General features: G+C 47.1%; 1 protein-coding gene across 1 annotated transcript; it reads left to right on the top strand.

Moving 5' to 3' along the window:
* The first annotated feature begins 20,744 nt into the window (after positions 1–20,744).
* Positions 20,745–48,822, top strand: LOC136621467 (protein SSUH2 homolog). The gene is made up of 11 exons (XM_066596972.1): positions 20,745–20,923; positions 22,172–22,235; positions 22,363–22,495; positions 23,348–23,408; positions 23,856–23,980; positions 28,012–28,074; positions 28,147–28,229; positions 29,965–30,057; positions 42,046–42,160; positions 43,520–43,612; positions 45,821–48,822. Exons 1-11 carry the CDS (start codon positions 20,914–20,916, stop codon positions 45,965–45,967), a joined length of 987 nt encoding a protein of 328 aa, XP_066453069.1. The 5' UTR covers positions 20,745–20,913; the 3' UTR covers positions 45,968–48,822.
* The last annotated feature ends 6,111 nt before the right edge of the window (positions 48,823–54,933 follow it).

Raw genomic sequence — 54,933 nt, 5'->3', positions numbered from 1 at the left:
AGCACAGCGGTGGGCAAGCGTCAGCAGGCCGTGCTGAAACTACTCAGCTTAGGAGATAAGAGGCCCACGAACTGCTGCAGGGTCTGACAGAGCAGACCGACCGCTGGCTTGCGCCGCTGAGCCTCCAACCGGGCATGGTCGTGTGTGACAACGGCCGTAACCTGGTGGCGGCTCTGCGGCTCGGCAGCCTCACGCACGTGCCATGCCTGGCCCACGTCTTTAATTTGGTGGTTCAGCGCTTTCTGAAAAGCTACCCACGCTTGTCAGACCTGCTCGTAAAGGTGCGCCGGCTCTGCGCACATTTCCGCAAGTCCCACACGGACGCTGCCACCCTGCGGACACTGCAACATCGGTTTAATCTGCCAGTGCACCGACTGCTGTGCGTCGTGCCCACACGGTGGAACTCTACGCTCCACATGTTGGCCAGGCTCTATGAGCAGCGTAGAGCTATAGTGGAATACCAACTCCAACATGGGCGGCGCAGTGGGAGTCAGCCTCCTCAATTATTTTCAGAAGAGTGGGCCTGGTTGGCAGACATCTGCCAGGTCCTTCGAAACTTTGAGCAGTCTACCCAGGTGGTGAGCGGCGATGCTGCAATCATTAGCGTCACCATTCCTCTGCTATGCATCTTGAGAAGTTCCCTGCAAACCATAAAGGCAGCCGCTTTGCGCTCGGAAACAGAGCCGGGGGAAAACAGTATGTCGCTGGATAGTCAGAGCACCCTCTTGTCTATATCTCAGCGCGTTCAGGAGGAGAAGGAGGAGGATGAGGAGGAGGGGGAAGAGACAGCTTGGCCCACTGCTGACGGTACCCATGCTGCTTGCCTGTCATCATTTCAGTGTGTATGGCCTGAGGAGGAGGAGGAGGAGGAGGAGGAGGAGGAGGATCCTGAAAGTGATCTTCCTAGTGCGGACAGCCATGTGTTGCGTACAGGTACCCTGGCACACATGGCTGACTTCATGTTAGGATGCCTTTCTCGTGACCCTCGCGTTACACGCATTCTGGCCACTACGGATTACTGGGTGTACACACTGCTCGACCCACGCTATAAGGAGAACCTTCCCACTCTCATTCCCGAAGAGGAAAGGGGTTCGAGAGTGTTGCTATACCACAGGACCCTGGCGGACAAGCTGATGGTAAAATTCCCATCCGACAGCGCTAGTGGCAGAAGGCGCAGTTCCGAGGGCCAGGTAGCAGGGGAGGTGCGGAGATCGAGCAGCATGTACAGCCCAGGCAGTGCAACAGTCTTTAAGGGCCTGGACAGCTTTATGGCTCCCCAGCAAGACTGTGTCACCGCTCCCCAGTCAAGGCTGAGTCGGCGGGAGCACTGTAAAAGGATGGTGAGGGAGTACGTAGCCGATCGCAACTACGAACCTACAACTACTGGGTGTCGAAGCTGGACACGTGGCCTGAACTAGCGCTGTATGCCCTGGAGGTGCTTGCTTGTCCTGCGGCTAGCGTCTTGTCGGAGAGGGTGTTTAGTGCGGCTGGGGGAATCATCACAGATAAGCGTACCCGCCTGTCAACCGACAGTGCCGACAGGCTAACACTCATCAAGATGAACAAAGGCTGGATTTCGCCAGACTTCTCTTCTCCACCAGCGGACAGCAGCGATACGTAAGCAATACGTAGGCTGCACCCGCGGATGGAAGCTACGTTCTCTCTCACCATCCAAAACGGGGACATTTCTGCTTCATCAATCTGTGTATAATATTCCTCCTCCTCCTCCTGCTCCTCCTCCTGAAACCTCACGTAATCATGCTGAACGGGCAATTTTTCTTAGGGCCACAAGGCTCACTCATATAATTTTTCTAAAAATTTTTTATACGTTTCAATGCTCTTAAAAGCGTTGGAACTTTAACTTGAACCAATTTTTCGTTAAACTGGGCTGCCTCCAGGCCTAGTTACCACTTAAGCCACATTAACCAAAGCGATTAATGGGTTTCACCTGCCATCTTGGTTGGGCATGGCCAATTTTTACTGAGGTACATTAGTACTGTTGGTACACCAATTTTTTTGGGCCCTCACCTACGGTGTAATCATAGCAATTTCTATGTTCTTCGCCTGCACTCATGGTACAGAAAGGTGTGTGGGGTTGGCCTACACTTTAGCTACATAAATGTAACTTGGGCCTTGGCTATACTGCAGCTACTGAAATGGAACTAAGACTGCGCTCCCACTATACTGCTGCTTCGGAATTGTTCCTGGGGCCTGTGTAGGCTGCTACTATTACTTAAATGGAACTTAGACTATGCTCCTCCTATACTGCTGCTTCGGAATTGTTACTGGGGCCTGTCTTGAGTGCTACTATTACTGAAATGGAACGAAGACTGCACTCCCACTATACGGCTGCTTCGGAATTGTTACTGGTGCCTGTCTTGAGTGCTACTATTACTGAAATGGAACGAAGACTGCGCTCCCACTATACTGCTGCTTCGGAATTGTTACTGGGGCCTGTCTTGAGTGCTACTATTACTGAAATGGAACTAATACTGTGCTCCCCCTATAATGCTGCTAGTGATATGTTAGTGGGGCCTGTCCTAATGCTACGGCTGAAATGTTACGAATTATGGGCTCTGCCTATACCGCTGCTAATGGTATGTCTCTGGGGTGTGGAAACAGAGGCTTCCCAAAGACATGATGGCGGCGAGGCCATTTCCCACCAACGCGGTTACTGTTAAGGTGCATATAACCACGGACACGTGGAGAGGACACGTAGTGCCTCAAAAACATCCCCCTCCTCCTCCAACAATGAAAACATTCTTGGCAAATGCCTTTGCATTGGTTCGTCTGGTGGCAGTCCAAGAATTTCACCTTTACCGACACAACAAGAGAGCCCCCCCCACCATCCCCCCGCCACGGCCCACTTAATCCTGGCCACATTCCGAAAACCAACAAAATAAAACCGCGCTACTAGGTCCGCAGTCACCACCACATTACCACCAACGCGGTTACTGTTAAGGTACATATTACCAGTCTGACTGGGGCATGCAGACACCTTGACAGAATGAATAGTGTGTGGCACATAGGTTCCCCATTGCTATGCCCACGTGTGCAGCTCCTGATGGCGGTGGCACAGGATTATATTTCTCATTGCTTCTGTACAGCATTGTGGGCTATCGCCCCACCACTTTTAAAGAGGGTCGCTGCCTAGCCGTGCCAACCCTCTGCAGTGTGTGCCTGCAGTTCCTCCTCATGGCAGACGCACTTATAAATAGACATGAGGGTGGTGTGGCATGAGGGCAGCTGAAGGCTGCACAGGGACAGTTTGGTGTGCGCTGTGGACACTGCGTCGTGCAGGGGGGAGGGGGGTTGGGCAGCATGTAACCCAGGAGAAGTGGCAGCAGAGTGTCATGCAGGCAGTGATTGTGCTTTGTTGTAGGTAGTGTGGTGCTTAGCTAAGGTATGCCATGCTAATGAGGGCTTTTCAGAAGTAAAAGTTGTTGGGAGGGGGGGGGGCCCACTCTTGCCGGTATTGTGGCTTAATAGTGGGACCTGTGAACTTGAGATGCAGCCCAACATGTAGCCCTTCGCCTTCCCTATCCGTTTCTGTGTCGTTCCCATCACTTTCTTGAATTGCCCAGATTTTCACACATGGAAACCTTAGCGAGCATCGGCGAAATACAAAAATGCTCGGGTCGCCCATTGACTTCAATGGGGTTCGTTACTCGAAACGAACCCTCGAGCATTGCGAAAATTTCGTCCCGAGTAACGAGCACCCGAGCATTTTGGTGCTCGCTCATCTCTAGTGATGATGGTTAATCTCTACAGATCACTTGCAAAGCCGATCCCTGTCACCTCGTCTTGATGGGACAGTTCGTCCGCATTGCCATGTTCACTGTCCTTCTGGTGCTGAATTGTTAAGTTGTAGGACTGCAGAGCCAGACTCCAGCGTAGGAGCTTGCCATTTTCTCCAGCCACATGGTTCAACGAGCTGAGCAGATTGTGAGCTGTGACAACCATGAAGTTACGTCTGTATAAATACAGCTGTAACTTCTGTAGGGTCGAGACTATGGCAGTGGGGTCCCAGGGCTCTGTGCACTCTGGCTGCTGGTAACAGCAAATATGCCAGCCAGGCCTGGGGTGGGGGGGGGGGAAGTCACAACACCTGCCCTTCCTGACTGGCACACCTCTATACTCAAATGGATCTCAGTCCTGCAACTACCCGTCACACCACACTTGGAGGTGGGGCATACAGGCCTTGCAGGAATGGAACACACATTGACACCACATGCCTCCCTAATGTTGGCACACACTGTTACAGATATCGGCGGATTCTCAGTGTCACCGCTCATGGGTGTGACATCACTGAGCCCTGCCGTATTACAGGTGTATGGGTGTACATCATTATTGCATTGTAATACCCCAGTAAGCTCAAGAGGGGTGCGTACTGTGTCGGAAATGATGTTGCTACACCCATCTGGCACATCACTGATCTCTACTGCAACATTGCACGGGGGGGGGGGGGGGGGAGGGGGGGGGGTCTTGTGGCAAGTACTGAACCGTTACCTCCGCTTTATGACCATGATTACTGAGGGTGTGAGCCGAGGCTGAGGTCCTTGGCACGGTGAAACTGCCTTGTTTGAGCGCTCTGATTTCTTTATGTGTAATACAGTCTTTGAGTTTCATGGGCTCTCCTATGCTATGGGTGCACAAAGACTTCCCATTGCGTTGTTTTACCTGTCTGGCAGAAATACACTGACTGACTTGGCTAGGGTGCAGATGGCTTTTCCATTGCGATGTTTTACCTATCTGGCACAAATACACTGAATGACTAGTGCAGAAGTGTGGGCCGAGGTCCTGGGCGGGGTGAAACTCCATGTTTGGGCCCTTTCTTTTCTTCATGCTTAATACTGTCTTTGAGTTTCATGGGCTCGCCTATGCTGTGGGTGCACAAAGGCTTTCCCATTGCATTGTTCAGCTATCTGACACATACAAAGAATGAATTGGGCAGAAATGTGGGCTGAGGCAGAGGTCCTTGGCAGAGTGAAACTCTGCCATGTTTGAGCACTCTGATTTCCTCATGTGTAATACTATCTTTCAGTTCCTTGGGCTCGCCTATGCTGTGGGTGCACAAAGACTTCCCATCGCGGTGTTTTACCTGCCTGGCACAAATACACTGACTGACTTGGGCAGAAACGTGGGCTGAGGTTGAGGCCCTTGGCAGGGTGAAACTTTGCCATGTTTGGGCACTCTGATTTCTTCCTGTGTAATACCATCTTTGTGCACCCACAGCATAGGCGAGCCCAAGCAACTAAAAGACTTCCCATTGCAGTGTTGAGTTATCTAACACCTACACAGAATGAATTGTGTGGGGACACATGGATTTCCCATTGCTATGTAACTCACGGCACCTTGGGTCACACAAGGTGGAGGCTGGGACCGAGCCTGACTCTGGGCCCGCTCACGTGCTTTACACACAGAGTATTGCTGCATTGTGGAGATGTGTAGAAGTGTTGGCACCTGAGTCCCCTTTATGCCCACGCTTGCGGCTCCTTGCAATTTTGTGATGGAGGTGGCATGGGATTGGAACGATGATCATACATCAATTTATCATCAATTCTCAACAGCATTGTGGGCTATCGCCCACACTTTCAAAGAGGGTCACTGCCTAGCCCTGCCAACCCTCTGCAGTGTGTGCCTCCGGTTCCTCCTCCTCCTCCTCATCCAGTACGCACTTATAAATAGACATGAGGGTGGTGTGGCATGAGGCCAGCTGAACGCTGCGCAGGGAAACGTTTGGACAGCAATGGCAGCATGTAACCCAGGAAAAGAGGCAGCGGTGTCACCCACGGGCAGTGATTGTCCTTAGTTGCAGGTAGTGTGGTGCTTAGTAGAGATGAGAGAGCATACTCGCTAAGGCAATCTACTTGAGCGAGTAGTGCCTTATGCGAGTACCTGCCCGCTTGTCTCAAAAGATTCGGGTGACGGCAGGGGAGAGCGGGGAGGAACGGGGGGGGAGATCTCTCTCTCACTCCCCCCCCCCCCCCGCTCCCCCCTGCTCACTCCCGCAACTCACCGCTCTCCCCCGCCTGCACCAGAATCTTTTGAGACGAGCAGGCAGGTACTCACATAAGGCAATACTCGCTCGAGTAGTTTGCCTGAGTGAGTACGCTCGCTCATCTCTTGTGCTTAGCTAAGATGTGCCAGCGCGTGTGCCTTGCTAATGAGGGTTTGTCCCAAGTAAATTGTTAGGGGGGTGACTGCCAGGCTCTTGCCCCCATTTTGGCTTAATAGTGGGACCTGGGAGCCTCAGATGCAGCCCTGCATGCTGCCCCTGCCCTTCCCTATCTGTTTCTGTGGTGTTTCCATGACTTTCTGATGTTTTCTGGTGTTTCACAAGTCAGCACCTATGCGGAGCATCGGTCCCATACAAAAATGCTCGAGTCGCAAATTGACTTGAGTACCAAGCACCCTTGCTTGGTGCTCGCTCATCTCTAGTCGTTAGCGCTCGTGCAGTGCTTTCACGCCGATAGTTTCACTTTCACACATAACGATTATCGCTCACTTCGGAGTTTTGAGCGATAATTGTTGCATGTAAAAGTGCCTTAGCGCTCAGGTTCATTTAATTCATTCAATTGCTTTCTGCAACAGGTGCAGTCCATTCACCTTGCTATTGTTGCAGCAGTGCTGGGATCGCTGCGGGTTGACGGAGTCTGGTGCAGGTTTTAGACATGGTACTGCACTTTTAGCTTAGAAGGTGTGACGCAATGTGCTCACATCTGTGGATGATTAGCTGGATATTTAGCTGGGATGGATAGGAAGCTAAGGTGCTATAACTTGTCATTTTTGATCACTGTCTGAGCTGGCAGTTAGTGGCTCCTGTGGACAGCGTGGTGTCCACTTTTCCTTACTTCGAACAGCTCTGTGTGCTGTGATTTATTCTACTATTGCTAAGTGCTGTGTTTTATTTTGTTTTGTCCTTTATCAATTTGGCCAAGTGGGGTTACTTAGGTCCCAGGAACGAGGGCAGGCCTGCATCTATCGAGGAGATCAGTCTGCAGTGTCAGGCAGGGCCCTCTCCCTCATTCGTTACGTATTTAGGGAAAGACTTCCCATTTATTATTTGTTAATTTGTTTTGGTCACCGCACTATGAGCAATTATTGTGGACGTCTGCAGGTGCCTGTTCAGCATGTCCTTTGCAGACGTAACAGGTCTTTTGTGGTAGCCTGAAGATCATGCACATGACCAGGGTATGACCGACTCACCCAATATTAACTAAATCCATACCTTTTCTTGTTAATAACTCTCCGAACAACTTCTTAATTGGAATATTTTGGCCACAGCAGCCTTTATTAAACATAAACAAAATTAACACCGTATCCATTAAACTGTACGGGGAAGGAGGCCCTTGGAGTCCCATCCAATATAATAATAATAATAAGAATAAGGGTCTGGCGTATAATAATCCATGAAACCAAACTGTACCTGGCCTCCAACCGTCACCCGGCTCGGATGCCCAAAAACCCCCTCTGGGAGGCAATCAACATATAAAATTGTAGGCCACCCGGGACCCCTTCCCTGGCCTGCCACCACCGCGCCAGATCCAACCAAAACCATTAGGGTGATAATCACTCCAGGTGAGGCCGTCCCCACCGTAACTCCTTCCACCCAATATAAACTGCCTCCAAGGACCCCCCCCCCCCACCTGCCACAGCCAGCTGCCATGACGTGGTAAATACCTATACATTTATAATAAACAGCTCTACTCATATCTTTTCGTAAATATACTACCCGCCTAAACCAGTTAATATATTCAATTATGCAAAGGAAAAATTTTTTTTTTTTTTCATATATATATCTATATCAACCTATCCCACCAAAATCGGGAGGGTGGGTGGGCTCTGAAATTTCCAAAAAGATGGCGCTCCCGCCCAAATACCTCTTTTTATAACTAACCCCCCCCCCCCCCCTGCAACACCCCCCCCCCCTTTACTCACTACCCAATCCCTTTAAACTACTTCCTACCAGTCACTCCCCTCACCTTTACAATTAACCCTATCCTACCTTTCTTGTTCCCGGCCAACCCTGTCATGCAGGGCCTACACGTATATGCCCCTCGCGGCACGTTCCGGCCCTTTTCTTGACCAGGGTATGACCGACTCACCCAATATTAACTAAATCCATACCTTTTCTTGTTAATAACTCTCCGAACAACTTCTTAATTGGAATATTTTGGCCACAGCAGCCTTTATTAAACATAAACAAAATTAACACCGTATCCATTAAACTGTACGGGGAAGGAGGCCCTTGGAGTCCCATCCAATATAATAATAATAATAATAAGAATAAGGGTCTGGCGTATAATAATCCATGAAACCAAACTGTACCTGGCCTCCAACCGTCACCCGGCTCGGATGCCCAAAAACCCCCTCTGGGAGGCAATCAACATATAAAATTGTAGGCCACCCGGGACCCCTTCCCTGGCCTGCCACCACCGCGCCAGACCCAACCAAAACCATTAGGGTGATAATCACTCCAGGTGAGGCCGTCCCCACCGTAACTCCTTCCACCCAATATAAACTGCCTCCAAGGACCCCCCCCCCACCTGCCACAGCCAGCACGACTTACCCCCTAAGTCTGCGCCGCCCTCCATACCATCAACGCCCGCTCTATCCCTTCTTGTATACGCAATGACCACATATCCAAGCCGACGTCATTTAAATGTACGCCGTCATCTAACCAATACCCCCCTACCCCACCTTCCAAAATCTCATGTCTAACTTTTACCCCTCCATTTCTAACGACAAAAGCTGAAATGTGTCTATTTATTTTTATTCTTGCTTTATTAATTTTCAGAACTGATCTGGCCATCCTCCATGACTTTCTGGGCAAAATTTCGGACCACACAATTACCATGGCTGGAAATGCCCTACGGAGCCGGAGAAAGTCATGTTGGATGTCCCGCCTAACCTCTCTGGCTGGACGCCCCCCAAGATCATTACCCCCTGCGTGTATTACCAGAACGTCTGGAGCCCTATCAAGCTCTGCATAGGACGTGATTTCTGGTATGACCCTTCCCCACATCATACCCCGAGTACCCATCCAGCGAATTATGGCTTCCCTTCTGGAAAATCCCAGCTGTCTTCCTTCTGGTCTAACCTGAGCCCGCTCGGCTGCCCAAAACACAAAAGAATGCCCTAATATCCACACGAGCGCCGGGCTTCCATCTGTCAAGAAAACAACGACAAGAAACAAAAAGGAGGGAAAAACAAAATGGGGAAGGTAAGCAGAATAACTCTTCGTATTATCATCATAATGCAAATCATAAGATATGATTTTTTTTTTTTTTTTATTATAATATCTATATATATACGTATTATACATTTCCAAACCATCCTTCCGGTCTGACGTACAGCCGGTATCTATTGGATCTCCATCTACCAATTTTTTGTAACACTCCCGGGCTCAGGCCTCGCTCGTATGCCTCAGTAGCTGCACCTATTCGAAACGAATGCGCAGAAAATCCCATCCGCTCCATGCCCAATTCTTGCAACGCTTTCCCCAGCATTGCGCCAAATTGAAACTTTGATACAAAAGACCCGTCCCTATGCTGGAATAAAGGACCCTGGTCACCCGGCACTTTTTCCATCAGCCTAGTAAAACACGTTACAGGGCACATCAGAGCGCCCGACACTCTACCCAATACAATCTTCTTCCCTTTCCGCATCTGATCTGTTTTTGAGTGTGTCAGCCATATAACAACATTTTCTTCACTCAAACTGACGTCTGTCCTTTGTAAACCGCCAGCTGTCGTTTTGCTAGGTGACACCAGCTCGCTGATGCGAAACGCCCCAAAAAATGCAAACGAAAAAACCGCTTGAAATAACGCAACTTCCGAATCATCCAAACAAACGACTTCCAATATCCTACCAATCCTTTCTAACATATAAAAGGAAATTGGTCTCCTCTTATCCTTCACCCTCCTTCCTTTTTTGAAACCCTTTAACGTCTGGGATATGATAAAACGCTTTGTAATATCCTCCGCACCCCTAAGTTTGAAGCCAAAAGCTAAACCCGCCATTAATCTCTCGATCTTGGCTACCGACCAATTAGCTCCATGCGCCTCACTTATCAATAACAACAAAGCCCCTACCTGATCCTCCTCAGAATGTACATCCCCTATATTCTCAATCCACTGCATCCAATCTCCCCAAGCTGCCTCATAACCTTTCAATGTGCCGGCCGCCAGCGACCCCCGAATCAGGTGCTCCGCCGCACGTCGACCAATCGCCAAAGTTCTGGAGGGCACAGTCGTCCTTCCGTATCCGCCTCTGGCACCAGGGTCCGAAAGCGCTCCCACTGAAAGCGAGAGAGTGAGTCAGCTATGCAGTTTTTTACCCCGGGAACGTGTTCAGCCACAAACCAAGCGTTCAATGTTAACCCTGACAGAACTAATTGTCGCAACAAATCAATAACCGGCGCCGAAGACGCCGATCCCTTATTAATGGCCTGCACTACTCCCAGATTATCGCAACCAAAAATCACTTTTTTGTTTCTGAAGGATTCACCCCAAATAACTACCGCAACCACAATCGGAAACAATTCAAGCAACGTTAGGTTTTTAGTTAACCCCGCTGTCACCCACTCCTCTGGCCAAGCTCCCGCACACCACTGACCCCCGAAAAATGCGCCAAAACCCGCGCTTCCCGCTGCATCAGTGAACAATTCACATACTGCACTATCGACCACTTCCTCGATCACCATAGTCCTCCCGTTGTACTTCTCCAGAAAAGACAACCAAACCTCCAAATCAGCCTTCAAACTCTTTGACACCCTTATAAAATGGTGAGGCTTTTTAACTCCTGCGGTCGCTCGTGCCATTCTCCTACAAAATATTCTTCCCATGGGCATAATCCTCCCAGCAAAATTTAACTTTCCTAACAATGACTGCAACCGCTGCAATGTAATCTTTTCCCCCGCCTTTGCCTTCTGCAATTCTTCCCTTAAGACCTCTAACTTTTCCGTTGGTAACCTAAATTCCATTGCCTCGGTGTCAATTGTAATCCCTAGGAAACTTAAAGATTTCGTTGGTCCTTCCGTCTTTTCAGGAGCCAATGGAACGCCAAAATGACTGGCCACCCATTGAACCGTTGCCAACAAATTGCCACACATGGGCGAATCTGCCTCGCCAATGCATAAAAAATCATCCAAATAATGGATAATAGAACGCGCCCCTGACACCTCATGCATCACCCATTCCAGAAACGTGCTGAACATCTCAAAATACGCACAAGAAATAGAGTAACCCATGGGCAAGCATCTGTCAACATAATACTGCCCTTCCCAAAAACACCCCAGCAGTTTGCAGCTTTCCGGATGAACCGGCAGCAAACGAAAAGCCGATTCGATATCGGTCTTGGCCAACAAAGCTCCCCTACCAAACTTTTGAACCCACTTAACCGCTGTGTCAAATGAGGTATAATCCACCGAACAAAGCTCGGGATCGATCCCATCATTGACCGAGGCCCCTTTTGGATAGGAGAGATGCTGAATAAGCCGAAACTTGTTCGGCTCTTTTTTCGGCACCACCCCGAGCGGTGATACAATCAAATCGTCCCATGGGGGAGCTAAAAAGGGGCCCGCCATTCTCCCTAATCGTACCTCTTTCTCCAATTTTTCCTTTACCACCTCCTTGTGCAACAATGCTGACTTCAGGTTTCTTAACGTAACAGGAACTACATGCCCCGGAGGGGGAATACGAAAACCAACATCGAAACCATCAAACAATAAAGAACTTTTCTCCCGGTTCCCATATCTACTTAGATAAGGGGCCATCCTTTGTAGCATCACCGGCGTCATCCCTTTTTCCACTACTACCGGCACTTCTGGCCTTGTCTCTTTTAAAACAACGCACTGCTCCGTGCGACGCTCCGTCGCAAACTGAGCAGACGTGCTTAAATCGACAGGTGGCCCCAAACTTACATCTCCCTTCATTAAATGCCCAACACACCCCGGGCTTCTTAACATTTTGTTGCCCCATCTGCTGTCCCGTTCCTCCCCCTGATCCAACGCCGGCCCCGCCGGCCCCCCCTTGAAAAGGATGCCCGTACCTGACCGGGGCCATCACCCTTAACCAAAGACCAATGTCTTTATTATCCCATCGTATGCTTGGCCTGACCGCCTTTCGTTGACGAAACTGTTCGTCGTAACGAAGCCATGTCTGCCCGCCATACGTGCGATACGCTTCCGCTATCGCATCCAGATAACAAAAAAGCCCCGAACAATTCTCCGGGGCTTTTTCGCCTATAACACTTGCCAAAATCGCAAAAGCTTGCAACCAATTTTGAAACGTTTGCGGAATCAACCGCCACCGTTTCTTTTCTTCGTCCTCCTTCTTAGAATCGGTCCTTTTTCCTTTGTCCAAGTTAAACTTTTCCAAAGGCAAAAGAGAAAAAATCTCTACATATTCATCTCTCCAGATTTTTTCGCGAACCTCCTTCTTTAAATGGGCCCCTAGGGGCCCCTCAAAACACACATAGACTTCCCCCCTGGCCTTATCGTCTAGTCTGATCGCATCCCCATCCTTCTCAGTCTGAATTCCTACAGTCACCCCCGACACCGCGGATCCTGTAGTCAACCCTTGGCTCCCGCCTACCGCGCCACTTCCTTGTGAAGCACCTCTTGACCCTGCAGACAACCACGCCGCCACTGGCGATGCAACTGTCTGAGTCCCCAAACCCAGGCCCTGCTCACAGCGGACCAACATCTCACGCATGTTACCTAACAATGAGCGTAATTCAACTTCCCGCTGACCTCCACCTGCACTTCCCCCGCTCCCCCCTAAAATAAACTCCCCACTCCCCCTAGGCAGATTAACATTATCAAAGTTATAGCATTGAGTCAAACATTCATGCTCACCGGGCCGCATGGGCGCTGTGATCCCATCAGCCGTCATCCGCGGATCCGGTCGTCGTTCCTGCTCCCGACTTGCGCCAGCCGCCGGCTCGTCCCGCTGGTAGGGAAAAAGGCTCTCTTGATGCTGTTGCTCCGGATCGTTTAACTGCTCCGGGCCCACTTGGCGCCCGTCTGGTAGTGGCACAAAAATGGCCGACCTGACCTGCCGACTACCTCCTGCCACCTCGCAATGCACTCCTGGAAATAAATCCCTGGGGCGCTCCGACAAGCTCCCCGTAGCCCTCGGCGGATCTTCCTGCTGGTGAGACGATCCTGCTACCTGCTCCACGTCAGAAACCCGGGGGCGCTCGGACGAGCTCCCCGTTGCCCTGGGCGGATTTTCAAACTGACGCACGGCTCCTACCGCGCTTCGTCCTCTCTCTCGCTGCCTGGCCCCCCCCCCCCGGGCCGGCACTTCACCCTGGGGGGTAACCGTGTCCTGTCCGTCTAAGATGGCGTCTGGCCGGGCAAGCCCCGCCCCCCGAGGAGAGCGAGACCTGCGGCCGGCCGTTGGACCTGGGCGTTGTCTCGGATTCCTCCTGGCCGGTCTGTCCCCAGCCACCCTGGCTGTGGGTGATGAGCGACCGGCCAGAGGGTCCCCGGAGGGGCTCCTAACCCTGCGCCGGGTCCTTGGCTCCGCCTCCTCGGCTATTAACCTAGCCGGAGGACGTGTCCTGCGCGCGCGTGCGCGCCTTGCCGGGGCTCCGTCTCCGCTGCCTGCTGCCGGCTCACCTCTCTCCGCTCCTGTCACTTGAGCCTGCAGCCACCCCGGGGGATGATTCACCGCCGCTGCCCAGAGGATCGCTAACGCCGCTTCCACCGACGACATCCCGGTAACCTGCTTACTGTTTTCTTTGCACTCGGCACTCGCTCCGCTGCCGCTTTTTCCTGCTATGTCCTCCGAAAACACTTGCTTCGCTCCGCTGCTGATAAAACTACTCTACCGGCTCCTATACTTTTCCTTTCTCTCTCTCTGAAATTTCCAAAAAGATGGCGCTCCCGCCCAAATACCTCTTTTTATAACTAACCCCCCCCCCCTGCAACACCCCCCCCCCTTTACTCACTACCCAATCCCTTTAAACTACTTCCTACCAGTCACTCCCCTCACCTTTACAATTAACCCTATCCTACCTTTCTTGTTCCCGGCCAACCCTGTCATGCAGGGCCTACACGTATATGCCCCTCGCGGCACGTTCCGGCCCTTTTCTTTCACAGGGTTTCCTTTCTGTTTCCCTTTTATTACAGATCAGACTATACACACACTCCAGGCACCAGTTCACTATTTACATACAGGTTTCTTACCCCAAAACATACGGTCGAATTTTTAAAAAAACTTGGTCATATCACCACAGAAATGACTTTCCTTTGAAGAAATAACGAAACATTAATGCACTCAGGGGAGGGATGGCTGAAATTTTTTAAAGAAAATAAGCTCCTTAACGACACAGAATGTAGCCTTACGTCCTGCATGTTCAGGGTGTGTATAGAAGGAGATCGGGGGGCATTCTCCCTTCATATAATGTGGGTGCTGGCTGTTTCTTATAGCTGGCGCCCTCCCATAACAGCTTCGGTAAGCTGTGTGGCTCATCTGAGCAGTTAAGCCTTTAAATTCTGACAGCAGCATTTAAATCCACCTGGCCGTGTTCTGGGGTCCCATATGCCCGCCCTGCAATGAGATTGCAGGGAGATGTGCGAATGTCATGGCAACCGGGGGCCTTCCGAAAGGCCCCAGGGCTGTCTTACCATAATGCCTATCAAACCATGCTCGAGGCATGGCTTGATAGAATGCCTGTTAGAATGTGGTATGATGCAATGCTATGGCATTACATCATACTGTAGGAGTGATCAAGGCATCACAAGTTGTTGTTCCCTCTAGGAACTAATGTAAAAAAGTAAAAATTAGGTTTAAAAAAGTTTTACTAATTATTAAAAAATAAAGGTAATAAAAGTAAAAAAAAACTCTTTTCCATATTTAAAATAAAAAAATCTAATAAAACAAAAATACATATTTGGTATGGCTATGTCTGTAAAAGTCTTATCTATCAAGGTAATGCGTTATTTACCCCCACAATGAATGTCGTCAGAAAAAAAAAAGAGTGCCAAAATTGTGCTTTTTTGGTCACCCTGTTTTCAAGAAAAAAACGTAATAAAAAGCGATCAAAACGTCGTATGTACTCTAGAATGGTACCAAAAGAAACTACAGGACGTGCTACACAAAATGAAATGTCGCACAACTATGTTGACGAAAGAATAAAAGAGTTATAGCCATCAGAAGATGGTGACAGAAAATAATTTAAAAAAATTAAATATCTTTGAAAAAAAATAAAAGTTATCAGGTCATTTTTGCAGCATTTTTTTTTTTTTCCATTTCACTCCACTAAGAATTTTTTAAACGTTTTTCAGTACATTATTTAGTACCATTGAAAAATACAACTCGTCCCACAAAAAACAAGCCCTCATACAGCTCTGTCGGGGAGGAAAAAACGAAAATGGAAAAAATAAGGAGCCGACCTAAAGCGGTTAATTAAAGGATGCAGAAACACTTCCATCTGGGATAGCTGCCTTTTGAAGAATGACTCTCCAGATCCACGTTGGGACGCCAAATTCAAAGAGTTAATGTTCGAGCACGAGGAAGCTTACAAATCACACACAATTCTGAATGTAGTAGGAAGATGTCTGATTTATTGCTTAATCAGCAGAAGTATTTATACAAAGATGTTTGAAACGGGGCTGGAAGACGCCTCATCTGTAAATATGTCTAATTTATTAGCATTCATTTATTATCATTGGTTGTTAAAAACTCAGCAAGAAGCAGTAAGGGCTCTTTAAAGGCCGATTGAAGCTATTTCTCATGAGACCTCAGTAGAAAGTATTGTGGCTTCTCACACACACATATATATATGTATGTATGTGTGTGTATATATATATATATATATATATACATATACACCTTCTATCGGTGGGATGTTACTGACAACGAGTGTTAACAATTGCAGCAACAGTGAAAAAGCTGGAAGTGGGGTAACATCTGGGACTTTATGGAAGATGTTTTTGGACATGGGACATATGTACTAGTTGTAAGGTGTCTTATTTTCAGAGAACAACTTCAGTGTATAATACAGTGTCAGCAGCTATGAATTTATTATTAGGGCGTTTTTGACTTGCACTGAGAGTGTTATATTTTTGATTGAGTGCCCCTGTAATTAACAGTATATCAATGGGATATCTAGACCCTTAGGGCTCTTTTACACGAGCACATAAATGGCAATGTCCTTTTTTACGTTTTTCACGCCCGCTCCATATAAGCGCCTGAATGGGCGTTTTTCAACAATCACGGCCAGCGTTTTCTCGTCTATTCATACGACCGTGAGCGTCAGGTTTTAATGAAAAAATACGCCGGGAAGCGCTCGCTCTGCCAAAATCCTCGGGATGCCTTCCAATGCCTATATAGAGGCACCTGTAAGCTTTTCGCAGCGTTGGATGCTGCAAAAATGCCTCCCCCTCCGTTCTCTTTCCCTGCTTCCATTGTAGTCTATGGGACCTGCTGATGTATATTGACCATAGTTCCAGAACAATGTTTTGGCTAGGCGTATATGCGCCGGCCGTGTATAGGTTCTATTTTTCACGCTGCCGGCGTATTTGCGCGCTGTATATTTGTCCGTGTGAACAGCTGCATTGAAAACCAAAGCTTCACATGGGTACCATATATGTGCCCGGGTGTGAAAACGTGGCATATATGCGCTCATGGGAATAAAGCCTTAGAAGGGAAAATTGCAGAAAATGGCTTTGATAAACATATTTTATCGCAGCATTTTTGGGATCGCCACACCTGTGATCCGAGGGGGTTAGACTTCTCAGCTATACACAGTGAGAAAGGATCAGCAGGGAGGAAGTTTTATTGCTAAGATGTCACGAGCAGAGTCTAAAATGACTTGAAGTTGAGTCAGAGATCCCTGAGGGACTGAATGCGGAGTTGGAGATTTGTGAGTTTTTACAAGGCAGCTCTGTTGCAGGTGGTATATATTATATATTGTTATACATTGCCCCGCTTGCAGTCTCCGGGTGTTATGGGAGGGGGAAGAATTAAAAGCTTGAGGATTTAAATATTTATAGCTTTGGATGTGAGGACCCGCTTATAATGAGCAGAATCCCACAAATCCAGGATGTCGTTCAGAGAAGGGAATAAGTATGGAAGGCGGAGAACGCAGTTATCATGGCCACTGAGGAAGAAGCAGAGTTCACTTTGAAACGCGGCTGGAAGAGGAGTTATTAACGTGGAGGATTTAACTGGACCGCAAGAGACAAACAATTTGCCTGTATGAGGTTATCTAATGTCCTATATATGGAGGAAGTTAACTAGAGATGAGCGAGCATACTCGCTAAGGGCAATTACTCGAGCGAGCATTGCCCTTAGTGAGTACCTGCCCGCTCGACAGGAAAGGCTCGGGTGCCGGCGTGGGGGAGCGGTGAGTTGTGGCAGTCAGCGGGGGGGGGGGAGAGAGAGATCTCCCCTCTGTTCCTCCCCGCTCTCCCCCGCAGCTCCCTGCCCGCTGCCAGCACCCGAACCTTTTCTCCCGAGCGGGCAGGTACTCACTAAGGGCAATGCTCGCTCGAGTAATTGCCCTTAGCGAGTATGCTCGCTCATCACTAGAGTTAACCCCTTAGTGGCGTGGCCTATTTTGGTACTAAGGATGCAACAATTTTTGGGGGATTTTCATCTCCACTTTTCAAAAGCCATAAGGATTTTATTTTTCCACTGACATGGCTGTATGTGGGCTTGTGTTTTGCGTGGCGAGCTGTAGTTTTATTGGTACCTTTTTTGGGTACATATGATGTATTGTACAACTGTTATCAATTTTTCTGGGAGGGCAGGGAGGAAAAAAACATTAATTCTGACGTTTTTTTTTTTTTTTTTTTACAGCAATGATCTTGCAGCATAAATGACAGGAAAAATCCTTTCTGATGGTCGCTACCATCAGCAGATTATTTTTATTTCTAGGTTTTTCTACTTTTGCACAATAAAAAACCCTTTTTTTTTTAAAATTATTATTTTTACATTGTTGTGTAGTGACCCAGTATATCATCCCGTTCCCCTCCATAAATGTCATACATGTTTGTCTTATGTTGATGCACTGTGCAAAACTCTCTTGTCATTTCCAGTGTATGTGTTGCACGGCTACAGCGCTAGAAGGGTTAATGTTAATAAAATCCAAAGCCTGCATTTAAATGTATCAAGTTTGTCATGTCATGTGGTGTAAGAGGAGGTTATAAATGTGATTGAGAGCGGGAAAGGAGTTCCATCTTCTGGTGTAGTAGGTCTTCCATCTTGTCTGCCACCTGAGTCCCACCTAACACAGAGCCACATGAAGGCACCTTCAGCCTTCCTGTGGTGAAGATGGAAGAGAGTTTAGCAACAGTCTGGAGGAAGCAAGAAACTTTTATTGAGTAGGAGAGACTGTGCCTGCTCTTGTGTGGAGCCCCAGGATGGAAGAGGCCAAGCAATTGCCTTGTGTGTGCCCTGGTCCCAATTCAACCAAGCCTTCCTGCTATTGACCTGCAGGACTGAGAGAGTGAGAGGAACCGCCATGCAGCGCTGTGTGCCCTTCCCTAAACATGAGTGTTGACCGATACAGAGCTGGTCTGCTCTGAAACATTATTCCTGTGTGTGGACTCTTTATTGACAACGTCTGGATTCACCGCAGAGGATGGAACGCTGGCGTTACGAGTGACAAAAGGATTTTAAGGTAAACCACTACTTGGGTTACCCTGTGATACTCCCCCAGCAGTAACTTGGACGGGTCCCATGCTACCCCCAGGGGAGGCAATGGTAGAACCCCGTGACAAGGTCTTGATCTACCCCGCTATCTCTTCGGCTGTGGGCCTACTCCTCGGACGCTGCACAGCCCCTTGTAAGCCGATGCTGGATTAACCAATTACAGCCATTCAATGATGTCATTGAATGGCTGTGATTGGTTTATTGAGTGACAGCTCTCATTGGCTGACGCGGCTCTCAATTAACCAATCAGAGCATTAGCTTCCTGAAGCGGGGTATTCAACCTCACTTCCAGGAATAACTGCTCTGTCGGTTTGAAGGCGGACGCGGCAGCCCGCAGCAGCGACGGAGACTAGTGCGAGGACCAGAACGCCGGCGGTAGGTGAGTAAATTAGACACCCCCCAAAAATAAGACACTGTGTCTTATTTTCAGGGAAACACAGCAGTAAAAGTGTCCCTTCTGTTGCCCCAATAGTAATAGTGCCCCCCTTAGTGACCCAAATCAAAATAGTGCTCCATCTTTGTGCCCTTTCCACCCTTGAATTTCCGACCAGGCAGCAACCAGACACGATCATGCATTTTACTTATTCTGTAGCTCTGGCAGGGGCGTAACTATAGTGGATGCAGGGGATGTAGTTTACACCCGGGCCCGGCACCCATAAGGATGTACCATGAAAGTCTGATAGAAATGGGTGCAAAAACATGCAAGCTCTTGTGCCCACTGCCTCCAGCCCAGCTGAATGCAGTGGTCAGGACTCTTAGAGGGTGCATCACTACTGTTTTCCTGAGGGGTATTGTCTCTCCTTGAGGAGAGCACCTAGAAGGTGGGTGAGGAGACTTGTAAGGCCATGTATGCTCCTCTGGGTAATGTGCAAATAAGGGAGATGGAACAATAGGTGACACTGCAGAGTTATTGTTCCATTTCCCTTATTTGCATATCACCTAGAAGAGCATGCATGTCCTTATAAGTCTCCTCCCTCACCTCCTAGGTGCTCTCCTCAAGGAGAGACAATACCCCCCTGACTCACGTCATAGGCCTCTCACTAGCAAAGCCAGAATCCTCTTGCACACTGATGAGGGAGAAACATCCCGAAACAGCTGTCTGTGCATAGATTCTTGCTTGGTTTTCAATTCCCAATCATTGTTACGACTTGTATAAAGAGTCGGACATTGATTTGAAGGACTGCAGCCATACAATAGAAGGCGCTGCAGAAGTATAGTTCCATCTCCCTTATTTGCATACTGTTTACCTAACTCCCTTTAGCAGTCAATGGACGTTATGGAAGGGTGTAGCGCAGCAAGCTACTAGATGGGGTCTACTAAAGGGGCCGTTCAGTGTTTGTGAGTCCGTTATTTCTCACTATTGTAGGAAGAATAACATGATTCTACACAATACACACACCACACCCAGCATATTGCGGCTCCATAATGTGTGACGCCACTCACTACTTCATTGTGTTCTAATGACCCTGGGGACTTCTGCAGTGCGGTCTGTACCCTGTGGCTCCCCCGCTGTTGTGGAACTACAAGACCCAGTTTGTCCTGACAGCCACAGGTTATACACAATTGGGAAATGCGGTGTATTATTGTAAACACGGTTCTATTTTATTTGTGGCCACTAATAGGTTTCTAATAGTACTGCATGGCACAGGGGCGTGTACACTTATGCATCAGGTATAAAGACTTGAGGAGGTGAGAAAGGTGGATGACAACTGATACGATTGCGTCTACACAGAGGTTGTCACTCAGCTTTCCAATGGTCAGACATAACTAAGATGTAGCAGAGTGGAACATGTTGACTGCATCCTTTCCTGATCTTATCTCTGACTGTAGTGTAAGTGGCGCCCCCTAACAATGGGTGGGCTCAGTTCAGCCGCCCTATATTTAGCTCAAAACAATCCACCTGAATGAGCCGATTCTGAGCATCTCTTATCGTCCTCTCACCAGATTGACTGTAATGTCGGCCATTGTGCGCCACTCCCAAGGGGCATCATTACTCAGACCCATCCCCGGGGGTTGCCCATAGAGGTGCCAGCCTATGATTCTGCACTGTGCCCGGGCTCTGAGCGGGACATGACCTGATTCTCTGTGCTCTCTCTACCTGTCGAAGGAATTGTGTTGTTTCGCTGCACAATGTCTGGGGGGTCTATATTGCTCTGTGGGATTTCCTACAAATATGGCGGTGCCTCAGAGATCGTCAACCCGTTATTGACTGCCTGCATGTGACATTGGAAGCACCTGGATGGAGCAAGGTAGGTGGTTTAGGGGCACCTGTCACACCGCTTCTCTCTTCTTCTATCCTCATATTACATAGCTGAACTACATGGACTGATATGGGGCCCGACATTGAACTGCTTCCCATGCCTAGTCTAACGCTGTTATAGAGTGTACCTGTACCTACCACTAGGGGGTGCTCACTATATTCCCCTTTATAAAGTTTCTTTTTGAATACTAGTTATAAAAATTAATATACAGTGAGCTTCCCCCAATGAAGGTTACATATACGTGTATGTAGTGAGCTCCCCCTAGTGGTGGCAGTATATATCTGTATACAGTAAGCTCCACCTAGTGGTGACTGTATATACTTTTATGTAGGGACCTCCCCCTAGTGGTGGCTGTATGTATATGTATACAGTGAGCTTTCCCCAGTGGTGGCTGTATATATCTGTATATTGTGAGTGCTCCCTAGTGGTGGCTGTACATACCTGTATGTAGGGAGCTCCCCCCCAGTTATGGGTTTTATATATCTGTATACAGTGAGGTCCCCCTAGTGGTTGCTGTGTATACTGTATATATATATATATATATATATATACAGTGAGCTCCCCATAGTGGTGGCTGTTTATATCTGTATATAGTGAGTTCCCTCTAGTGCTGGCTGTATGTATATGTATGCAGTGAGCTTCCCATAGTGGTGGCTGTATATATCTGTATATCATGAGCGCTCCATAGTAGTGGCTGTCCATACCTTATATAGGGAGCTCCCCCTCAGTTGGGGCTGTATATATCTGGATACAATGTGTTCCCCCTAGTGGTGGCTGTATATATCTGCATATAGCAAACGACCCATAGTGGTGGCTATATATCTGTTTATAGTGAGCTCCTTCTAGTGGTGGCTGTATATGTCTGTATACAGTGAGCGTCCCCTAGTGGTGGCTGTATATATCTCTATATCGTGTGCGCTCACTAGTGGTGGCTGTAGATACCTGTATGTAATGAGTTCCCTCTAGTGGTGGCTGTATATATTTGTATACAGTGAGCTCCCCCTAGTGGTGGCCGCAAGCAGCCATAATTATATAATTGAGCTTTGCTTGCTGTCAGCAAATGGGAACATTGTGATTTACACAGAGGCTGAAAGTCCATAAGGACCTAATACCTCTCACAGCTGAGGGTCTGCTATATTTGTATCCAGTCTGAACTAATCAGCAGCAAAAATCTATCCTGTCCTGAGATACTCAATTCTCTGAACCATGACATCTTCTCTCATTACTCCTCCATAGGAACCTCTATGGTCAGTGACCTTTGTGCCCCTCACGACCCCACCAGAGCCCCCCAGGACTACAGGTGAGAGTCCGCTTGAGCATGAGGTATCTAGGAGCTTCATTATGTGCTCCTCTGTCCTCCTGTACCCCTCTGCCCTGCATAGTGAACCCCGCAATCAAATCACTAACTGGCCCGCCTTCTTATCTAGAAATGTCGTCCTCATCACAGAGGACGCTGCGAGGGATGCCGTGCGGAAACTTGTGTCCTCCTCCTGCTGCTGCTGTAGACCGCGAGCAGAAGAGCCGGTTATCGAGAGGATCACACAGACGCCCCTCTTCAGGGTTAACGTTCTGAGATTTCCATGTTATTTTGCTCTGATTTTCACTTATATGCTGTTATACTCCAGTCACATCCGGAGCTGCATACGCAACTGCAAACTTCCCTGCTTCCCCCTCCTCCTGGTGAACTGTCTGACAGGGCATATTTTTTAGAGAGGCTATGAAATAGTGGCATGTATTTGGGCGTAGTAGTCGATAAACAGAAAATCATGCCCAACAATGTAATGTGCCAAAAAGTGTCCTTAGGTCCTGGAATTCAGGGAAGAGTGAGCTTTGTGTCTGTCGGTAAACTGCTGATGGATTCAAAGTGGCAGTAAACAGAATTCTAGATTCAGCTTTAGATGTGATTGGAGTATATAACATGGTAAAACTACAATATTTCGAATGCAGCTCTGGATGTGACAAGAGCATAAAACACAGGGCAATAACAGCACTTTCAATGCTGCTCAGGGTGTTACTGGAGTACAAAATAGTGCACTAACATTTTGAATGCAGCTCTGGATGTGAATGGAGTATAAAACATGGGGCAACAAAAGAAATTTAACTGCAGCTCTGGATGTGACTGGAGTACAAGACATAGCACAAAAACAGAACGTTGAATTCAGCTTTGAGTATGACTGGAGTATAAGACATAGTGCAAAAACAATTTGAATGTAGCTCTGGATGTGCTCAGATGTACAGTAGAACAATCCCCAATCTCTGTAGAGTAGCGGTATGATTCATTTCATGTGCTGTCTGTATGATGTGTCCTATTGGGTAATACCTGTAAAGGGCCCCTAATGTCTTAGAGCCCCATATTAGTGGATTGGTTTGTTATGTCTAAACTTCCACCCTTGTTACCTGTCCTTATTACAGTACAGACTGGAGACCTTCACTGAAACGAGACACATTGAGAAAACCTGCAAACCTTATACTGGTGAGAATAGCGCACACGTAGCAGCTGCTGATTTGTAGGCACATCATATCCACATATATATGATGTTCTGGTGTTTACTGCAGGGAGAGCTCAAAAAACAAAAACACCACATTTTTCTTGTTTTTTTTTGTATCTATGAGAATGCGTTGCTGCCCCCTAGTGGTGGAAGTTTGAACAGCAGTTGTGTTTATTCAGAATCTCTAACCCTAAATACCATAAAGGGTTAAAAGTATTTGGAAAGGCAGAGTTTTGGGCAAGAAAAAAGTGTAGAATAAAACCTTTCCATAAAAATGGGACACTTTTTGCAATTAATGCAATGAAGAGGGATTGGTGGTAAAACCTGTGGGTATAGGGGGGCACATACTTATAACTTATAGAAGTGTGTGAAAATCTGAGTGCACCCCAGGATGCTGCAGAGTCTAACTTTGAGTACCCTTTTATCTGTAGGTCAGCGAATGGAAGTACCAGAGAGAGACCCACCGCCTCAGCTTTGGGATATTGATGTCGGCACCCCGAAAATGTTTCATGAAGGGTCAAAGAAATTTGCACTTCCTCGATCTGGAGAAGTAAAGGTGAAGGGAGGATCCAACCGCTACTGAGTGTCCAGTATTTCTATATATTGAGATCAGTGGCTGATTAAGTAGACTATAAAGCCCTCACTATTCACACAAGTGGCGCCCCTCGCCACTATAACTATAGTCAGCAATATACATACCCCCGATGCCCCTCTAAGTGCTTCCCCATAGTAATAGTCCCCCTTTGTGCCCCATACAATACTATTCAACGTTTTTGTGATAATCCTCCTTGTAGTGCCCACTACAAGAAGTAACGCCTCCTTTTTCACTTACTATAAAAGTGCCCTCCTTTACATCTCACATTTCCATTTGTGCCGCCATCCCAAGGCAATAATGTCCAAAAGCTATGATCCCTGCTCTGTGCCTGCACAAAGTAATAAAGCTCCATATGTAAATTTACAAATAACAGAGCCACTTCTGTGCCCCCACAAATAACCCCCCTCAAAGTAATAGCATCCCCTCTGATTCCTCTCTACAAATAGTGCCCTTTTGTTTGGCCTTCACACAGAATAGATGAGAATGCCCCTTTACACAAAATAGTGCCCCAGTGTTGCCCCTTCAGACACAATTGAGCCCCTCTGTTACCCCTCTACACACAAAAGTGCCTTTCTGTTGCCCCTCCACACACACAATAGTGCCCCAGTGTTGCCCCTACTGTGGGTCAGTACGATTACGGTGATACCAAATTTATATAGTTTTTACTGTTTTTGTAGTTTTGTTTTTCTATTCTATTAATATTTTTCTCATTAACCCCTTAATGATATGGCCTATTTTGGCGTTGAGGACCAAACGATTTTTGGTATTTTTTCATCTCCATTTTTCAAAAGCCATAATTTTTTTATTTTTCTGTCGACATGGCCGTATAAGGGCTTATTTTTTGCGAGACGAGCTGTAGTTTTTATTGGTACCATTTTTAGGTACACATTTTTTAAATCCCTTTTATTGCATTTTTTGGGAGGCAAAACGCTAAAAATTAGCATTTTGCCTCAGTTTTTTAGCATTTTTTTTAACGCTTTTTGCTGTGCAGGAGAAAAAGTGCGTTCAATTTATTGCATGCGTCATTACGGACGTGTCAATACCAAATATGTGGGATTTTTTATTCTTTTTTTATGCTAATATGAGAAAAAGCATAAAGAAAGGGTTTTTTAAACATTTTTTTGCATTTTTATTTTTTGTACTTTAGTTTGGTCCTATTTTTACAGCATCTGTGTCCCTCTGAGGGGCTTTTACTACAGCACTAATGATCCCTGCGATAAGGCATGGCAGGACTTCTCTCCTGCCATGCCTTATCGCTTATTACAGCGATCTTAGGCTATGACAATACAGGACGCCGGTATCTGGTGTTCTGTTGCCATAGCAACCAGCCGGGCTCTCGTGATGTTATCGGCTCTCCCTATGACGTAAGGGTACATCATTTTGCGGGAAGTACCCCGCTCCCATGGGACGGGAAGGGGTTAAACAACATTTTTTTCTTAAACCAGTTACTTTCCGGTGCCATATACTGAGACCCAAAACTTTTTTATTTTTACGTCGATTGATCTGTGTGAGGGCTGTTTTTTTGCAGAGTGAGTTGTAGTTTTCATTATTACTATTTGGGGGTGCGTACACCTTTTTTTTTTTTTTGAACATTAAATTTTTATTAGCATTTCCAGAATATACAAAGCAAAAGTTTGAATGGTTGCGATTGGTTCATGGAGTGCTGGCTCTGAGTGGCTGAGTGCAGTGCTTCCTGGAGGTGGGAAATTTCCAATCCCTGGCCAGAAAACACACCTGAAGCCAACTGCTGGGGACCGGGGAGAGGATGCAGCAGAGCCGGACAGCGCTTCTTAGGTCATGTATGTGTTATTTTGTTTTTTTCCTGCAGCTAGGGCTTAGATTTGGCTTTGACAGTAGGATTTCCTATTGTCAAAGTTGCATCGCACCACACGAAAACTGTGTTTGCGTGCGATGCAACAGAGAGGAAGGATCCATACAGAAACATGGGCTACAAACCATCGCAAGTTGCGGGCATATCGCGAAATCCGCAAGGTTTTTGACTCGCAATGTCGCATGCTACAAAACATTGTAAATGTGATGGAAAGCATGGGGTTCACATACATGCGATCTGTAGCAATGTTGTAACGCAAGAAAATCATGCGACTTTGTCACCTGTGTGAAACAGGCCTTAACGTACACAGGGATGCCAAATATGTGGGGTTTTTAAGTTGATTCGTATTTTTATGGGAACAATGGAAATAGGGATTTTAGGAACTTTTAAGATATATTTTTAAACTGTTAAAAAAAACTTTATGACATCTTTTTATACTTTTATATAGTCACCACAGGGGACTGGAACTTGTGGTCATTTAATAGCTTGTACTATATACTGAAATACTTTACTATTGCGGTATATAGCGATTTTTTTTAATGTTGTCTCAGACAGGGATGGAAAGGTATATATGTGTGGCAGCTCTGGGGGTCTTCAGTTGGTTGCAGGCTGTCTTGCTTGCCCATTGGCACTCTCTGATGGACAAGCTGATGGAGTGTGGGAGGGAGTGATCTGCCTCCCACTGACTGTTTAGATATGTGGTCAGCTTTGACTGCGGCACCTAAGCACCCAACAGCCACAATCAGAACTAACTCTGATTATTGCAGTTATCGGCGGCTATCAGCTGTGCCTGACAGCCGCCAGGTATATAGTAGATCAGCTCCTGAGCTCGCCCCGCTCACATTTCAGGACTGCAGGATGTTTAGTCACGTTCGGCGGTCCTGAAGTGGGAAACAGTAACCTTTAACCCCTTAACGCTATTGGATGTACCGTTACGTCCTGCACGTTCGGGGTATGTATGAAGGGAGATCACAGGGCAATCTCGTTTCATAACAATGCTGGTGCAGGCTGTTTTTTACAGCTGGCACCCGCCCGCAACAGCTCCGATAAGTAGCGTGGCTCATCGGAGCTGTTAACCCTTTAAATGCCACCGTCAATTCTGACAGTGGCATTTAAATCCCCGACCGATGTTCAGGGTCCCGTACTGCCCCCCCAGTGATGAGATCGTGGGTTGCCGTGTGGGTGTCATGGCAGCCAGGGGCCTTCAGAAAGGCCCCAGGGCTGTCATAGCAGAATCAAGCCATGCTGTATGGTGAGGCTTGATAGAATGCGGTATAATTTAATGTTATGGCATTACATCATACTGCAGGAGCGATCAAAGCATGGCACGTTCTTGTCCCTCCTAGGGACTAATAAAAAAAAGTAAAAGGCAATAAAAGTTTTTTTTGTTTAAACTCATTTGCCATATTTATAATAAAAGAATCTAAATAATAGAACAAAAACACATATTTGGTATCGCTGCGTGTGTAAATGTCCGATCTATCAAAATCAGGGGTTATTTACACCGCACGGTGAACGTAGTCAGAAAAAAAAAAAGAACGCCAGAATTGAGCTTTTTTGGTCACCCGGTCTCCAAGAAAAAATGTAATAAAAAGCAATTAAAATGTCGTATTTACTCCAGAATGGCGCAAACAGAAACTACAGGACATTCCGCACAATACGAGCCCTCACACAGCTATGTCAAAATAAAAAAGCTATGGCTGTCAGAAGATGGCGACAGAAAATAATTTAAAAAATTAAATATCCTTGAAAAAAAAAAAAATAGTACAGCAAATAAAAGACTATATAAATATGGCATCATAGTAATCGTACTGACCCATAGAATAAAGTTACCAGGTCATTTTGTTGCAGTGTGTAACAAAAGATGGTGGAATTTAGTTTTTTTTTCATTTCACTCCACTTAGAATTTTTTAAAAAGTTTTTCAGTACCTTATATGGTACATTAAATAGTACCATTGAAAAATACAACTCATCCAGCAAAAAACAAGCCCTCAGACATCTATGTTGATGGGTAAATAAAAGAGTTATGATTTTTTAAAAGGAAGGGGAGGAAAAACTGAAAATGGAAATAAAAGGACCATGTCCTCAAGGGGTTAAAGATTCGTTTTCTTACTTGTGGTTACAGTGAATCAATCTGTGACCTTGTGTTACATTGTTTCAGATGTGCCATAAATGTGGCGGTCGTGGACGCTGTAAATGCTCAAGATGTGGTGGATCGGGACAGGTAAGATTCTTCTCCTTATTCTCCCCCTTGTCGGTCTGGACGGTCACATTAAGGTTCTCAGTTTCTCCACAGTTTCGATGTCGCTGCTCCAGCTGCAACCGCCAGAAATCCAGAAACAAGAGGTGTCCGGCATGTTCAGGGAGCGGCAGAAGGAGGTGCGCAGTGCAAGGATCATGTAATGTATATAATGGAAGGACAATTGGGTGGACTATCCTCTCCATACAAGAATGGAAACATCTCCTCACCTCTATAGTAATCGTTACCTGTTATGTTACTTTGTAGTATAGGTTTATATATTATATTCCTGGTATGGCGGTATGTACACGATGATGAAGTGGTGTTACCGCAGGACGGCTCAGGAGCGCCCTCATCTGAATAAGTTGTGAGGTGTTATCTTGTCAGTGAGGTTGAACACTGGCCAGCGTGCTCATGTGAATTATCGGACAAGGCGTGATCGTGGGCGCCAGACGAACAGACATTCCCTTTTTGAAGTTGTGCGAGTATTTACCATTCCTCGATCCGAAGTGTTACGTGTGTAACGCAAATACGTCATACTGTCAACCAGGCACTGTGCAGGATGGTGGTGGCTCCATACTGGTGTGGGGGTTGTTCTCATGGCATGGGTCGGGTCCACTGGTCCTCCTAAACACGTCATTGACCGGTGCCCACTACATTTCACTGTTTGCTGCCTATTAGCAGCCCTCCATGGACTTCATGTCCCCCACAATGATGGGATATTCCAGCAGGATAATGCACCGTGCCATCGACCCAAGTTGTCCAGAATTGGTTGGAGGAGCATCCTGGAGAGTTCCTATGACTGGTACAGCCTGCATGGTCACCCAATATGAACCCGATCCAGCATTTGTGGGATTTGATGGAAAGGTCCATTCAGTACTGAGATCTGCACCTACAAATACCCCAGAGCTGTAGGGGCTCTGCAGATAGCTCCACATCCCTGCAGACGTTTTCTGTCCACTTGTGAAATCAATGCCATGTTGAGATGCTGCACTTTGCTGGACTGGAGGCGTCTTACATAATATTAGTTCCTGTCCCGTGACTTTTGGCATGTTAGTGTATATATCAGTTTTCACAGACCAAAACTGTGCGTATTCCCTGCGTTTTCAAGTACGTGTGCGCACATATTCATTGTGCTTTTCCGTGTATCATGCTTATTCCTTGCGTATTTACGGGTTCCCATTGACTTAAATGGGCTATTTCAGTCGTAATATTTACCTAAATAGGACATGCTGTAATTTTTGTTAGACGCACAAATATATCTGAATACCCAAATGCAAATCAATGGGGTTTTAGCACTCCCAATAATGCGCAAAAACAAATATGCACCAAATATGCATCACAAACACTCTCGCGTGAATGAGGCCTTAGGCTGTATTTACAAGGGCAATTTCCTTGCGCAAGTTCCTTCCGATCCTGATATGGATGGAGCTCGCACGACAAAACGACCCATTTTTTTATATCGCACTCGCCCGTGTAAATACGGCCTTAGGACCAATATTGCACTTATAAACCTGTGATTTTCTATGTCAGTGCGATGTATTTTACAAGAAAACTGCATCGTGGTAAATGTGATTTTCACGTGTACGAAAACTGCATAAAAAAATCCCATCGCACTTACATAAAATTCGCATCATCACGAAATTTGACTTTTTTTTTTTGCCTCATAGAAAACCATGACCCAAAAATAGGGCGCGCTGCAATTTCTCCATCTCAAACTCAGTGCGAGAGAAAAATCGCCCAAGTGAATTAACCCATTGAACATAATAGGTGCTTTTCACGTACACGTTCTGTCCCTATTGTAAACTGACGGACCTTGCGCGTGAAACCCATTTGTGTGAATACTCCCCTAACATGAGTTTTTTAACCCTTCAGATGCAGCAAATGTTCCGGACGAGGTAGAAGAATCTGTATTTCATGCAAAGGAGAAGGACGACTCTTATATTACCAGCAGCTAGCGGTGAACTGGTGAGCTGGCGTCACTATTGTGGGTGTGTGTAGTTATGCAACGGGCATGATGAGTGCATGGGGGGGGGGTGGGGGGGTAGGAAGTGTCATGATGATCCTGTTGCATCTAGCAGCATAGACCTGATAGGGTGCAATCACTTGGGCAATTTTCCGATGCGAATTCCGTCGGATTGCGATAGAGACAGAACTTGTACATGAAAGGAACTCATTGATTTCTATCTTATTGATTCACAAGCGACTTTTCTCTCGTAGCGCTGGTCCAAGATAGAAAAATGGCTGCATGTCCTGTTTTTAGGTGATTCCACGTAAAACAATTGTCTGGTATTGTCTACCTGTAATAAAACACATCGCACTCCTATGCTCTGTGATAACAACTGTGAGGGATTAGCGTTTAGGATCGGTAGCAACCTGGGCATAAGCAGTCAGAGACAGTGACACATGGGATAAAGTCTTTAGTCCAGGCTTTGCCTGGGTTTATTTACAAGCAAACAAAAGCAAAATACAGGCCTTAACATCAGGCAAACATAAAGGAAATCCTGCTCGTGTGAGCACTTACTAAACATGTAGCATCCCTGTCTACGTACTGGTAAACAAATGGCTCCTGCACACAGCCAGCCAGGACTCTCAGACCTGCAAAGGTCTCAGCTCTCCCTCTAGGCCCTGTAGGCCCAGGCTTTATAAGGCCTGGTACCAGCCCCACCTGGTACGTGGGAGTGACCATCCCACCCTTCACTTTGGTCACTCCAGGAAAAGCCGGCCCGGATTATGCGGCTTGGAGCCACCTACTTGCTACAACGTGTTAGTAGCTTAATGCTACTAACACTATACTGCCGGCTTCCTCCACCGAGCCCAGGCTGCTCGGTGGCATGTATCTGCCCAAGCGCTCCCCAAAGCAGCATAGGAGAGCATCCTAGGCGAGATATACCTGCCCTCCAGCACCTTGCCGGTCACCGTCTCACATACCCTCCCCCTCTGTTCGAGCCTGTGGGGTCGGACACCTTTAGCCGCCATGCAATGCGTCCTTGACAAGGCATCGGCATTGCCCTGTAGCTTTCCTGCCCTGTGTTCAACAGAGAAACTGAAATTTTGAAGGGTCAGGAACCACCTAGTGACTCTGGCATTTCTTTCTTTTGCCTGTGACATCCAGGTTAAGGGGGAGTGGTCTGTGATCAGCCTGAAGTGCCGACCTAGCAGGTAGTATTTTAGGGATTCCAGGGCCCACTTGATGCCTAGGCACTCCCGTTCAACGATACTGTAATTTTTTTTCGGGTGGCGTGAGCTTCCTGCTCAGATAAATTACAGGATGTTCCTCTCCTTCTACTTACTGGGACAGAACTGCTCCCAGTCCCACATCGGACGCGACTGTTTGGACAATAAATTCTCTTTTAAAATTGGGTGTGACTAACACTGGACGTTTACAGAGGGCCCGTTTTAACTCTTGGAACGCCTTTTCTGCGTCAGGGTTCCACTTGACCATGACTGACTTACTGTTCTTGGTCAAGTCTGTTAGGGGCGCTGCTATGCTCGCAAAGTTTTGCACGAACCGCCTATAGTACCCTACAATGCCTAAAAAGGCTCTCACCTGCTTTTTAGTTGTGGGTTGTGGCCAGTTCTGAACGGCTTCAACTTTATTGACCTGGGGTTTTATAATACCCCTACCTATTACATACCCCAGGTATCGGGCTTCTTCAAGACCCAGGGCGCACTTCTTTGGGTTTGCTGTGAGCCCTGCTTTTCTAAGGGAGTTCAGTACTGCCTGTACCTTGGGTAGATGGCTGTCCCAGTCTTCGCTAAAGATGATGATATCATCTAAATATGCTGACACATATTGACGATGGGGTTTGAGTATGATATCCATCAATCTTTGGAAGGTTGCTGGGGCTCCATGCAAACCGAAGGGTAGGCAGATGTACTGAAACAACCCTTCTGGTGTGGCAAACGCAGTCTTTTCTTTCACGCTCTCTGTAAGGGGAACCTGCCAGTAGCCTTTAGTAAGGTCGAGAGTGGAAAAGTACCTGGCATGACCCAGTCTCTCAATTAACTCGTCCACTCTCGGCATTGGGTATGCGTCAAATTTTGACACGTCATTTAGCTTCCGGAAGTCGTTACAGAAGCGCAGAGAGCCATCAGGTTTTGGTATCAGGACGATAGGGCTGGACCATTCGCTTTTCGACTCCTCAATTGCTCCGAGGTCTAGCATTTTCTTGACCTCCTCTGAGATGGCTCGTCTGCGGGCTTCTGGAACCCTGTACGGTTTCAACTGAACCTTTACCCCTGGTTCAGTTATAATGTCGTGTTTTATGACACCAGTACGCCCTGGTATATCAGAGAACACATCTGAATTACGCTGTATAAATTCCCTCAACTCTTGTTGTTGGGATTTGGACAGGGACCCTGATACACACACCTCTGGGACCCCACCATGGGGGGTGCTCACTGCAGTCAGGGCTTCTCTGTTCTTCCATGGCTTAATTAGGTTTACATGGTACAACTGTTCTGGTTTCCGCCTACCTGGCTGGTATACCTTATAATTTACCTCTCCGACTTTCTCAATTATTTCATAGGGCCCTTGCCATTTTGCTAGGAATTTACTTTCTAGGGTTGGCACCAACACTAGTACCCGATCCCCAGGGTTGAAGGTTCTCACCTTGGCGGACCGGTTATATACCCGGCTTTGGGCTTCTTGAGCCTGCTGTAAGCCTTAATGTTCTCTAACAATGGGCATGACCGCCGCAATTCGATCTTGCATGAGGGAGATGTGTTCAATAACACTCCTGTAGGGGGTGGACTCGTGCTCCCAGGTCTCCTTAGCTACATCAAGGAGCCCTTGGGGATGTCTACCATAAACTAATTCAAAGGGAGAGAACCCAGTGGAGGATTGTGGGACTTCACGGATTGAGAACATTAAATATGGCAGCAGACAGTCCCAGTCCTTCCCATCCTTATTGACTACCTTTTTTAGCATGCTTTTTAGGGTCTTATTAAATCTCTCAACCAGGCCATCCGTCTGTGGGTGGTACACAGACGTCCGTAAGTGCTTAATATTCAGCAGCTTACACAATTCCTTCATGACCTTTGACATAAAGGGGGTTCCTTGGTCCGTCAGGATCTCTTTTGTTATGCCCGTGCGGGAGAACATGTGAAGTAGTTCCTTTGCAATACCCTTGGATGACGTATTGCGTAAAGGAACGGCTTCGGGGTAACGGGTGGCGTAGTCTACAACCACCAATATATGTTGGTAACCCCGGGCAGACTTTACCAAGGGCCCAACTAGGTCCATAGCGATCCGCTCGAACGGCACCTCTATGATGGGCAAGGGCACTAAGGGGTTCCGGTAATGGGGCATAGGAGCTGTTATTTGACACTCCGGGCACGACTCACAGTACCGTTTTACATCACCATGTACCCCAGGCCAGAAAAAACGCTGAAGGATGCGTTCCTTAGTCTTTTCGCTCCCGAGATGACCTCCCAGCACATGCTTGTGCGCCAGGTCTAAGACCATCCTACGATAGGACTGAGGTACCACCAGCTGTTCCACAACCTCCCCACGGACCTTGTCAACCTGATACAACAATTCTTGGTTGACTGCAAGGTGTGGAAACACAGTATCAGTCCCTGGGAATTGAGGCTCCCCATTTATTACTTTAACATTTTCCCTAGCTTTTACTAAGGTGGGGTCTCGGAGCTGCTCAGTTCCGAAATTGGCACGTGAGACCTCTAAGTCAGGCATAGCAACCACTTCGTCCTGTACCTCCGTCTCACCCGCTAGTACTGTTAAGGGAAAGTTATCCCCATTCTCTTGGGTCACCCCTACTGCTGGAACCGTACCCTCAGGGTCAAACGGTTCTGGACACACATCATACACATTTGCATTATCATGAACCTTATTTGCAGACGACCCTCGGTGTCGCCACAAGTCCCAAAATAGGGGAAAGTCTCTCCCGAGGATCACGGTGTGCATTAAGGATTTTCCGCCGCCCACCTCATGGGTGGCAAGTCCACACGGAGTATCAAGTCGTACAAGGGCAATAGGATACTCCTTGGTGTCCCCATGCACACAAACAACCCCCATGCGACGGCTGGTGAAGGTTGTGGGATCGACCAGGCTGGAGTGCACCAGCATAACCAAGCTCCCTGAGTCCAGTAGAGCTGTCACCGCAAAGTCATTCACCTTTAGGTGACATAATGGTCGATCAGTCTCTGACGCAGTCTCTGCAGAACACACTGGCCATGCGAACATCGACCTCCGCCGGGCAGAGTCACAGTCCATTGGTTCCACGGTAAGTGGACAGTTGGCAGCAAGATGCCCGGGCTCATGACAGCGCCAACATCGTATGGAGGCCCGGTCTCCTTGGGGTTCTACCCGGGACCCGAATGTCCATTTGGGGCTCCTCCTCTGCCCCAAACGATCCCCCTCTGAGCCGCCTCCCCTTGGGACACTTTTGACACCCCTTACATATGGAACAGTCTTACCAGGGGCTCCAGCCGACTTGCTGTTCCCGGGGTTGGAACGTCCAGGAGGCACGGCTTGCAGTAAGTCCTCCGTGGCTTTATACCTCTCGACGAGGCTCACGAGTTGGTCCATGTCCTGGGGACCTCCTTGTCCCACCCAGCGCTGGATTGCGGGGGGCAACGAGCGTATAAACTTATCCAGAACCACTTTCTGTACGATCTCTGCCGGGGACGACTCCTCCGGCTGCAGCCACTTTCTCACCAGGTGGAACAGGTCGTACATCTGGGAGCGAGCTGGTAGGTCGTCCGTGAAAGTCCAGGCGTGTACGCGTCAGGCCCGCACATGGGTGTCCACGCCCAAGCATGCCAGGATCTCACCTTTGAGCTTATTATAGTCCTTGGCATCCTGCTCACCGAGGTCAAAGTAGGCCTTTTGGGGTTCTCCCATCAGGAAAGGCGCTACTACCTCAGCCCACTGAGGCACTGGTAATTTCTCCCTCTCGGCCACTCTCTCAAAGACCGCGAGACAGGCCTCGATGTCATCGGTGGCCGTCATCTTTTGTAAGGCCGCCTGTACCGCGGTACGGGTGGTGGGGAGCGAACCAGACGACCTCCGCACACTTTGCGCCAGGAGAGCATTAGTCTCGGCCTGAGCTCTCATGGCCTCCTCATGGATCTTTTGCTGGGTCGCCGCCACTTGTTGCTGCTGGGCCAACGCTTGCTGTTGCTGCACGTTCATTTGTACCAGCTGCTTTATCAGTTCCTACATCTTGGCAGTATCTGATGGCTGTGCCGTTGCAGCTTTCACCCAGGACATGGGGGTTACAGCACTCTCCAGTCAATCTCTCTTGGGCGGTTGCCCTTAGCAACGGTTCACCAGCTGCTGCAGCAAAATGTCCATTAATTGGTGTATGTCTCTTTAAGACCGCTGCCCGCATCCAAACACCATATGTGAGGGATTAGCGTTTAGGATCGGTAGCAACCTGAGCATAAGCAGTCAGAGACAGTGACACATAGGATAAAGTCTTTAGTCCAGGCTTTGCCTGGGTTTATTTACAAGCAAACAAAAGCAAAATACAGGCCTTAACATCAGGCAAACATAACGTAAATCCTGCTCGTCCGAGCACTTACTAAACATGTAGCGTCCCTGTCTACGCACTGGTAAATAAATGGCTCCTGCACACAGCCAGCCAGGACTCTCAGACCTGCAAAGGTCTCAGCTCTCCCTCTAGGCCCTGTAGGCCCAGGCTTTATAAGGCCTGGTACCAGCCCCACCTGGTACGTGGGAGTGACCATCCCACCCTTCACTTTGGTCACTCCAGGAAAAGCCGGCCCGGATTATGCGGCTTGGAGCCACCTACTTGCTACAACGTGTTAGTAGCTTAATGCTACTAACACTATACTGCCGGCTTCCTCCACCGAGCCCAGGCTGCTCGGTGGCATGTATCTGCCCAAGCGCTCCCCAAAGCAGCATAGGAGAGCATCCTAGGCGAGATATACCTGCCCTCCAGCACCTTGCCGGTCACCGTCTCACATACCCTCCCCCTCTGTTCGAGCCTGTGGGGTCGGACACCTTTAGCCGCCATGCAATGCGTCCTTGACAAGGCATCGGCATTGCCCTGTAGCTTTCCTGCCCTGTGTTCAACAGAGAAACTGAAATTTTGAAGGGTCAGGAACCATCTAGTGACTCTGGCATTTCTTTCTTTTGCCTGTGACATCCAGGTTAAGGGGGAGTGGTCTGTGATCAGCCTGAAGTGCCGACCTAGCAGGTAGTATTTTAGGGATTCCAGGGCCCACTTGATGCCTAGGCACTCCCGTTCAACGATACTGTAATTTTTTTTCGGGTGGCGTGAGCTTCCTGCTCAGATAAATTACAGGATGTTCCTCTCCTTCTACTTACTGGGACAGAACTGCTCCCAGTCCCACATCGGACGCGACTGTTTGGACAATAAATTCTCTTTTAAAATTGGGTGTGACTAACACTGGACGTTTACAGAGGGCCCGTTTTAACTCTTGGAACGCCTTTTCTGCGTCAGGGTTCCACTTGACCATGACTGACTTACTGTTCTTGGTCAAGTCTGTTAGGGGCGCTGCTATGCTCGCAAAGTTTTGCACGAACCGCCTATAGTACCCTACAATGCCTAAAAAGGCTCTCACCTGCTTTTTAGTTGTGGGTTGTGGCCAGTTCTGAACGGCTTCAACTTTATTGACCTGGGGTTTTATAATACCCCTACCTATTACATACCCCAGGTATCGGGCTTCTTCAAGACCCAGGGCGCACTTCTTTGGGTTTGCTGTGAGCCCTGCTTTTCTAAGGGAGTTCAGTACTGCCTGTACCTTGGGTAGATGGCTGTCCCAGTCTTCGCTAAAGATGATGATATCATCTAAATATGCTGACACATATTGACGATGGGGTTTGAGTATGATATCAATCTTTGGAAGGTTGCTGGGGCTCCATGCAAACCGAAGGGTAGGCAGATGTACTGAAACAACCCTTCTGGTGTGGCAAACGCAGTCTTTTCTTTCACGCTCTCTGTAAGGGGAACCTGCCAGTAGCCTTTAGTAAGGTCGAGAGTGGAAAAGTACCTGGCATGACCCAGTCTCTCAATTAACTCGTCCACTCTCGGCATTGGGTATGCGTCAAATTTTGACACGTCATTTAGCTTCCGGAAGTCGTTACAGAAGCGCAGAGAGCCATCAGGTTTTGGTATCAGGACGATAGGGCTGGACCATTCGCTTTTCGACTCCTCAATTGCTCCGAGGTCTAGCATTTTCTTGACCTCCTCTGAGATGGCTCGTCTGCGGGCTTCTGGAACCCTGTACGGTTTCAACTGAACCTTTACCCCTGGTTCAGTTATAATGTCGTGTTTTATGACACCAGTACGCCCTGGTATATCAGAGAACACATCTGAATTACGCTGTATAAATTCCCTCAACTCTTGTTGTTGGGATTTGGACAGGGACCCTGATACACACACCTCTGGGACCCCACCATGGGGGGTGCTCACTGCAGTCAGGGCTTCTCTGTTCTTCCATGGCTTAATTAGGTTTACATGGTACAACTGTTCTGGTTTCCGCCTACCTGGCTGGTATACCTTATAATTTACCTCTCCGACTTTCTCAATTATTTCATAGGGCCCTTGCCATTTTGCTAGGAATTTACTTTCTAGGGTTGGCACCAACACTAGTACCCGATCCCCAGGGTTGAAGGTTCTCACCTTGGCGGACCGGTTATATACCCGGCTTTGGGCTTCTTGAGCCTGCTGTAAGCCTTAATGTTCTCTAACAATGGGCATGACCGCCGCAATTCGATCTTGCATGAGGGAGATGTGTTCAATAACACTCCTGTAGGGGGTGGACTCGTGCTCCCAGGTCTCCTTAGCTACATCAAGGAGCCCTTGGGGATGTCTACCATAAACTAATTCAAAGGGAGAGAACCCAGTGGAGGATTGTGGGACTTCACGGATTGAGAACATTAAATATGGCAGCAGACAGTCCCAGTCCTTCCCATCCTTATTGACTACCTTTTTTAGCATGCTTTTTAGGGTCTTATTAAATCTCTCAACCAGGCCATCCGTCTGTGGGTGGTACACAGACGTCCGTAAGTGCTTAATATTCAGCAGCTTACACAATTCCTTCATGACCTTTGACATAAAGGGGGTTCCTTGGTCCGTCAGGATCTCTTTTGTTATGCCCGTGCGGGAGAACATGTGAAGTAGTTCCTTTGCAATACCCTTGGATGACGTATTGCGTAAAGGAACGGCTTCGGGGTAACGGGTGGCGTAGTCTACAACCACCAATATATGTTGGTAACCCCGGGCAGACTTTACCAAGGGCCCAACTAGGTCCATAGCGATCCGCTCGAACGGCACCTCTATGATGGGCAAGGGCACTAAGGGGTTCCGGTAATGGGGCATAGGAGCTGTTATTTGACACTCCGGGCACGACTCACAGTACCGTTTTACATCACCATGTACCCCAGGCCAGAAAAAACGCTGAAGGATGCGTTCCTTAGTCTTTTCGCTCCCGAGATGACCTCCCAGCACATGCTTGTGCGCCAGGTCTAAGACCATCCTACGATAGGACTGAGGTACCACCAGCTGTTCCACAACCTCCCCACGGACCTTGTCAACCTGATACAACAATTCTTGGTTGACTGCAAGGTGTGGAAACACAGTATCAGTCCCTGGGAATTGAGGCTCCCCATTTATTACTTTAACATTTTCCCTAGCTTTTACTAAGGTGGGGTCTCGGAGCTGCTCAGTTCCGAAATTGGCACGTGAGACCTCTAAGTCAGGCATAGCAACCACTTCGTCCTGTACCTCCGTCTCACCCGCTAGTACTGTTAAGGGAAAGTTATCCCCATTCTCTTGGGTCACCCCTACTGCTGGAACCGTACCCTCAGGGTCAAACGGTTCTGGACACACATCATACACATTTGCATTATCATGAACCTTATTTGCAGACGACCCTCGGTGTCGCCACAAGTCCCAAAATAGGGGAAAGTCTCTCCCGAGGATCACGGTGTGCATTAAGGATTTTCCGCCGCCCACCTCATGGGTGGCAAGTCCACACGGAGTATCAAGTCGTACAAGGGCAATAGGATACTCCTTGGTGTCCCCATGCACACAAACAACCCCCATGCGACGGCTGGTGAAGGTTGTGGGATCGACCAGGCTGGAGTGCACCAGCATAACCAAGCTCCCTGAGTCCAGTAGAGCTGTCACCGCAAAGTCATTCACCTTTAGGTGACATAATGGTCGATCAGTCTCTGACGCAGTCTCTGCAGAACACACTGGCCATGCGAACATCGACCTCCGCCGGGCAGAGTCACAGTCCATTGGTTCCACGGTAAGTGGACAGTTGGCAGCAAGATGCCCGGGCTCATGACAGCGCCAACATCGTATGGAGGCCCGGTCTCCTTGGGGTTCTACCCGGGACCCGAATGTCCATTTGGGGCTCCTCCTCTGCCCCAAACGATCCCCCTCTGAGCCGCCTCCCCTTGGGACACTTTTGACACCCCTTACATATGGAACAGTCTTACCAGGGGCTCCAGCCGACTTGCTGTTCCCGGGGTTGGAACGTCCAGGAGGCACGGCTTGCAGTAAGTCCTCCGTGGCTTTATACCTCTCGACGAGGCTCACGAGTTGGTCCATGTCCTGGGGACCTCCTTGTCCCACCCAGCGCTGGATTGCGGGGGGCAACGAGCGTATAAACTTATCCAGAACCACTTTCTGTACGATCTCTGCCGGGGACGACTCCTCCGGCTGCAGCCACTTTCTCACCAGGTGGAACAGGTCGTACATCTGGGAGCGAGCTGGTAGGTCGTCCGTGAAAGTCCAGGCGTGTACGCGTCAGGCCCGCACATGGGTGTCCACGCCCAAGCATGCCAGGATCTCACCTTTGAGCTTATTATAGTCCTTGGCATCCTGCTCACCGAGGTCAAAGTAGGCCTTTTGGGGTTCTCCCATCAGGAAAGGCGCTACTACCTCAGCCCACTGAGGCACTGGTAATTTCTCCCTCTCGGCCACTCTCTCAAAGACCGCGAGATAGGCCTCGATGTCATCGGTGGCCGTCATCTTTTGTAAGGCCGCCTGTACCGCGGTACGGGTGGTGGGGAGCGAACCAGACGACCTCCGCACACTTTGCGCCAGGAGAGCATTAGTCTCGGCCTGAGCTCTCATGGCCTCCTCATGGATCTTTTGCTGGGTCGCCGCCACTTGTTGCTGCTGGGCCAACGCTTGCTGTTGCTGCACGTTCATTTGTACCAGCTGCTTTATCAGTTCCTACATCTTGGCAGTATCTGATGGCTGTGCCGTTGCAGCTTTCACCCAGGACATGGGGGTTACAGCACTCTCCAGTCAATCTCTCTTGGGCGGTTGCCCTTAGCAACGGTTCACCAGCTGCTGCAGCAAAATGTCCATTAATTGGTGTATGTCTCTTTAAGACCGCTGCCCGCATCCAAACACCATATGTGAGGGATTAGCGTTTAGGATCGGTAGCAACCTGAGCATAAGCAGTCAGAGACAGTGACACATAGGATAAAGTCTTTAGTCCAGGCTTTGCCTGGGTTTATTTACAAGCAAACAAAAGCAAAATACAGGCCTTAACATCAGGCAAACATAACGTAAATCCTGCTCGTCCGAGCACTTACTAAACATGTAGCGTCCCTGTCTACGCACTGGTAAATAAATGGCTCCTGCACACAGCCAGCCAGGACTCTCAGACCTGTAAAGGTCTCAGCTCTCCCTCTAGGCCCTGTAGGCCCAGGCTTTATAAGGCCTGGTACCAGCCCCACCTGGTACGTGGGAGTGACCATCCCACCCTTCACTTTGGTCACTCCAGGAAAAGCCAGCCCGGATTATGTGGCTTGGAGCCACCTACTTGCTACAACGTGTTAGTAGCTTAATGCTACTAACACTATACTGCCGGCTTCCTCCACCGAGCCCAGGCTGCTCGGTGGCACGTATCTGCCCAAGCGCTTCCCAAAGCAGCATAGGAGAGCATCCTAGGCGAGATATACCTGCCCTCCAGCACCTTGCCGGTCACCGTCTCACACAACATACAATATGGTTTTCCCTGCAAAATCGCAGGTTTGAGTGTGCGATATTAATCCAAATTTCTTGGACTGATATCACGCTTGCCTAATTGTGCACCTAAGGCACCATAGGAGTCTATGGGGGTGGGCAAATGAGCACCTGATCCTCGCAAGCTTAAGCAATGAACTGTGCAATTTGGTGGGGAAATTTATATTAATTGGGACTAGGCTGCGCAATTCCTAGCAGAGCAGAAAATACAATAAAATGCGCTGAAATGTACGCCATAGCGTGACCTTCACAGTGCAAAAAGTTGTGTTATCACAAGCATTTATGAGCTTACAGTCGTCTGAAGCCACCCTGAGTGCGATATCGATCCAAGTTTATCGCCCATGTGACTTAGCCTCAAGCCGCCTTCTCATATGGCAGAAATACTGCGGAATTTCCGCTAGCGGTATTGCAGTGGATATTATATGACGTTTACAGTACAAGCCGCGTGGAGGAGATTTTAAATTTTTTCCCCATAGTGCGAATATTTTCCAAAACAAATCCCCAGATTCTGATTCCCCAGCCCGTATATTCATGCTGCCTGAATTCACCCCTTGAAATACAAGGGGTTAAATCCCGCAGCTGCTCTGCAAGTAAAAATTCATCCAAATCAGCCCCATTTCGGTGCCTATTTAGTGACCACAGAATTCTGGTAGTGTTCCGTTTTGGAATGCCAACAACTCTGGTCAGCGTTGTCTGGAAACAAGTTGTTTCCCAGCAGTTACAAAACTACAAATCCCAGCATGCACTGATATTTGTATACTGGGAGTTGTAGTTTGACAACAGGTTGGAAACTGCTGTTACATACAGGTGGAATTTAGGGCATGCAGTATATTGGCTCTTTGCAGACACTGAGCCAGCAGGGGCTGCAGGGAGCTGTGAGCTCAGAGCTGATGGATCTGGTCTTGCAGGAATTATCATTATATATCAGTTTATGATTCTCTCTGCCCAGGAAGACGCTGCGCTCTGAGGTCGTGTCTGATCCACCCGAGCAGGAATCCAGTGTGCCGCTGATCCTCCTGCAGAAGGTGACCGGGGAGGTGCTTACAATGGACGATGACGCGACGGTAAATATATACAATGTGGTACATACCAATGGATTAGATACATACATTGGACTTAGATACCTGTCTGTAGGTTGGATACATACAGTACCTAGTGATTAGATGTGCGTATGTATCTACATATCAAAGGGTTAGATACAGACCATGAAATCATACTTTTATGTGAATTTTAGAGCTACTCATGGATTGGATACATATATGGGGATTGGAAACACGGTTAGATACTTAGTAATGTTTTAATACATCAATATTAAGTAGATGCAAACCAGTTGGTTTAGATACTTACCTGTGGAATTGATACATATCAATGATTGTGAGATACAATGCATATAAAAAGTCTACACACCCCTGTTGAAATGCCAGATTTTTGTCGTTAAAAAAATCTGAGAAAGATGAATCATTTCAGATTTATTTCCACCTTCAAAACCTGAAACGGAAACCTTTTAGGGTGGAAAAAAAAAAAAACTAAAATAAAGGGGTTGCATAAATATACACACCCTAAGGGTGTGTTCACACAAGCGTGTTTTTGTGCGTACATACGCACACACAAAAACAAGCTTCTATTTGCAACAATGCATTCCCTATGGTGTGTTCACATGTCCGTGCTTTACAGGTGCGTGCCTGCAAAGATAGGACATGCGTGCACCATAGGGAATGCACGCATTGTTTTCAGTGGAGCCGCGGCTGCTGATTAGATACATATCTATAAAGATTAGTTACCCTTGGATTAGATACATAGTTATGATAGTTAGATACTAATTTGTGGATTAGATACATATCTATGGTCATTAGATACTGACGTGTAGATTAGATACATATCTATGGTTATTGGATACTGACCAGTGGATTAGATACATATCTATGGTTATTGGATACTGACCAGTGGATTAGATACAAATCTATGGTTCTTAGGTACTTACCTGTGGATTATCTAGCCGGTCGTGCTGTTATTATTATTCTCCCATCATTCTGCTCCGTTTTAGGTTTTATTCCTTTCACTATATTCTGTTTTACGCTCCGTGAAATTTGAGCGGCATCTGTAAATATTAATATAACGCTGGAGCTTCAGAGATTTAGCGTCTTATAAACAAGTGTTCCTTAAAGGAGATTGCCAATAATCGTATAACTGCAGAGCGAGGAGATTATTGATCCTCCGTCCATATAACACATCTGCCCAGGTTTATGATGTGGGATCAGCGCACACGGCTCATCAGACACGGCACGTTGTAAAGAAGACCCCTGCTTTTCTGTTTGCTCCCTTTGCTTAGTGACATCTGGGCGGAGCTGCGGGTGGAGACATTATATACTGCATAGATCATTATATATTACTTGTCGTCATTCTTCTCATCATGCTTATTGCAGGTTCACCCTTTAGCGGGATTTCCTGATGTCTCTGAGCGATTGATCCAAGATCACCGGAACAAATGTGGCCCCTCGTGCCACATCCTGCGGCAGGTACAGACCATACAGGGTAACGTCCGGACTCTGTAACTTAGCGTTACAGTCGAGATCGTATTCTAAAAGTCTGATGTGGTCACAGCGTAAAAGTCATAAGAGGGTCTTTTTCCACAAGCCATTCTCAGCCTGATGTAACTAACGCCAATCAACAAATCTCGCCGGTCAGCACTTGTTTCTATTTCTTTTACATTGACTGGGATTTGCTTGTATGGGGATGAGCGGTCGTTAATCCTATCTTTCAGCCCCGTACATCTCTCTTTGGTGGGATGTTCATCACTTCATATGGGGAGACGTATCGCCAACGACATAAAGGATACAATTAGCTGGTGGACGAACATTTGCCCTTTTACATGACCTGAGTATCAGGCAGAACAGCATTCTTGCCAATAATTTGATGGTATAAAAGGCCTCACAGCCGAAGCGCAGAGAACATGGGGGGATCTGGAGCCCTTGTGTCATCAGCGCTGCAGAAATGTGCCAATTAGAGATGAGCGAGTATACTCGCTAAGGCACATTACTCGAGTGAGTAGTGCCTTAGCCGAGTATCTCCCCGCTCGTCTCTAAAGATTTGGGGGCCGGCGGTGGGTGGGGAGCGGCGGGGGAGAGTGGGGAGGAACAGATGGGAGATCTCTCTCTCCCTCTCTCCCCCCCGCTCCCCCCTGCTCACCGCCACAACTCACCTGTCACCCGCGCCGGCAGCCAAATCTTCTTTAGAGACGAGCGGGAGGATACTCGGCTAAGGCACTACTCACTTGAGTAGTTAGCCTTAGCGAGTATACTCGCTCATCTCTAGTGCCAATCTTTCAGAAGTCTGTAGAAATCCTAACATCACCCCCAAAGCAGCTGATTAGTCAGAAATTGGTTGGTTGGATGAATATTATCAACACTCATTAATTACCAGAGAAAAACCCACAAATTGTATTTCTTCATCAGACCCCAAGATACATTCAGGGCCCTCTCACACGGGATAATGGGGGCTGCATATTACACGCACGGAATGCACATTAGGCAAATACACATGTAATGTGCGTATTTACTGTGTATTTTAAAACATATTAGGCACCAAAATAGGACATGCCCCCCCTTTTTTTGCACAAGAAAAAACGCATGTCTGAATGGCCCAATATAAATCAATGGGCTTTTAGGGCTGTGTATCATGAGCATGAAAAATATGTGTATTATACGCATCTCCTGTACACCTGTGTGAGTTAGCCCTCAGGGTGGTTTCACATGGGCGATCGCAATTTTGCTGCGTGACAATTGTAGTAAAATTACGTCTTTATTCCCGCAATTTTTGAGCATCAGCGATGCTTTTGCCTGAGAATAGTCTTGCATCACATCGCTGCCGTGCGTGGTAAAATCACGGGATTTTTTAGCATAAGGGCTTATTCAGATGACCGTATATCGGCTCGGTTTTCATGCCCGGCCGATATACGGTGTCCTTGTCTGCAGGGGGAGGAGGCTGGAAGAGCCAGGAGCAGGAACTGAGCTCCCGCCCTCTCTCCACACCTTGCCACTATTTGCAATAGGAGGGGGCGAGACAGGGGTGGAGCTAAGTAACGCCGCTTAACTCCGCCCCCATCCCACCCCTCCCATTGCAAATAGCTTGAAAAAGACATTTGTATGTCATAACGCGTAGCTTAATGATTAAAGAAGGTTTTTCTTGAAGGCACGGGGACCTTTTTCATTTTAAACTATAACATTAATCCTATCATGTGTGATACTGTCCGCTGACCTTTTGTAGCTAATCCTATCATGTGTGATACTGTCTGCTGAGTTGTGTATCTAATCCTTTCATATGTGATACTGTCTGCTGAGCTCCTTTATCTAATCCTGTCATGTGTGATACTTTTTGCTGAGATGTTGTATCTAATCCTATCATGTGTGATACTGTTTGCTGAGCTGTGTATCTAATACTATCAGGTGTGTACTGTCTTCTGTATCTAAGCCTACTAAGGTTTGCAGATGCCCCTTAGTAAAATATTTAGTTGTGGCCTCACATCGTTTTTAAGAAGGAAAGGGGCATTTGCCAAGAATAACCAGTCTACAAATAAATGAATATTTGCATCAGCTGTTTTACCTCAGTCCAGCCACAAGATGGCACCAGACCCCCACTGTGACCTGTTAGCAGAGCTGCTCTGTTATAACTGAGTATTATATTAACCACCGCACACGTTCTCTGTATCTTTATGTTCTGCTCCTTAGCGCCAGACGGTGGAGATGATCCCAGTAGCGCATGTACAGTATGGATACAGCGGGAAGAACCTGTCCTGCCATGTATACGGCACGGAGCGCAGAGTCTACACTAAGCGGCGTCTTCATAATCTCACCTTCGGCTGCTCAATTATGTGAGATCTGGATATTCACTCGTCTTCTGTCTCTGGAAGCCATTGCTTGCAATGTAACCAATGACTCGCTTTGCCTATACCGTCACACTCGCTTACAGACAAAGCTTCCATGTTATACGGTTTAATCTGCCGGCGAATTGCAGTAAAGCATGAATGCTGCGCTTCTCTGCAAGCATCAATGTAAGAATAAAATGGACCATAGGGCACCAAATCATACAGTGTACGCATTATGCCCTCATAGCTGCATTTATCTGGGAATGATACACAGACAGAAGAGAACCTGCAGCTATAGGTCTATGGGGGAGGGGTTGTATACTGGCTTATCTATATGGGGTAAATCTGTAGGAGATGAACAATGATTCAGATTTCCCAATTTCTTTAGGATATTGCTTAATGTATATTCATTCTAAAATTTGTCCAGCAGGTGGCGCAAGAGCAGTATTGACCATCTGCAACTCCTTTCAGGGCGCTGTGGTCAGGGTGTAACTATATTGGGTACAGAGTGTGCAGTCGCACCCGGGCCCTAGAACCGTATAAGAAGACCAGTACTTTAAGAGGTGCATTACAGTTAAGGCCCTGTTACACATTCTACATTGGGGCCCCATGACTACAAGTCACACCTCTATGGTTACAAAGGCAAGGGGAGGGAGGGGTACAGACTAGTGTTGAGCGATTGTTGGAATATTTGGGTTGGGAGTGCCCAACCCGATTTTCAAAAGATAATCTTAAATCAGGAGCGACCAATGCTAATTCCCTTTAAAATCACTAATTTGCCCTCCAGCAGTGTGGCAGTGGTTCTTCTTCAAAGAATGTGGCTCAGTGGTTAGCACTGTTTCCTTGCAGCACTGTGGTCCTAGGTTCAAGTCCCATTAAGGAGAACATCTGCATGGACTTCCAAAACCTCCATCCAGATGTTTCCCTTGGTCAGATTTTAACTTAGATCTCCAGTGCTGCAAAGTGACAGTGCTAGCCATTGAGCCACTATGTTTGGTCTTTTACCTCCTATTTCCTCCTCTGGAGAAAGAGAAGATGGAGAAAAAAAAGAAACACAAAGAGAACATATAAACTCCATGCAGATATTGTCCATAATCAGCCATGAGCTTACAACCCAGTGCTACAAGGCAACAGTGCTAGCCACTGAGCCACCCAGCTTCTGCCATCTACCTCCTCCTGCTTCTTCTTTTCTCGGGAAGTAGAAGGAAAAGAAACAGAAGGAAAAACTTTTCTTATTTTCCTTCATCTTCTGCTTCTCTGGCTCTTCTACCTTTTCTCATTCTCCTTCCATTTCTTCTTCTCCTCTGGAGAAAAAAGAACAAAGGATGAAGGAGTAGAAGAACGACCAAGTATGACAGCTCAGTGGTTAGCACTGTTCCCTTATAGTACTAGGTTCCTAGAGTCAAGTCTGACTAAGGACAACATCCGTATGGACTTTGTATATTCTATTTGTGTTACTCCTTCTTCTTCTTCACCTCCTAGAGAAAAAAGAAGGAAGATCAAGCGTGGTAGCTCAGTTGTTAGCACTGTAGCCCTGAAGTATTGCAGTCTAGGTTCAAATCTGTCCAAGGGCAACATCTGTATGGAGGTTTTATGTCTTTGTGTTTACTCTTCTTGTTCTCCTTCGGAGAAGAGAGAAGAAAGATGATGTGTGTCTGCTTGTAGGTTCAAATCTGACCGAGGACAACATGTGGTTGGCTTTTCCAAGTCCATGAAGGTGTTGATCTTGATGTGATGTGAACCTACAACCCCATGTGATGTGAGCTACACGCACACCACTAGTACAGACAGCCTGCTCTTTCCTCGCTACCATCCAACCCTCTAAAAAAATTAAATAAATAAACTTGTGCTTTAGCATGTGGCGTTGGCATTTCTTCCTGTGAACAGCAGGGGGCATCACTACTGATAATGACGTCCAGCACATGCCACTTAGACCTTATTCAGACCGTATTATTAAAGTAAAAAGTTTTTAAATGCAGCGTTTTTTGAGCGTTTGTCTGCGTTTTTACTGCATGTTATGTACAGTAACAACACACGCAAAGTAAGCTGATGACATCACCATTTCCCCCTCCTCCCGGTGGCATAGTAAGCATCATTATGAATGCTGTTAAATGCTGTGCACAGAGTTTTTAATGCCCCTCATTCATTTGAATGGGCGATGCGGGGCGTTAAAAACACACTGAACGCCTGAAAATAGAACATAGAGCGTTTGTTTTAGTGTGCGCTAGAAACACTTCGCTAAAACGCTCGTCTGAAATAAATGGAGGCTCACTGCAGCATTGTGTTGTAATTTCATCTCTTGTGTCATGGTGATGTCATCTCATTTTGTTGTGATGTCAGTGCTGATGTCATCTATTGTGTTGTAATGATGTAATTTCTTGTGTTATTGGGATGTCATTGGTGATGTCATCTCTTGTGCTGTTGTGATGTCATCAGTGATGTCATCTCTTGTGTCTTGTTGAGCTTTGTTTGATTTAAAATAATATATTGTGTCCCAAAGTCGCGGCTCCTACAGATCATTTGTGAAGTCCACAATGTTCGGCTACATTTAGACCATCCCATTATAGCGCCCTAACGTCTCGCAGTCATTGTATATATGCAAGTTTGGTCTACCTGATGCTTAGGGGGTCCAGCCGAATAGGTTGAAGCATCTGGGATCCAATGCAAAATCCGTAACAGGCCTCCACCTACCAGACGCCATTCACAACACTGGCCTGGATACGACTGCGACCTCTGCACCCCTGATGGGCACTATACAGTAATAGGGCTCTCTGAATGGGAGTTTATACTCTGTCTTTACCTCCTGCACAATGTCCCACCTCATTGCAGAGAGCCCAGGATTCACAGCCCATCTCTCTGCCCAGCCTCTCGCTTGTCTTGCATCTTTATATTCTTATGCATGGCTAACTACATTAGGTGTACTGGCCCTTTAAGTGGATTCAGTGCTTTTAATTTGAATAAAAAACATAATTTGCTAAATGTGGCATCTGTAGCGTCCCCGCAGTCATTGCCCCACCTACATGCAGCAGTCCCCTCCATATCGGCAGTGTTGGAGCTCTGTGACTGTTAGTTATGGAGGAGTTATCTCTAAAAAATGCTAAACAAACATAATGGAGCATGAAGTACTTCTGGGACAGCGAGCGGCAGCGATCCTGCGTAACGCCCCCTGCACACTGCAGAGGCAGACTCTGCAGGGTCCGCGCTTACCTGCTCTGTCACCAGAGAATCTGTACTGCGGATGGACCTGGCGGCTCGCCGTTGGACATGGGCAGTACAGACTTTTTGTTTTCCCAAAATTTTTGCCCCGCGCCATCACTAGATGAAGACGCAGAATATGCGAGCTGTCAACAATGTCCAGGGCCGCAGATCGGATGACTTCCATTGACTTCAATGGAAGCCGTCCAGGCAGAATCCGCACAAAAATGGAGCATGCTGCGATTTCTCCTCCGCGAGCGAAAACTCAGGATCAGTACAGGATAAGTAATGTGTGTACACAGTGACTCCACCAGCAGAATAGTGAGTGCAGCTCTGGAGTATAATACAGGATGTAACTCAGGATCAGTACAGGATAAGTAATGTATGTACACAGTGACTCCACCAGCAGAATAGTGAGTGCAGCTCTGAAGTATAATACAAGATGTAACTCAGGATCAGTACAGGATAAGTAATGTATGTACACAGTGACCCTACCAGCAGAATAGTGAGTGCAGCTCTGGAGTATAATACAGGATGTAACTCAGGATCAGTACAGGATAAGTAATGTACAGGGTGGAGCTCGGTAATTTGCTAATTTGGGAGTGAAATAAAAAAATAATGAACATGTAAAAACTTTATTTTATATTTTATTTACATTGAACAGTAGTGGAATTTACAAATTATTTGGTTTTAAATATTGTATCTGGCAAATGTTGACCTTCGCTATCCACACACTGCTGCATACGTTTTCTGAAGTTCTCATGCACTCTTTCAAGCATGTCGACTGGTATTCTGGCAATCTCAGCGTCAATATTGTTCCTTAGGTCTTCCAGGGTGTTGCTTTTTTGAGTTGCAGGTTGTGGCAGCGCTGTTGGTCGAAGAGAGGGGAGAGTGGGCGTTGCTTATAGTGGCTGACAGGAAGTTTGTCGGCAGCTGCTTTTCAGTTGCCATCATGCAGTGGACACGTGAGGAGCGTTCATTTTGTGTTGAAGCGTATTTTTCAAATAACCACTCGATCATTGCAATGCAACGTATGCAGCAGTGTGTGGATAGCGAAGGTCAACATTTGCCAGATACAATATTTAAAACCAAATAATTTATAAATTCCACTACTGTTCAATGTAAATAAAATATAAAATAAAGTTTTTACAAGTTCATTATTTTTTTTATTTCACTCCCAAATTAGCAAATTACCGCGCTCCACCCTGTATGTACACAGTGACTCCACCAGCAGAATAGTGAGTGCAGCTCTGGAGTATAAAACGGAACATGTATTGTATGCACACAGTGACTCTACAGTTTATGGACATACCCTTTAAATAGAGTCCGTTCAGAGCAGCTAATGTGTGCGGTGTCCTCGCTCTGATGTGTTGGCGCTTACTAGTACATAGCTCTGCTTCCTGAGCCCTGAAAGAATGTAAATAGTTCTTATCCGGAATTGCAGATCTTGTCTCATGGAAATCACAGCTGTTTACCACTGAATGGGCAGAAATTAAAACCCGAGTCTATGTTCACATGTAGTGATGGTGCGGGAAATCTAAACAATAAAAACAAAACAGGTGGACTGTGCATGACAGCACGCGTGCAATACGCCATCATGCGCAGTATAATTTCGCTGTCCTATGCCGTGATAGGTCGGGTCACCAGCGGCTGCACAGCGATTAAACGCTGTAACACAAAGATACCCGAGGACAGGTATACACTTCCCAACATAAATGCAGACTAGCTGATTGTATGCGGAGGAGCAAGATGCTGATGAACAACTACTCACGCACCTACCACATATTGGGGGAGTGGCTGTTTAGTATTATACTTGCACATTGATAAGGCACAGAAAGGGTGCCACACCAAATGATATATGTAGTGCAGCATGCAGGCTTACAGCCTATTAACCCTTTCCAATCCACTGTCTGACGTCTGAAGACCTTATTATTTAGGGCTGTACAGCTCCGATGTTGGAAGATGTCCGTCAGGGTTCTCTTACTGCATATTGCCAGCCTCTCTGATGTCTGAGCCTATCCAATGTGTCACCTCATGCAGTACTGGCTTTAGCCAGCAGATAGCGCTATTGTATAACAGCAGTAAAAGAGTAAGCCCCCTAGGAAAACCAGGATACAAATTGGATTGGAAAGGGTTAAAGGAAGCCTGTCACCTAAATTTGGCCTAATAACCCTCTGTCAGTGGTCCGCTTCTCTTCCAGCCTTTTCATCTGAAAACCACGCCCTTTCTTTCTCAGTGACGCCTCCAGCTCTTCCCACTGGAGACATCATATGTTCCATCTGGCATGCACCTGCATTGCATTTTGCAATCTAGCACATGCGCTGTTACTTGTTCTCGGACGGACGTCGAGGGCATTCGCCCGATCATTGTGGTGGAGGAGCATGCAAGGCGGAACATATGATGTCTCCAGCAAAATGAGCTGGAGGCGTCCCTCTGCTAGAAACAGGGTGTGTTTTAGCTGAAAAGGCTGGAAGAGAGCCTGGCAGAGGCGGATCACCCATTGGACGGTCTGAGGATCATTAGCATATAGCGCAGGAGACACTTTGGAAAAAGACAAAGGTAACGCCTGTTTCCTTGTGACAGCACATACACAACAGTATATTGGGTTAATAGACCAAATTTAGGTGACAGACTTTCTTTAAAAGACACTACATATGATTCAGCCTGACAGGTTGCTCTGCACCTCAAAGTAAAGCAAGGATTCGCAGGATAACGAGGACCCTTGACGTGGGTTGCAAGCTTATGTATTTTGACCAAAATATTAAGCAGTACCTTGTATTCATCTATATGTATCATTATTTTTGCAGTAAGCATTCTGGCTTTAGATGCTGGGGGGCAGCTCCGGGGTGTCAGTGCCAGTGTGGTTCACTTTAACACAGAAAAGCACACAGGCCCAAAAAACGCTAGTGTGCCAGAGGCCTCAATCTCAGTGATACAGCCGAAATCAGTGTTTCTCAACTCCGGTCCTCAGGGACCGCCAACAGGTCATGTTTTCAGGATTTCCTCAGTATTGCACATGTGATATAATTATTGTCAGTGCCTCAGACATTGCCACAGGTGTTCTTACTACAGGATGTCCTTGAGGACTGGAGATTGGTTCCTGGTCCAAACTGTAGGTTTTAGAGACTCTCCAAGGTTCTCTCCTCAGTGTGCATCATGTCTATTCATGGATTTCCTCTTTAAGAGATATTTTTGAGGATGGTTCTAGATTCGTTCATCACTTTTCTCACCTATAACCCGCCTTACGTCATCACTTGAGTGATGATTCATTAACGATCATTCACCATCTCGTTACTGACACCACTAATTAATAATGTCAGGATAATTCCGATGATGTCAGAAAGAAAGTCAGAAGCATTACTGATACATTGTGTCATTACTGAAGAATTCCCACAGTGTATAAATTAAGTCATTGTTTCATGTATCTGACACACTGTAGCTGAACATCTTTACAAATACTTAACTTTACTTATCTGGAAATCATCTCCAGTTACATCCAGAGCTGCATTCACAGTTCTACTGGTTTTCTGTAAGCACATAGAGCAGTTCTGCTCTTTGATCTTGCATGTGACTGCAAACCGTCCCGCCAAAAATGTTCACATTGCAGCCAAATTAAATGTTAAATTCTCTTTGGCTGTGAGCAGAGAAGAAAGCTTGATATCTTACTTAAAACTGAAGATTTGGGAGCATTTAAAGTGCCCATGTCATTTTAATAAACGTTATATCAGAAGATGGTATCCATGCAGCTCCTTGAGTCGGGACGGCCAGTGCACTTCCAGCTGGGAGTTCTCTGATCTGGTGGTGACAGCCCTGTGTTTTCCCTTTAAGAGGTCCCAGTCAAGGTCAGGTGAACTCAGTGGCTCCTTTTCCATTAGCGTTTGGATTTTGCTGGCTGTTTATTCCGGTGGGACACTTATGTGCGTTATTTTTCTGGGTCTACGTCATTCCCATCCCTGGGGACGACTCCACTATTCACCAGCAACTAACGCTCCCCTGTGCCTGATTTCCGCTTGAAAAGATGGAAATCATGAATCTGAGATGCCAACAGGATCATATGGGGTACGATGCCCTCTACCGTCAGTGAACTGGGATAAGAATTCCACACTGCAGTCACTGAGGGTCTTTTTGTTAAAATAATATAACCCCTTTAAAGGGGTTGTCGAGGGTCAGAAAAAACATGGCTGCTTTCTTTCAAGCACAGCACCACCCTTGTCCATGGGTTGTTTGTGGTATTGCAGCTCAACTCCTATTCACTTCAAGAGAGCTGAGCTGCAGTACCACACACAACCTTATGGATAAGCGTGGCGCTGTGTTTGGAAGAAAGCAGCCGTGTTTTTCTAACCCTAGACAACACCTTGAACCCCTTCCTGCCCTATGACCCATGTGTACATCATGAGAAGGAAGAGGTTGAAGCAAAATGCCGTATATTTATGGCACGTAGCATCTACAACAGAAACCAGCTGTGACCAACAGCTGGTGTCCCACTGCAATCGCAGGGGTTGCAGAATTGCCAAATAGAAAAGAATAGCAATACAGAGGCAAATATGGAAAAAAATGGTCATATTGTGTTTTTAAAAAACCGTCTGTGTAAAATATAGCCATATGAATAGATAGATTACATTAGCGCTGTATTATGGTTCACAAAACATGGCCCAGGTACAGACCTAAAACACGCTCATCTAAATGCGGCCACATACTGCAATCAATGTTGACTACGGCATGTAGAAGACTAACAGAAGGAGGGCGCTCTGTCTGTGATGTCATCGACCCTCTGACATGTAATCGTTTGGTTGTCCTAGACAGGAATAATGAAGTACTGCAGTGTATTATCTGAGCGATTATAAGATCACAGGTTCATAGACATAGAAAAATGGAGAACAAAAGAGGTAAAAAGACACAAAAATAGTAAAAATATCCACTTTTTGCACACTTTTCCCTTTAAGAAAAAAAAAGAATTAAAAAAACCTGCATGTTTGGTATCGCTACTGCAACGTCCGAGGAGCATGCCCCAGTCTAGGAGACAGCGGGGTAGAGTTTGAGCCTTGTCACGGGGCTCTACCGTCTCCCAACTGGACGGTGACCAGGGACACATCCAAGGGGCCTTGGACAGGCTATTAAAAGGGGGTAACTCAACTGCGGTTTACCTTAGTCTCTTGTCACGTGTGACGCCACCATTCCGTCCTCTGTGGTGAATTCCAAAAGATGCAATAATGAGTCCACGCACACAGAGGTTACTTTTAAAAGGCTGAATCGGGAACGGTCGGTAAAGCAGTTTACTTAAGAAATAATTTGTACAAATTGGAAGCAGTCTTAAACAATTTACAGCCACCGCCAGGACACTGGTGCAGGAGGATTGTGGTACGGCATGGAGGAAAACACGGGAGGACAGATGAATCCACAGGTTATCTGTGGGGATCTGTTCCCAGACACTCTTCTCACTTTCCCAGAACTCTTTACCAGTACACACTCACGGTTTAGGAACTGCACTCAGCGCTACACGGTGGATTCACGCAGGCATGCGGTTTCTCACAGTGTTCAGCATAGGGGGCGGGGTAGATTAGACCCAGAACAGACACAGCATTCTCTCTGTCTCCTTCATATTTCCTGCACACAGATTGACGATATCTGTGTTCAAGCAGGCTCCCAACTTGACAGAAGAAGCTGAAGACTCATGCACCTTGCAACCATATATATATATATATATATATATATATATATATATATATATATAAAACAAGGTCACATGACAGACAAAAGATACATTTCCAGACATAACCCAGA

The sequence above is a fragment of the Eleutherodactylus coqui genome, chromosome 3, assembly GCF_035609145.1.
Source record: "Eleutherodactylus coqui strain aEleCoq1 chromosome 3, aEleCoq1.hap1, whole genome shotgun sequence".
NCBI classification, from domain to species: domain Eukaryota; kingdom Metazoa; phylum Chordata; class Amphibia; order Anura; family Eleutherodactylidae; genus Eleutherodactylus; species Eleutherodactylus coqui.
The sequence above is the reverse complement of the archived record's forward strand: the minus strand, read 5'-3'. Positions and strand labels throughout refer to the sequence as shown.

What these genes read in the sequence shown, in the direction of transcription:
- LOC136621467 (XM_066596972.1), top strand. An exon ending in TCAGGGAGCGGCAGAAGGAG is followed by an intron (nt 28,230 to 29,964) that starts GTGCGCAGTGCA and finishes TTAACCCTTCAG; the next exon opens with ATGCAGCAAATGTTCCGGAC. An exon ending in CAATGGACGATGACGCGACG is followed by an intron (nt 42,161 to 43,519) that starts GTAAATATATAC and finishes TGCTTATTGCAG; the next exon opens with GTTCACCCTTTAGCGGGATT.